The 72089-nt window shown below is 47.3% G+C and overlaps 1 long non-coding RNA gene across 1 annotated transcript; it reads right to left on the bottom strand.

The window, feature by feature from the left end:
• Positions 1-32711: 32711 nt before the first annotated feature.
• Positions 32712-56986, bottom strand: LOC147100786 (uncharacterized). The gene is made up of 4 exons (XR_015073598.1): positions 56897-56986; positions 40445-40534; positions 40048-40198; positions 32712-33102 (listed from the first exon to the last, which is right to left on the bottom strand). It is a non-coding gene; the product is annotated as an uncharacterized LOC147100786 (long non-coding RNA).
• Positions 56987-72089: the final 15103 nt, after the last annotated feature.

Below are 72089 nucleotides of genomic sequence, written 5' to 3'. Positions count from 1 at the left end.
CTGGTGATGCACGACTATCTTTAGGCGCTAAGCCGGCGGTGCTGAGCTATACCGCCGAGGCCGGGCACAGCGCAGGTGCGGTGATTTCTTCATTGACAGCAGACATGCTGGCGCCGGCCATCTCTTAAAGGGGGAAGGGTCGATTTTTTTGGCTGCCACGCCCTGGACACTGCAGCCCTCCACCTAAGCCTGAACACTGCTGCTGCAACTCTTCACCGCCCAGGACGATGCAGAAGGTCCAGGAGAGAGCGCTGCGCTTCAGCGAGGGTGACCTGAGGCTGCTGGTTAGCGCAGTGGAGCGAAGACGCCATGTTTTGTTCCCTGACAGTGGCAAGAAGCCGGTGCCCAGCGTCTACCGCAAAGCCTGGAGGGAGGTCTCCAACAGGGTGACATCCAACAGTGTGGTTGCCAGGAATCCTGTACAATGCAGGAAAAAGTTCAACGACCTCACTCGGATTGTCAGGGTGAGTACCCTTTCCAGTGTCCTCCTCATCCTTGCATGTGCACCTCACATTATGGACAAAGGGACCTGAAAGCCCTAATGGCCAGCCCTCATCCAGCAGCTATGGGACTGGCATGAACATCAATTGCACATTCTGCACTTTACACACTGTCCAAGCTATTCGACCATGGGAGGCAGTGCAGACAAGATCAGGGCTACACACTGCCCAAGCTATTCGACCATGGGAGGCAGTGCAGACAAGATCAGGGCTACACACCGTACTTAGAGGCCGTCCTTTCTCTTGCAGGCCAAGCTGGCTAACAACAGGCGTAGCCAGATTGGGACTGGTGGAGGCCGACCTCAGCACCAAGAGCTCACCGATCTAGACCAGCGCGTGGAGCGCATTATGGGAGTCCGTGTGATTGGCCCCGTTGCCACTGGAGATGCCGACCCTGTTCTGGGCACCAATGGTAAGGACATCACCTTTTGGACCTTTCTCGTTCCACTTGCGCATCAGATCAACATCCTTTGCCACTGTCCGACCAATGCAGTGAATGGCACCACTCATGCCTCCCTCGCTGATGCCCTGTCCTCACTCTAAAGCTACTCTTGTGCCTTCCTGCTTTCAGATGGTGAGACGCCAGGTGAGGAGGCGGGCCTTGAAGCTGCCAGTGACAGCCCCTCGGAAGAGGAGGAGGAGGAGGAGGAAGAGGTAGCCGGCCCATCAGTGGCACCCTCAGCCGTGGCAGCCCATGGCGATGTAGGGGACACGTCTTCCCTGGAGGGGAGCCTGGGGGAAGGGTCGCAGGAGAGTGAAGTTCCTGGGCCCAGCGGCCTGCAGCAACGCGGGAGGGGTGGGGAAGCTCGGCGGCCTTCTCCCCAGAGGGTCAGCGCAGAGGAGGTGCGCCTCCTAGAGGAAATGGCAGTCGACTCGGAGCGCAGGCACACGGAGCTCATGGGGGTAGTGGCACGGATGCCTGACTCCATACAGTCACTGGCTCGGAGTGTGGAGGAATTCGGGGCAGCACAGTCGGCGAGTTCCCAAGTGCTCACTCGTGCCGTCCAGGCCCAGGCCAGGAGTGTGGAGGAATTCGGGGCAGCACAGTCGGCGAGTACCCAAGTGCTCACTCGTGCCGTCCAGACACTGGCTGGTCTTATGCGGTCACAGACCAGGGCAGCACGGGCACTAACTGGTGCCACACTGGCTGCATCAGCCAGGCATCGCCAGGGCACCCGCCGCCCTGCAGCAGCCCAGCGGGCTGTCCTTCAGCAGTTTGCTGCGCATGCTGCAGTGCTGGCCCGGGCGACTGCCACTGTCTCAGGCGACCAGCGAGCGCCTGCCATCAGCCAGCTTGCCCCCATTCCTGCAGCCGACACTGCCACTCCACCAGTGCAGCTGCCACCAGCTGCTGGACACACTGATGCCGCCCAGCCACAGCTGCAGCAGTCACCAGCCGGCCCCTCGAGGGCCAGAGCTCGTGCAGGCCGACCCCCAAGGGCATCTGCCGTCTCGCCATGTGCCCCTCAGGAGCCTTCCCCCAGCCTTGCTGCAGCCACTGGGCTCCAATTGAGGAGGAGCAGCAGGGCGGGCAGGGGCCGCACAAGTATGCGCAAGGCATCGCCCTCGCGGGCCAAAAAGTAGAAGGTGTGGGCAAATGTGTTGTTTTTATGAAGGCCGAGGATGTTGAGTTTGTTTTTATGAAGGCCGAGGATGACGGTCTTTTTTGTTTCACTGTTCTGTTAATCCTCTCCAGGTTGTGGGAGCGAGTTATGTGTCTGACTGTTTTTGGGGGGGTTTTCTGTTTCTGTTTGTCATGTGGGAAGGGCACAGAGTTTGTGGAATAAACAATTTTCTTTAATCAGATTGTCCATGTTTGAACTTTGAAGTTTTTGTTGCCTTGACTGGCTGAGGGCTTGCGGAGCAGCTGCATTCATGTTCTTTCATTGGCACAACCATTCCCTGAGAGGGGGCCTAGAACCTACGTTCAATAAGCCGCCGACGGGCGGCCCTTGGACCTTGTGCCTCCCTCCTGTGCTGGTCCTGCTCCTCCTGCTCCTCCTCCTGAGGTGGTGCTCCAATCTGTGGTGGCAATGCCCGAGTCCTGCGGATAGCCAGGTTGTGCAGCATGCAGCAAACGACCACGAAATGGGAGACTCGCTCCGGCGAATACTGCAGGGCTCCGCCGGAATGATCCAGGCAGCGGAACCGTTGCTTCAGGGCGCCGATTGTTTGTTCGATGATGTTCCTGGTCGCTTGATGGCTCTCGTTGTATGCCTCTTCAGCGGGGTCATGAGCCAGGTACACAAAGGATAGCCTTTGTCCCCGATAAGCCATCCTCGTGGCTGAGGCTGTGCCTGGAACATGTCAGCCACAGTAGTCTGTCGCAGGATGAAGGCATCGTGGCTGCTGCCTGGAAAGCGGGCATTGACAGCTAGGATGAGCTGCCTGTGGTCACACACCAGCTGTACGTTGAGGGAATGGTAGCCCTTCCGGTTGTGGTAATCCTCGGCATTCTCCACAGGTGCCCGCAAAGCCACATGCGTGCAGTCAATGGCGTCCTGCACCATGGGGAAGCGCGCTATTCTTCCAAATCCCATTGCACGCTGTTGCTGCTTGTCCAGGGTCATGGGGAAGGAGATGAACTGACGTCTCCTTCTGAAAAGGGCATTGGTCACCTGGCGGATGCAGCAATGCACGGCGAACTGGGAGATGTTAGCAATGTCCCCAGCAGCGGATTGGAAGGAGCCGGTGGCATAGAAGTTGAGAGCCACCGTCACCTTCACTGCCACCGACAGAGACGTCCTGCACCTCAGCTGTGGCTGCAGATCTCTCCGAAGCAGCTGGCAGATCTCTGTGACCACCTCCCTTCGGAATCGCAGCCTCCTAACACACTGGTCGTCAGACATGTTGAGATAGGAGAACTGCTGGCGGTAGACCCTGGGTGGGTACGGCCTCCCTTGGCGACGCCTGTTGCCCCCTTTCCGTCTAGCCAGGGCTCGCACTCTCTCACGGCATCTGTGAGCCCTTTGGATGTAATTGTGAAAGCCTGCGTTGACACCCATTGCAGCCCCCATAATATGCTGGCAAACAATGAGGTATGAATGAAGGCAAAGACAATTGCAAAGCTGTGGCCTGAAGCCAGAAGTACCTGTCCTAGTGTTGGACCAAAGCAGTAAGCTCTCTACCTTGGTCTCTCTCCAAAGATCCGTCTCACAAGAATGAGTGCTGCAAAATGGCAGCCTTTTATAGTGCAGGTGAAGTGCCCTTTAATTTGCGCTCCCCGTGGCCCGCATCGGCTGAGCACCGTTCCACTCAACAGTCGCGAGGGCCGCCAGGCGCACAATGGGCCGGCGCGACTGAAGTTCCGGTTGGGGGCGCACAAAGGGTGTTGCACGAGGAAATGACGTCATGATCTGCGCGCGCTCAGCTGAGCGCGCGCAAAGACTTTGCGCCGGCGCAAAATGTCTACTGAAGTTGGGGCGAGGCGCAGATCGCGCTGCGCCCGGGCGCTAAGCGCCTAGCGCTCAACATCTACTCCTCCTAAGGCGCTAACAGCTGGCGCAACCAACTGAATTTCTAGCCCATAGTCTCCAAGAAATCCAACAGGGAATTCAGAAGAAACTTCTTTACCCAGAGAGTGGTGAGAATGTGAAACTCGCTACCACAGGGAGTGGTTGAAGCGACTGGTATAGATATATTTAAGGGGAGGCTAGACAAGCATATGAGGTAGAAGGGAATAGAGGGTTACGCTGATAGATTTAGATGAGGAAAGACAGGAGGAGGCTCAAGTGGAGCACAAATGCTGGCATGGACTGGTTGGGCCGAATGGCCTGTTTCTGTGCCATATATCCTCTGTAATCCTATATAATTTTGCTGTCACATTATGTGAACATAAGAACATAAGAACATAAGAAATAGGAGCAGGAGTAGGCCAATCGGCCCCTCGAGCCTACTCCGCCATTCAATAAGATCATGGCTGATCTGATCCTAACCGCCAATCCACTATCACAGGACTATCTCCTGAATCTAACAGAATTAGACACACGAAACAGGAGCAGGATCAGGCTACACGACCCCTGGGCCCGCTCCGCTACCCACAGGGCCATGTCCGATCCGAACCTAGACTCATGTCCAAATTCCTGCCTGCTCCCCGTAACCCTTAATTCCCTTTACTTCTAGGAAACTGTCTATTTCTGTTTTAAATTTATGTACTGATGTAACTTCTACAGCTTTTTGGGGCAGCATATTCCATGGACCTACCACCCTCTGAGTGAAGTAGTTCCTCCTCATCTCAGTTTTGAAAGAGCAGCCCCTTATTCTAAGACTATGCCCCCTAGTTCTAGTTTCACCCATCATCGGGAACATCCTCCCCGCATCCACCCGATCCAACCCCTTCACAATCTTATATGTTTCAATAAGATCGCCTCTCATTCTTCTGAACTCCAATGAGTAGAGTCCCAATCTACTCAACCTCTCCTCATATGTCCATCCCCTCATCCCCGGGATTAACCGAGTGAACCTTCTTTGTACTGATTCGAGAGCAAGTATGTCTTTTCTTAAGTATGGACACCAAAACTGTATGCAGTATTCCAGGTGCGGTCTCACCAATACCTTGTACAACTGAAGCAATACCTCCCTATTTTTATATTCTATCCCCCTAGCAATGAAAGCCAACATTCCATTGGCCTTCTTAATCACTTGCTGCACCTGCATACTAACCTTTTGAGTTTCGTGCACCAGGACCCCCAGATCCCTTTGTACTTCAGTACTTTCCAGTTTCTTGCCATTAAGATAATAACTTGCTCTACGATTTTTCCTGCCAAAGTGCATAACCTCACACTTTCCAGTATTGTATTCCATCTGCCAAATCTCTGCCCACTTACTTAGCCTGTCTATGTCCCCTTGCAGGTTTTTTATGTCCTCCTCACTCACTACTTTCCCTCCCATCTTAGTATCATCTGCAAACTTTGATATGTTACACTCGGTCCCCTCCTCCAAATCGTTAATATAGATTGTAAAGAGTTGGGGACCCAGCACTGACCCCTGCAGAACACCACTAGTTACTGATTGCCAGTCTGAGAATGAACCATTTATCCCAACTTTCTGCCTTCTGTTAGATAGCCAATCCTCTATCCATGCCAGAATATTACCCCCAATCCCGTGATTTTTTATCTTAAGCAATAATCTTTTGTGTGGCACCTTGTCAAATGCCTTTTGGATGCTTGTGCATGCACTAACTAATGACAATCTGAACAACTTACTAGAATTTTCCTAGATGCTGGAGCTGTTCAATCCAACCAGAGACTCTTGTTCAAAAAGAAAATACTGCAGATGCTGGAAATCTGAAATAAAAACAGAAAATGCTGGAAATACTCAGACGAAAGGTCATCAACCTGAAATGTTAACTCTGTTTCTCTCTTCACAGATGCTGCCTGACCTGCTGAGCATTTCTAGCATTTTCTGTTTTTATTTCAGAGACTCTTCTCCCCTCACAGCCTCCAAAGTAACGAGCTCAACAGCCTTTTCTTCAGTAGGGATCAAGGACCTTTGCGATCACCTTTTTTGAAATCATTGAGATGCTTCTGCAGTCATCCACAACTCATCTCATATTGGTCAGGCGATTTGGTAATTCACCTCCGTACACACTGGGGGGGGGGGTGGAATTCTGTATCGCCCCATTCGGGGCGCCATTATCGGCCGTGCGCTAAGTTTAGTGCCTGGCGCTAATTATCGCCTCCGATGGCAAACTTGGCTTTTATCGCCCCTGGAGGTGATTGGAGCGCTAAATCAGGCGCTTCACACCTGTCTTAAGGCGCAAAGGCCGAGGAGTGAGGCGCTACCTCAGAGCGCTGGCGAAGCAAGGAAGGGCAAATCAAAATGAACCTGCAAACTGCTGCTCAGTACTCAAAACTCCTTCACACAGCGTTGAATCTCTCCAGAAGTCTCTCTCTCTCTTTCTCAGAATGCGTGGTGCAAAAATGTCACCAACAAAAAAAGGCAGGAAGCGGTCGCCTTTAAATAGCGCTCCCCCAGTCCCTTTCTGACTGCAAAACGCTCCCCTCAACCTGTATTTGATAGCGGCAGGCGGTAAGGCAGGGGGCGCCACTCAATATCCAGTCCGGGGCACTACCGGGGCGTTGCGCACCCGACTGACGTCACGATCTGCCAGCGCAGGAGTTCGTGGCGGTAGTGTTTAGCGCCACCGCAAAATGTCTAGTTAATTTTACGAGCGGCGCAAACATCGCCGCGCCCGGACGCTAGTTGCTTTGCACCCTCTTAAAGCGCTAATAGGAGGCACAAACAACTGAATTTTTCCCCCTCGTTTCCTGGACCTAGATATGGGAGGGAAGGACGTTATATTTCAGTAGCACCTTCTCTCAATTATCCCAAAGTATGATGAATATACAGATGAACCCACTGTATGATGAATATACAGATGAATGTGGCAGTCTACAGCAAGGCTACGCAAAGAGCAAAGAGCTGAGCAACCAGATAATCTACTTTTTGGTAGTGTTGGTTGGGAGAGGAATGTTGGCTGGGACACCAAGAGAATCATAGAAATTACAGCACAGAAGGAGGCCATTAGGCCCATTTCATCTGTGCTGAACTGTCCCATTCTTCTTTGTATTCTGCCATGGGATCTTTTATCCTCCGTCTGAACCATCGGTTTTAAAATGTTGCTTTAAGAAGTAGTTTCTCCCTTCCCTCCCCCTGTTCCACCAACAGTTTCCGGCTCTTACAATCAGCAGGAACAATGATCGAGTGGCTCATTTCCAGGTCACTTGCTCCCATTATTACTTGGATGACTAAACTTACCAGCGGAAGATACGCTAGTGGATTGTCAGTAAATTATGGATTGCCTGCGCATGTAATGCTAATAAACCTTACCACCCACCAAGAGAGAAATCTGGCCGATGATGTGATTTATAGCAGTCTGATATTTGAGGGTAGCTGAAGACCACAGCAAGGACGCATGAAGATCAAAAGAGCCCACATCAAATCACCCATACTGCACAGTGCTGTGTCGTTTTATTAGATCCTTCTCCAATAACGCAACAGCAACCAGTTTGTTTCCTTAACATTTCATTGTAATATGATTCGAAAGTTTTATTTTCTTCAGAGAATATTGTAATTACTCGAGATCCGATAAAACCAGTTTCTCCAATATGTAGAACTCCTGATCCAACTGAGACAGCCTAGTGTCAGTAGATTGGAGACGTTTCGTTTGGATCCTGATTGACCACGTACTGCGGGCACCACATGCCGAGGTACAGATCTTATTTCTGCTGCCCTCAGGAAGCATTGAGGTGAGGCAGGGCCTTGGCACATGAAAGGATGGCAAATAGGCACATCTGCTATGACATTGGTCACAAGCAGTCTCAGGACTAGAACGTGGTTGGGATATTTAAATGTTAACCAAGCCTGTGCCTTTAAGACAAATCAGGTAACCGTAGCTACTTATAAACTGCTGAGGGCAATTTAAATTGTTTGCAAATTTTTGACTCCCAATGCTTGCTTAGCATCTTTAACCAAGTGTCATATCTGGAATACGATGGTTGCATATGTTAGACGTACCATCTTAAAACATAATGGGCCTGAATTTACCATCAAAAAATCCAAGCATTTACCTGGTGGTCTGGGAGATACGGAGGCCCGCGACCCTGGGCCTCTCCTGGTAGAAATGCGTAGAGGCCCACGTATCCCGGGGGGGGGGCGCAGGCGGTTCGCAAGCGCCCCTGGGATCACGTGGACGGCCCCAACCAATGAAAGAAGGGAATCTCCCTTCATACTTATGGGGATTCCGCACGTACGGAACTGTCATAAGTAGGAATGGGGATGACTTAAAAAATACACGAACACATGAAATACATTTTTTTTATTACATATTTAAAAATTAAAATGGCATTTAATTAAATATTTTAAACAAAAACAAAAATTATGGTGCAGATATTCCGATCCCTATGGGTGCATACGCGCTGTGTACTCACCCGTAGGGACATCGGAAATGCCGGTTTCAGGCATGCACTGCACATGCGCTGGAAACCGGCATTTCCGATCCGTCAAGAAAGCTCTGGCTGCACTGGAGCAGGGCCTCTGCGGGCGGAGAGTTACACTTTTTGGAGACCCTCCGCCCGCAGAAAACTCTTACAATTCCTGCGCCTGGTAAAAGCAGGCACAAGGTCTGCTTTTACCAGGATAAGAGTTGAAATTTTTTTTAAATTTCCACTGATTTATCATTTAAAAATACTTTAAAGAAAGGTAAGTTTATTTTAGCCCCGTTAAAAACTTTAATTATTTTTTTCAAAAAATAAAATTTTTGTTTAAAATACTTAATTTATTGTAATTTAAAGTCATTTTAAAAATGTGATTTAAAAAAAATGTATTTAAAGTTTTACTATGTTTTTGGGGGTGATCTCTATTCATATATTTGACAGGTCTTCCTGTCAAATGTATGAAGGGAGATTTCCTTCTCTGATTGGCTCCCCATGGCCCACGTGATCCCAGGGACGCTGCGAACCGCCTGCGCCGCTGGGATACGTGGGCAGTTTGGGGAGGCCCAGAGGATTCTGGACAGATCGCAAGTGCCGAGTTTCAGCGCACGCGCTTCGCTCGCCTAAACCCAGCACTTGTGCGGCCCCTACGGGCACGTACACACCTCGTACACACCCGTGGGGGGTCGCAAAATACAGCCCGTTACTACCAGGTCTCCACTGGCACTGCGCGTGTGGTTGCCATCTTGGGTCGGACATATTCCTGCGGGTTTCATCACATGACTAGACAGACTAGATGCAGACTTCCCGCCTCCAACTGCCCCCCGAAGCTCCCGTCATTGGTCGCCCGACACGTCCAACCTCACGCCACTCCGACGTTTCCAAGGCAACTGGGAAACAAACAGACTCATCGTTACCCGATTGGATGATTCTTGACTCTCAGTTGAACAGCCTATCATAGAAACATAGAAGATAGGAGCAGGAGTAGGCCATTCGGCCCCTCGAGCCTGTTCTGTCATTTAATGCGATCATGGCTGATCATCCAAATTCAGTACCCTGTCCCTGCTTTCTCCCCATATCCCTTTAACCTTAAGAAATATATCTAACTCCTTCTTGAATATATTTAATAAGTTGGCCTCAACTGCCTTCTGTGGTAGAGAATTCCACAGGTTTACCACTCTCTGGGTGAAGAAATTCCTCCTCATCTCAGTCCTAAATGGCTTACCCCTTATCCTTAGACTGTGAACCCTGGTTCTGGACTCCCCCGCCATCGGGAACATCCTTCCTGGATCTAGTCCTGTTAGAATTTTATAAGTTTCAATGAGATCCCCTCTCATTCTTCTAAACTCCAGCGAGTATAAGCCCAATCGACCCAATCTCTCCTCATACATCATTCCTGCCATCCCAGGTATCAGTCTGGTGAATTTTCGCTGCACTCCCTCCATGGCAAGAACATCCTTCCTCAGATAAGGACATCCTTCCTCAGATAAGGAAGGTTCAAAGAGCACAAAAAAGAAACAGAATTCTAGTTTAACGCCACGATGATTGTTTCTCCCACGGCGCTGTCCTGGAGACTCCAGGTCAGTCCTGGGATGTTGGCAAGCCCAGTTGCTCAGGGTGAGTCAGTGTTACAATGGAGAGCTGAGGTGTGGAAGTGAGCGAGAGAAAGAGAGAGCACAGCTGCAGTGAAAGAATTTAGAAAGACGTTGATAAGAGATCTTCTCAGACATGGCGATTTTTTTTAATATATAGTATTTACCTTATCCGTGGCAGTTAGATTTAGTTGCTCCTGATTGGTTGTTGCCCATGCTAATCACAGCAAACCCCTCCCTGTGCCCTTTCGCTCCGGAATGCAGTTAAGAATCCTTCCCTGAGGAGTTGAACGCGCATTCCCAGAGCTGCCAGCACCTGCTGTCTGTCTGTAAGCCCTGACCCCTTGCTGTGCAGTGATGCAAAAGTCTGGAAACATCTGAGATAATTGACTTTTAAAAAAATATTACGGACATGAAAATCGAGGCAATCAAAGTGCAAAACCTTAAATATGACATATGAAGTATGGCACGGAGTGTATGAGGTAACAATTTCAACAATTGAGTTCAACAATTTCAGACCATAAGCTTTGCCCCATTCTTTTTTTTCCCCATTTATTTTATTTATTTTATTTTTTTCTCTCTCCAACAATGCAGCTGTCTTTCATTCTGTGCCATTTACACTTCATCGAGAGCCATCTTTTGTTTCTTAACTTGTCCCATTTCCATCTCCTTTTGCCTTGCACCATCTCTTAATGTCTCTTAATCTCTCCGGCCTTCCATCCTATCACTGGCCTTCCCTTTTGTTCTTTCCTCCCCTCCCCCCGCTCCCTGCCCCTGCACTTGCTTAAAAACCTGTTCCGTCTCCAGCTTTTTCCAGTTCTGACAAAGGGTCATCGACCTGAAACGTTAACTCTTGTTTCTCTCTCCACAGATGCTGACCGACCTGCTGAGTGTTTCCAGCATTTTCTGTTTTTATTTCAGATATCCAGCATCCGCAGTATTTTGCTTTTGTACGAGGTAATGCAAGCTACGAGTGAACCCCCCCACAACACCCCACACCACCGCCCCCAGTGGTGCTGCTCACGGTAAATCAGAAGATGGCCTGTTTTATAAGGACACTGTTGCGGCTGCCGCGGAACACGAATGGAGGCCGAACCGATCTGAGGAACACATGGCTTTTATTACATTCTCTTGAGAGATGGCTGCCCCAGCTCCTCTCTCTGCTAAACCCGAAAACAGACTGAGGGCGACACCCGCGCTTTTGAGTACACACTGAGGGCGACGCCCGCTCCTTTGTCATGCCTTAAAGGCAGCATGCTTCTTAAAGGCAAGGTGCCCAATTTATTGTCCACGGACGGAAAAGTGGATTGCGCCCGTTTAGGTGGCGATCCACCACAACACCATGTTAAAAACAGAATGTAGGCTGGTGTCCCATTAAGGCTAGAAGATGTCCACTCTGATGCAGCTCTAAGAGACCTGGATAAAGGTCAAATGTAAGAAGTCACACAACACCAGGTTATAGTCCAACAGTTTTATTTGAAATCACAAGCTTTCGGAGCGCTGCTCCTTCATCAGGTGAAGTGGAGAGATGCATAAAGACACACCTTATATAGTCAGAGAATAATGCCAGATGATTACTGGTGTTGTGTGACTTCTTACATTTGTCCACCCCAGTCCAACACCGGCATCTCCACACCATGGATAAAGGTCGTCTGCCCTTCTGCCATCTTGACGAGGTACACTATGTGGAAGACGACCAGGAAAGAGGAGAGATGCGCTACAAAAGTAGCAAGGCTCATCCCTCCTAGAAACGTAAACCCTGAGCCAAGCAGAACACGAATGCACTGGCCGAACAGCCTCCTTCAGGGCTGGATCATTCTATCCTAAACCAAGGAGGACACATTCCAGAGTTTTCAATTGTTCGTGCCTAAACTACATTCAAAGTCAATCCACTACCAGAATTCATCCAGAGACAGTGACTCGTTTCGAAGGATAAATCACTTTTCCGTAAGGCGACATGCTTTCGGGAATTAAATAATGAATGAATAAAGGGGCCACAGTGTAGTGATTTGCAAAATGAGCTGTTCCAAGCTGAACTCCAGTAACATCAATTAACACTTGCTGATTGCATAGGCTGGGCCTTAATCAGGATTTAATACAGTTCAGAAATTACCTGCCAAGTTACAAAACTCTGAATATTAGAAATTCACAGAGACATTTTTTCACTTATGCATTTTTTTAAAATTGCAAAGCAGGCTCAGGACGCAAGACTTTGAGCGGAAATGGAACATGATTTGGGCAGTGAATTGGTTTACTGCACACAAGGGCAGGGCTACATAAGAAACAAAACAACATAAGAAACATAAGAATTAGGAGCAGGAGTCGGCCATACGGCCCCTCGAGCCTGCTCCGCCATTCAATGAAATCATGGCTGATCATCGACCTCAATTCCACTTTCCTGCCCAATCTCCATATCCCTTGATTCCCCTAGAGTCCAAAAATCTATCGATCGTAGCCTTGAATATACTCAAAGACTTGGCATCCACAGCCCTCTGGGGCAGAGATTTCCAAAGATTCACAACCTTCTGAGTGAAGAAATTCCTCCTCATCTCAGTCTTAAATGACCGACCCCTTATCCTGAGACTATGCCCCCAAGTTCTAGACTCTCCAGCCAGGGGAAACAACCTCTCAGCATCTACCCTGTCAATCCCCCACAGAATCTTGTATGTTTTTTTGGGTAAAGAAAATGTTAATTGTCCAAGCATTTTCAATTAAGCAATATAAATAACACAGCAAAGTGGGAGTTCATTGCTAACAAAAGTGGAATTAACAGTAAATGGAATTAAGCAACGTTGTGTTAAGAGAAAACAGAAAATGCTGGAAATACTCAGCGGGACAGGCAGCCTCTGTGGAGAGAGAAACAGAGTTAACATTTCAGGTCGATGACCTTTCGTCAGAACTGGAAAATGTTAGAGATGTAATGGGGCAGTAATTCCTCCCCAAACACGTGAGTACGGAAGGGGTACTCATGCGTCTGGCCGGAGGAAATGCCGGTTTTCAGCATGCACAGCACATGCGCTGAAAACCGGCATTTCCTCTCCTCTAACCCAAGAGTTGAAGAGGCTAGCGCGTGCTTAGTTCTTACTCTCAAACTTATGAATGAAGTTTCCCCTCCCCTGATTGGCTGAACAATGCTCACCTGATCCCAGCCGGCACATCGCACTAACTACGCCGCTGGGTCAGGTTAGCACAGCGCGCCGACATCAGAACCGGGCCACTGAAAGGAAATCCACTGCGGGCCAGGTTTCAGATGTCGGCGCGCCAGGTAAGTGCACATCGGGGGCTTGCACGCGCGGCAAGCCCCCGACACCAAGTTCTGGGCTATTGGGTTTTAAGCAAGTGCAGGGGCAGGGAAAGGGGGGGGGGAGGAAAGAACAAAAGGGAAGGTCTGTGATAGGATGGAAGGCATCCACAGTAATTTGCTTTTGTGTTGTGTTAAGAAAAGAGAAATGGACTCTACACCTTCTGCCACTATCACCACCAGCATTGTCCTTCAGATACAGATCAGCCATGATCTCATTGAATGAGAGAACAGGCTCGAGGGGGCTGAATGGCCTGCTCCTGTTCCTACGTTCAGTGAATGATCGTCCCACCCTGTCTCTGGTTGGTAAAAAAATAATAGACACTACAAAAACAAGAGTTTAAAAAAATACCTGCAGCAATTCCATCAATGGGGCAGTTCAAGCAGGGGTCAGAATTGTTATTTTTTGGTTGGTTGCCAGTTCAGCTACTCAATCATCCAACCTGGTTGTCTGCCAAAAAAAAACATTGTAGCCCAAGTGAAGGCAGCTCGCTCAGTCTCTCTGTACTCGAGCCTACACTTCCAAAGACTGCAACAACATCCTAAATTGCTAAAGGAATGACATGTTTCTCCCCATGTGGAGATCCAATTCTCTTCTAATGTGACAGAGAAATGGAACGCTGCTGATGTGATTTAAACAAGTACAAGATATGTTATGTTTTAGCAAATGGAGACAAGAGCAGATGTCCACAGCATCACCGAGGTTCTTCCACAGGGTATCTCGCTCAGCTCCAAACCTTTCTAATGAAGTAAAATAATATTTTGAGCTAGTGTGAATTCAGGCCCCTGGTTGATGCATTAGTTTTGTATTCCTGTAGTGAGATTGTAGTATTGTGATGTATATGGTGAGGACCATTTAAGCACTGCAGTGCTGAGGGAGTGCTGCACTGTCGGAGGTGCCGTCTTTCAGATGAGACCTTAAACCGAGGCCCCGTCTGCCCTCTCAGGTGGACGTAACAGATCCCATGGCACTATTTCGAAGAAGAGCAGGGGAGTTATTCCCGGTGTCCTGGGCCAATATTTATCCCTCAATCAACATCACTAAAAACAGATTATCTAGGTCAGTATCTCAGTGCTGTTTGTGGGAGCTTGCTGTGTGCAAATTGGCTGCCGCGTTTCCCACATTACAACAGTGACTCCACTTCAAAAAAGTACTGCATTGGCTGTAAAGCGCTTTGGGACATCCTGAGGTCGTGAAAGGCGCTATAGAAATGCAAGTCTTTCTTTCACCTACAAGAAGGAATTTGCATTTATAGCGCACCTTATCTAGTCTTCAGGATGTCCCAAAGTGCTTTGCGACCAATGAATTACTTGTAAAGTGCAATCGCAGTTGTTGCACGCCGCAGCCAGTTTGTGCACTGCAAAGCCCCACAAACAGCAAATGAATGAGTGACCCAGATAATCTGCTTTCAGTGGCGTTGACTGAGGGAAGAATGTTGGCCAGAACACAGGGAGAACTCCCTACTCTTCTTCAAATAGTATCATGGGATGTTTTACATCCACCCGAGCAGGGAAACGGGGCCTCAGTTTAACGTTGCATTCGAAAGGTGGCATCGGCCAACAGCGCAGCATTCCCTCAGCTGAATTGTCAGCCTAGATTATTTATTCAAGTCTGACATGAATCAGTCATTCATGAAAGAAAGACTTATGAAATAATACTGAGCAGCCTACGGGTGGCGCTGTCCAGGGACAGTATAAATACTCAGGCATGGGCCCAGCTTGCGCAGGACATTCTTAACAGGAACTAGTGAAGGACACAACTAGACCTCCATGTTGTAAAACAGTTGATTAAAGCTTTGTTTAACGCTTAGACCAAGTGCCTAGTAGTTTTCTTATGTCAAAGTCCATAGTGGGATTTGAACCCATGACCGACTCTGTGAACGTGAACACTTAACGGCCTCCATCCAGCCTGCCTTGCAATGAAATATACAAACACAGGCACTTGAACTTAAATTATTTTAAAAAGGACATTTAAAAAAAAACACATTTCTGACTATAATGTAACAGATAATTACAGTGGAGTCACCAAATGCAACTCCTCAACTTTAAGGCAACTTATTTTTCAATTTGCACGGCTCCAGTCTCCATATACCCTCCTCCAAGTAGAATGATGGAGTGGTCTGGCTTGCAGACTTCCGCATGACTGCCCGGGATCAATGTCAACAGAGGGTAGAGTTCGAATGAGGCTCTTCCCTGCAGCAGGAAAACAAGCCAGCGGAACGCCTCGCTTCCACATGGCAATGGAAGAAGCAGTGCCTGACTGAATCAGCGCAAGGCTGTTTATTTAAGGAGGAGGTGCAAAGCGCATCATGTGTTCACATTACCTGTTTAGATTAGCCTCAGCAACAAGTGGGTTTCCAGCACGAAATTCCAGTTGCACAAAGCAAGCACCCCGACTCACTGATCGCCAGCCAAGATGGTGGGGAACTGAAAAATCTATCCCCGTCTTTCCAAGTAAAGATCTCTCAGGTGAGGTCAGTTGCAGTTGGCTGGTATCGCTTTTGTGCTGTATTTGCAGTGTTTACCTCTAGTCGGCCTCAGATTTGAACTGAAATTGTAACATGGCTTATGGAGATATTCAAAATCATCTGCTAGAAATTTGTGTGAGGAATTGGACTGTTAAAACCTCAAAACGACATCAAAACGGCCAAGCAGCTATCACCACATGGTCACCGTCGCAAACACTAGGCCTGGGTATATTTCCTTAAACTTAGATTTTCCACTATTTAAAACTTATTCTTCCTCTTCAGGCCTCTCTCTCACTCACTCCCTATTGCCCACCTTTATTTCAATGTAAATCCAGGTCGCCCTACCATATCTGAACATCACTCCCAGAGAGGTCTGGCTGGTACCCTGCTCTTGAGCCTGAAGCGACACCATTCTTCAGCCCAACGCTTGGGGAGCCGAGAGAAAATGGTCTAGGTTACCTTGCCCTCAGATGTTTTTCTCTCCCTTGCCTGTGGGACTGCAGCTGAGTTCAGGAATTCGCTCGGTGGGGAAATCACAAGGAACGAACCCGTGACCTGCCATTCCAGGACGCAGCAAGTTACAGTAATACATCAATGTACCATACCACCAGACGAGACTTTAAACTGTTACTATAACCACAGCCTTCCTCACTCTTCCAGCAAAGTAGCAATAAAGGTAAGTATTCAGGCACTGACAATATTCCCGATGGCGTAACATCTGGAATGCTGTGTGCATTGAATGAGTTCTTCAATGTGGACAGATGTTATCGGTCGCTGACATAATGTTGGAAAAAGGGGGTTTATGAACCAACCATAAAAATCTGATAAGCTCTTTAAATGGACAGAGGGGCCAGGTTCAATTAAAGTGGGACCTCTTGCAGTTGCTGATCATTTAAAGTGGCTTGTGCCCCGGACCAGCGAGGCCCGAGACCAGTCGGGAGCAGTGTGGTGAGACCGGTATAAAAACCGGAGAGAGGCGAGGCCCGAGACCAGTCGGGACCAGCGGGAGCAGCGAGGAGGAGCTCGGGAGAAAACCCGGCGACCAGCGAGGCCCGAGACCAGTCGGGAGCAGTGTGGTGAGACCGGTATAAAAGCCGGAGAGAGGCGAGGCCCGAGACCAGTCGGGACCAGCGGGAGCAGCGAGGAGGAGCTCGGGAGAAAACCCGGCGACCAGCGAGGCCCGAGACCAGTCGGGAGCAGTGTGGTGAGACCAGTATAAAAACCGGAGAGAGGCGAGGCCCGAGACCAGTCGGGAGCAGTGTGGTGAGACCGGTATAAAAACCGGAGAGAGGCGAGGCCCGAGACCAGTCAGGAGCAGTGTGGTGAGACCGGTATAAAAACCGGAGAGAGGCGAGGCCCGAGACCAGTCGGGACCAGCGGGAGCAGCGAGGAGGAGCTCGGGAGAAAACCCGGCGACCAGCGAGGCCCAAGACCAGTCGGGAGCAGTGTGGTGAGACCGGTATAAAAACCGGAGAGAGGCGAGGCCCGAGACCAGTCGGGACCAGTCGGGAGCAGTGTGGTGAGACCGGTATAAAAACCGGAGAGAGGCGAGGCCCGAGACCAGTCGGGAGCAGTGTGGTGAGACCGGTATAAAAACCGGAGAGAGGCGAGGCATACCAACTCAGCAGCGGGGAGAGAGGTAAAAAGTAATCAGTGTGTGACGTCACCAGGGAGCAGGTAGGTGATTGGTTGGTGAGTATTTCTCTTTTTTCAATACAAGCTTGAATTCTGTGGTGTTAAATTTCTGTGGTGTAGTGGGGATAGTTGGTAAATAAAGCGCCCTAGAGCATACCTGTAACTGGGGTATTGAATAAATTTTTAAAGAAATTAAAGGGGTAAGTCATGGCAGGAGAGTTCAGACCCGTGCTCTGCTCCTCCTGCTCTATGTGGGAAGTCAGGGATGCTGCCAGTGTCCCTGATGACCATGTGTGCAGGAAATGCATCCAGCTGCAGCTACTTGTAGACCGCATTGCGGCGCTCGAGCTGCGGGTGGATGAATTTTGGAGCATGCGCGATGCTGAAAGGCTCGTGGATAACACGTTTAGCGAGTTGTGCACGCCTCAGGGTAGGGCAGCACAGGGGGTGACCATCAGGCGGAGCAACAAAGGCAGGCAGGTAGTGCAGGGAACCCCTGCGGACATCCCCCTTTCAAACAAGTATACCGCTTTGGATACTGTTGAGGGGGATGACTCACCAGGGGAAGGCAGCAGCGGCCAACTTCCTGGCACTGGGGGTGCTCCTGCTGCCCAGGAAGGGGGGAAAAAGAGTGGGAGAGCAATAGTGGTAGGGGATTCTATAGTAAGGGGAACAGATAGGCGTTTCTGTGGCCGTAGACGTGAATCCAGGATGGTTTGTTGCCTCCCTGGTGCCAGGGTCAAGGATGTCACTGAGCGGCTGCAGGGCATTCTGGAGGGGGAGGGAGAACAGCCAGTGGTCGTGGTCCACATTGGTACCAACGACATAGGTAAAAAGAGGGATGAGGTCCTGCAGCAAGAATTTAGGGAGCTAGGTGAAGGATTAAGGAGCAGGACCTCAAAGGTTGTAATCTCTGGATTACTCCCGGTGCCACGTGCTAGTAAGTATAGGAATAGGAAGATAGAACAGATGAATGCGTGGCTAAAGGGATGGTGCAAGGGGGAGGGCTTTAGTTTCCTGGATCACTGGGTCTGCTTCTGGGAAAGGTGGGACTTGTACAAGTCGGACGGTTTACACCTGAACCAGGGGGGAACCAATATCCTTGCGGGGAGGTTTGCTAGCACTGCTGGGGAAGGTTTAAACTAACTTGGCAGGGGGTTGGGGTACAGAGTGGAGCTATAGTAGGGGGTGATTTACGGCCAAATACAGAGGGAAAAACAAGTCAGCTGGGAAGGCAGAGCAAATATGTGAAGGCAAAAGAGAATATGGCAGGGCTGGAAGGCATTTATTTTAATGCAAGGAGTCTTGCAAATAAGGTGGATGAACTGAAGTTGTTGTTGAACACATGGGAGTACGATATTGTTGCTATCACGGAGACATGGTTGAGGGAGGGTCAGGACTGGCAGCTCAATATTCCGGGGTATAGAATCTTCAGGCGAGACAGAGGGGGGTGTAAAAGGGGAGGGGGTGTTGCAATATTAATTAAGGAGTCAATTACTGCTGTAAGGAGGGATGATATATTAGCGGGTTCCTCTAATGAGGCCATATGGGTAGAACTTAAAAACAAAAAGGGGGCAAGCACTTTGCTGGGAGTGTACTATAGGCCCCCAAACAGTCAGGGGGAGATAGAGGAACAGATATGTAGGCAAATCTCCGAGAAGTGCGAAAATAATAGGGTAATAATAGTGGGGGATTTCAACTTCCCCAATATAAATTGGGACAGTCAGAGTGTGAAAGGCTTAGAGGGTGCAGAATTCTTAGAGTGCATCCAGGAGAGCTTTTTGAGCCAACATGTAGAAAGTCCTACAAGAGAGGGGGCGGTACTGGACCTAATTCTGGGGAATGTAGCCGGGCAAGTGGTGGAAGTGTCAGTAGGAGAGCATTTTGGCGACAGTGACCATAATTCGGTGAGATTTAAGGTGGTCATGGAAAAAGACAAAGACGGCCCGGAAATAAGGGTTCTAAATTGGGGGAAGGCCGATTTTAATATGATAAGGCAGGATCTGGCCAAAGTGGACTGGGAGCAGCTGCTTATAGGAAAATCCACATCAAAACAGTGGGAGACTTTCAGAAGGGAAATAGAGAGAGTACAACGCCAACATGTTCCTGTAAAGGTCAAGGGTAGGACCAACAAGCAAAGGGAACCTTGGATGACAAGGGATATACAAAAATGCATTAGAAATAAGAGGGGGGCTTTTGGCAGTTACAAAAGACTAAAGACAGAAGAAGCCCTAGAGGAGTATAAAAAGTGCAGGGGCATACTTAAAAAAGAAATTAGGAGGGCGAGGAGGGGCCATGAAATAACACTGGCGAGCAAAATAAAGGAAAATCCTAAGATGTTTTATAAGTATATTAAGGGCAAGAGGATAACCAGGGAAAGGGTAGGGCCCATTAGGGACCAAAGTGGCAATCTGTGTGTAGAGCCAGAGGATGTAGGCGGGGTTTTAAATGAATTTCTTGCATCTGTGTTCACTATGGAGAAAGACGATGCAGACATAGAAATCGGGCAAGGGGACTGTGACATACTTGAACATATTAGCATCGAGAGGGAGGAGGTGCTAGCGGTTTTAGCCGGCCAAAAAGTGGATAAATCCCCAGGCCCGGACGAGATGTATCCCAGGCTGCTGTGGGAGGCAAGGGAGGAGATTGCAGGGGCTCTGACACTAATTTTCAGAACCTCTCTGGCCACAGGGGATGTACCAGAGGACTGGAGAACAGCTAACGTAGTACCATTATTCAAGAAGGGTAGCAGGGATAAACCAGGGAATTACAGGCCAGTGAGTCTAACATCTGTGGTGGGGAAATTATTGGAAAAAATTCTGAGGGACAAAATTAATCTCCACTTGGAGAGGCAAGGATTAATCAGGGATAGTCAGCATGGCTTTGTTAAGGGTAAATCATGTCTAACAAATCTGATCGAATTTTTCGAGGGGGTGACTAGTGGGGTGGATGAGGGAAATGCTGTGGATGTGGTGTACATGGACTTCAGTAAAGCTTTTGACAAAGTCCCGCATAGGAGACTGGTCAAGAAGGTAAGAGCCCATGGGATCCAGGGTGCCTTGGCGCGTTGGATCCTAAACTGGCTGAGTGGCAGGAGGCAGAGGGTGATGGTCGAAGGTTGCTTTTGTGACTGGAAGCCTGTGTCCAGTGGGGTACCTCAGGGATCGGTGCTGGGTCCCTTATTGTTTGTGATCTACATAAATGATTTGGATGAAAATGTAAAAGGTATGATCAGTAAGTTCGCAGATGACACGAAAATTGGTGGGGTGGTAAATTGCGAGGAGGAAAGCCTCCGGCTACAGGACGATATAAACGGGTTGGTCAGATGGGCGGAAAAGTGGCAAATGGAATTTAACCCTGAAAAGTGCGAGGTGATGCATTTTGGACGGACAAATAAGGCAAGGGAATACACAATGAGTGGTAGGACCCTAGGAAGTACAGAGGGTCAGAGGGACCTTGGTGTACATGTACATAGATCCCTGAAGGCAGCGGAGCAGGTAGATAAGGTGGTTAAAAAGGCATATGGGATACTTGCCTTCATTAGCCGAGGCATAGAATATAAGAGCAGGGAGGTTATGATGGAGCTGTACAAAACGCTGGTGAGGCCACAGCTGGAGTACTGTGTGCAGTTCTGGTCGCCTCACTATAGGAAGGATGTGATTGCTTTGGAGAGGGTGCAGAGAAGATTCACCAGGATGTTACCTGGGATGGAGCGCCTCAGCTATGAAGAAAGACTAAACAGGCTGGGGTTGTTTTCCTTGGAGCAGAGAAGGCTGAGGGGGGACCTGATTGAGGTGTACAAAATAATGAGGGGCATAGATAGGGTAGATAAAGAGGAACTTTTCCCCTTAGTGGGGGGGTCAATAACAAGGGGGCATAGATTCAGGGTAAGGGGCAGGAGATTTAGAGGGGATTTGAGGAGGAACTTTTTCACCCAGAGGGTGGTTGGAATGTGGAACTCAATGCCTAAAAGGGTGGTGGAGGCAGGAACCCTCACAACATTCAAGAAGCATTTGGATGGGCACTTGAAATGCCATTGCATACAAGGCTATGGACCAAATGCTGGAAAATGGGATTAGACTGGACAGGGATGGATGGGCGGCGCAGACACGATGGGCCGAAGGGCCTCTTTCTGTGCTGTAAAACTCTATGACTCTATGACATCGGCGAGACCATGCAGACACTGCGACAACGGATGAATGGACACCGCGCAACAATCACCAGGCAGGAGTGTTCCCTCCCAGTCGGGGAACACTTCAGCAGTCAAGGACATTCAGCCTCCGATCTTCGGGTAAGCATTCTCCAAGGCGGACTTCGAGACACACGACAACGCAAAATCGTCGAGCAGAAACTGATTGCCAAGTTCCGCACCCATGAGGACGGCCTCAACCGAGATCTTGGGTTCATGTCACGCTACATGTAACCCCACCTGACGCAGGGTCATCCAGACTCGAGTCGACATCATTACATAAATTTAAAACAGAAATAGACAGTTTCCTAGAAGTAAAGGGAATTAAAGGTTACGGGGAGCGGGCAGGAATTTGGACATGAGTCTAGGTTCGGATCGGTCATGGCCCTGTGGGTAGCGGAGCGGGCCCAGGGGCCGTGTAGCCTGACCCTGCTCCTATTTCGTGTGTCTAATTCTGTTAGATTCAGGAGATGGTTCTGTGATAGTGGATTGGCGGTTAGGATCAGATCAGCCATGATCTTATTGAATGGCGGAGCAGGCTCGAGGGGCCGATTGGCCTACTCCTGCTCCTATTTCTTATGTTCTTATGTTCTTATGTTCTTATGACATTGGCTTGTTCTCTCTACACAGATGCGGCCGGACCTGCTGTGATTTCCAGCAAAAAAAATTTTTTTTGTCTGTTTTTTTGTTTTTCATACAGACCCCAGCATCTGCAATATTTGACCCCTTGTGACCCCACCTCATTGTTCTTTGATGTAATGTTTTCCTGACTGACCTGTTTGGACACCATTCACACCTTTGATCGCTGTGATTATCTCTCTGCCGAGGTGTGATAAATGGCAGTTGGAAACATTACCTGTAAACATCTGACATGATTCTCTGACTATATAAGCTGTGTCTTTATGCATTTCTCCACTTCACCTGATGAAGGAGCAGCGCTCCGAAAGCTTGTGATTTCAAATAAAGCTGTTGGACTATAACCTGGTGTTGTGTGACTTCTTACATTTGTCCACTGAGCGGCTGCAGGGCATTCTGGAGGGGGAGGGTGAACAGGCAATGGTCGTGGTCCACATTGGTACCAACGACATAGGTAAAAAGAGGGATGAGGTCCTGCATCAAGAATTTAGGGAGCTAGGTAACAGATTAAAGAGCAGGACCTCAAAGGTTGTAATCTCTGGATTACTCCCAGTGCCACGTGCTAGTAAGTATAGGAATGGGAGGATAGAGCAGATGAATGCGTGGCTAAAGAGTTGGTGTAGGGGGGAGGGTTTTACTTTCCTGGATCACTGGGCCTGCTTCTGGGAAAGGTGGGACTTGTACAAGTCGGACGGGTTGCACCTGAACCAGAGCGGGACAAATATCCTTGCGGGGAGGTTTGCTAGCACTGTTGGGGGGGGTTTAAACTAACTTGGCAGGGGGATGGGATACAGAGGGGAGCTGAAATAGGGGGGGATGTGCTGCCAATTATAGAGAAAAAAACAAGTCAGCTTGGTAGACAGGGCAAATATATAAGGGCAAGGCTGGATGGCATCTATTTTAATGCAAGGAGTCTTGCGAATAAGGTGGATGAACTGAAGGTGTTGATAAACACATGGGAGTATGATATTGTTGCTATCACGGAGACATGGTTGAGGGAAGGGCAAGACTGGCAGCTCAATATTCCGGGGTACAGAATCTTCAGGCGAGACAGAGGGGGAGGTATAAGAGGAGGGGGTGTCGCAATATTAATTAAGGAGTCAATTACTGCAGTAAGGAGGGATGATATATTAGCAGGGTCCTCTAATGAGGCCATATGGGTGGAGCTTAAAAACAAAAAGGGGGCAAGCACTTTGCTGGGAGTGTACTATAGGCCTCCAAACAGTCAGGGGGAGATAGAGGAACAGATATGTAGGCAAATCTCAGAGAAATGTGCAAATAATAGGGTAATAATAATGGGGGATTTCAACTTCCCCAATATTAACTGGGATAGTCAGAGTGTGAAAGGCTCAGAGGGTGTAGAATTCTTAAAGTGCATCCAGGAGAGCTTTTTGAGCCAGCATGTAGAAAGTCCTACAAGAGAGGGGGCGGTACTGGACCTAATTCTCGGGAATGTGGCCGGCCAAGTGGAAAAAGTGCTAGTAGGTGAGCACTTTGGTGATAGTGACCATAATATGGTAAGATTTAAGGTGGCCATGGAAAAGGACAGGGATGGGCCGGAAATAAAGGTTCTAAATTGGGGGAAGGCCGATTTTAATAGGATAAGGCAGGATCTGGCCAAAATGGACTGGGATCAGCTACTTGTAGGAAAATCCGCATCGGAGCAATGGGAGGCTTTCAGAAGGGAGATTGAGAACATACAATGGCAACATGTTCCCGTAAAGGTCAAGGGTGGTTCCAAAAACCACAGGGAACCTTGGATGTCAGGGGATATACGGGAATGGATTAGGAAAAAAAGGAGGGCTTTTGGTAGATACAAAAGGCTAAAGACGGAGGAAGCCCTAGAGGAGTACAAAAAGTGCAGGGGGATACTTAAAAAAGAAATTAGGAGATCAAGGAGGGGCCATGAAATAACACTGGCAAGCAAAATAAAGGAAAATCCGAAGATGTTTTATAAGTATATTAAGGGTAAGAGGATAACTAGGGAAAAAATAGGGCCCATTAGGGACAAAAGTGGCAATCTGTGTGTGGAGCCGGAAGATGTAGGAGGGGTTCTGAATGAATTTTTTGCGTCTGTTTTCACTATGGAGAAGGACGATGTAGACATAGAAATAGGGCGGGGGGACTGTGATATGCTCGAACATATTAACATCGAGCGGGGGGAGGTATTGGCGGTTTTAGCTGGCCTAAAAATGGATAAATCCCCAGGCCCGGATGAAATGTATCCCAGGCTGCTGTGTGAGGCAAAGGAGGAGATTGCGGGGGCTCTAACACATATATTCAGGACCTCTCTGGCCACAGGGGATGTGCCAGAGGACTGGAGAACCGCTAATGTAGTACCATTATTCAAGAAGGGTAGTAGGGAAAAACCGGGGAACTACAGGCCAGTGAGCCTAACATCAGTGGTAGGAAAATTATTGGAAAAAATCCTGAGGGACAAAATGTGTCTCCACTTGGAGAGGCAAGGATTAATCAGGGATAGTCAACATGGCTTTGTCAAGGGAAGATCATGTCTGACTAATTTGATTGAATTTTTTGAGGGGGTGACTAGGTGTGTGGATGAGGGTAACGCAGTGGATGTGGTATACATGGATTTCAGTAAGGCCTTCGATAAAGTCCCGCACAGGAGACTGGTCAAGAAGGTAAGAGCCCATGGAATCCAGGGTGCCTTGGCACATTGGATACAAAACTGGCTTAGTGGCAGAAGGCAGAGGGTGATGGTCGAAGGTTGTTTTTGTGACTGGAAGCCTGTGGCCAGTGGGGTACCACAGGGATCGGTGCTGGGTCCCTTGCTGTTTGTGGTCTACATTAATGACTTGGATATGAATGTAAAGGGTATGATCAGTAAGTTCGCGGATGATACAAAAATTGGTAGGGTGGTAAATAGCGAGGAGGGTAGCCTCAGTCTGCAGGACGATATAGATGGGTTGGTCAGATGGGCGGAACAGTGGCAAATGGAATTTAACCCGGAAAAGTGCGAGGTGATGCACTTTGGGGGGACTAACAAGGCAAAGGAATACACAATGAATGGAAAGACCCTAGGCAAGACGGAGGGTCAGAGGGATCTGGGTGTGCAAGTACACAGATCCCTGAAGGCGGCGGAACAGGTGGATAAGGTGGTAAAAAAGGCATATGGGATACTTGCCTTCATTAGCCGAGGCATTGAATATAAGAGCAAGGAGGTTATGATGGAGCTGTATAAAACACTGGTTAGGCCACAGCTGGAATATTGTGTGCAGTTCTGGTCGCCACACTACAGGAAGGATGTGATCGCGTTAGAGAGGGTGCAGAGGAGGTTCACCAGGATGTTACCAGGGCTGGAGCGCTTCAGCTATGAAGAGAGACTGGGCAGGTTGGGTTTGTTTTCCTTGGAGCTGAGGAGGCTGAGGGGGGACATGATTGAGGTGTACAAAATTATGAGGGGCATAGATAGGATGGATGCTGAGGAGCTTTTTCCCTTAGTAGAGGGGTCGATAACTAGGGGGCATAGATTCAAGGTAAAGGGCGGGAGGTTTAGAGGGGATTTGAGAAAGAACTTTTTCACCCAGAGGGTGGTTGGAGTCTGGAACTCACTGCCTGAAAGGGTTGTGGAGGCAGAAACCCTCACAACATTTAAGAAGCATTTGGATGTGCACTTGAAATGCCATAGCATACAAGGCTACGGGCCAAATGCTGGAATATGGGATTAGATTAGACAGGGCTTGATGGCCGGCGCGGACACGATGGGCCGAAGGGCCTCTATCCGTGCTGTATTACTCTATGACTCTATGACTCTATGACAGTCCAACTCCGGCATCTCCACACCATACAAATAACCTACCAGTACAGGAGAAGCAAAGTGCCTCAATTTCTATTAATATATCTATAGGGAAATCACGGGAACTGGTCATTAAGCCCAGCAAGAGGATGGCAACATAGCCTTTGCCAATATCATGGCTGCCATTATCCTGTCAGATGAGATGGGCACAAATGGGAGATTCAGCCTCGTAGCAGTAGATTGTATCTGAGGGGAGGGTGTGTATGGCCAGAATGTCATAGTAGGACTAACGGTAAACCAATGTCTGAGGAAGCAGGGTCTCTAGGCAGATAAGTACAGAACGTGAACCATATGACTTGCAGGTCTCTTCTGTGACTGACTTTGCTCTGCCTCTGATGTGAAGTCCATAACTGGCCTTTTTTTTTGACAGTGGCTCATTTGAGCCACTCGGAGGAAAGAGCATATCTCGAGTAATACAAAATAAGGACAGCCAACTACATACCAGATGTGACGGATGCAAGGTTCTAGATGGTTTGCCAGGTCAGCCATTTCCAGAGTCCATTTCATCATTTAGAGACAACTTCAATTCTGTGCCTCGGTTAGCTTCTCCAAGGTCTTCAGTGTAGGATGGGCCTATACTCCCTGGAGTTTAGAAGAATGGGAGCTGATCTCATTGAAACATAAGATTCTGAGGGAGATTGACAGGATAGATGCTGAGAGGTTGTTTCCCCAGGCTGGAGAGTCTAGAACTAGGGGGCATAGTCTCAGGATAAGGGGTCGGCCATTTAAGACTGAGATGAGGAGGAATTTCTTCACTCAGAGGGTTGTGAATCTTTGGAATTCTCTGCCCCTGAGAGCTGTGGATGCTGAGTCGTTGAGTCTATTCAAGGCTGAGATCGATAGATTTTTGGACTCTAGGGGAAATCAAGGGATATGGGGATCAGGCGGGAAAGTGGAGTTGAGGTCGAAGATCAGCCATGATCTCATTGAATGGCGGAGCAGGTTCGAGGAGCCGTATGGCCGACTCCTGCTCCTAATTCTTATGTTATCAACTGCCCTCAATTGGAGATGGGGGATGACCGCATTCATCCCCATCGCCTAGATCAACTGCAAAAGACTTCTTTTCAATCATACATCAATGTGCAAATAGTACACAAAAGAACAAGATGTGGTCATCCTCAGCCGATCACCTCAGCCTGCAGCCTTTGAAAGCGATGACCAAATCTATGATTTAGTTGTGGGACTGGCTCCTGGTGCAGAATGGCTCTTCTGCCCAGATAATCTGAAATCTTCTGCAAACAAAAGGGTAGATAGCACCTGGCAGAAGTGATTCCTGATCTCTTTCCATGTGTGATCACCCTGCAACGAGACCTGGGTGTCCTTGTGCACCAGTTGCTGAAGGCAAGCATGCAGGTGCAGCAGGCGGTTAAGAAGGCAAATGGTATGTTGGCCTTCGTAGCGAGAGGGTTTGAGTACAGGAACAAGGATGTCTTGCTGCAGTTGTACAGGGCCTTGGTGAGACCACACCTTGAGTATTGTGTGCAGTTTGGGTTGCCTTATCTGAGGAAGGATGTTCTTCCCATGGAGGGAGTGCAGCGAAGATTCACCAGCCTGATACCTGGGATGGCAGGAATGACGTATGAGGAGAGATTGGGTCAATTGAGCTTACACCCGTTGGAGTTTAGAAGAATGAGAGGGGATCTCATTGAAACTTATAAAATTCTAACAGGACTAGACAGACTAGATGCAGGAAGGATGTTCCCGATGGCCGGGGAGTCCAGAACCAAGGGTTACAGTCTAAAGATAAGGGGTAAGCCATTTAGGACAGAGATGAGGAGGAATTTCTTCACCCAGAGAGTGGTGAACCTGTGGAATTCTCTACCACAGAAGGCAGTTGAGGCCAGTTCATTAAATATATTCAAGAAGGAGTTAGATATATTTCTTAAGGCTAAAGTGATCAAGGGATATGGGGAGAAAGCAGGGACAGGGTACTGAATTTGGCTGATCAACCATGATCTCATTGAATGGCGGAGCAGGCTCGCAGGGCCGAATGGCCTACTCCTGCTCCTATCTTCTATGTTTCTATGTTAGCTGGTGTTCTCCCCAGGTTTGTTTTCTGGCATGTGTACTGGGGTTGGCGGGGGGGGGGCGGTGGGCAGGAAGGACACGCCGACACTGAATACCACTGCCCTTTTAGCGAGTACCTCTGATGGATGCTCAGTATTGGAGAAATGGGCTTTTTGGTGAGAGTTTGTGAGCCCTGACTCCAAAATGTCTGATCAGCGCATCATGGGATTGTTTCTAAAGGAGCTTCACTTCCTGCCTGTTTCATTGCTAAAGTGTAATAATTGCAACTGCACTCTGAATTGTTCTCGAAGTATGCCAAGCAGCAGATATTGTGCAGCATTCCCACAAGTTTGTGAACTGTTGAACTTGCATGAAAGTTCCCCCGTTAAAGGTCCCACCAGCCAGTAGCGACCTGACCCCCAATGTGACTTCAACCATCTGTAACTTCAGAACAAGTGTACCTGCGGGTTGCAACCTCCCCGGTTTGGATTGTCTTTTGCCCGACCCTCTCACAGAAAGTTACATTCAGATGGTCGAGTGTTTGCGCTTGTGGGGGGGGGGGGGGGGGGCGCGGTGGAGAGCCAAACTCGAGGCCTTCAATATAAGATAGTCACCAAGAAATCCAATCGGGAATCCAGAAGAAACTTCTTTACCCCGGGAGTGGTGAGAATGTGGAACTCGCTACCACAGGGAGTGGTTGAAGCGAATAGTATAGATGCATTTAAGGGGAGGCTGGACAAGCATATGAGGGAGAAGTGAATAGAAGGTTATGCCCATAGATTTAGATGAGGAAAGACGGGAGGAGGCTCGAGTGGAGCATAAACGCCGGCATGGACTGGTTGGGCCGAATGGCCTGTTTCTGTCCTGTGTATCCTGTGTAATTGCAGCCTCGACAACAGGGGGTCAAACTACAGGATGGCATCAGTTAAGTAAACATAATGTGAGCAAGCTACTTTTCTTTTCTCAGGTAAATGTGCTTTACATATGCTGCGTAACTGCAGCCAAGCTGGAAATAGTGTTGTAATTAAAGGTTTCTCTTATGTTTTCAGTGCCAGCCCACGGGATGCTAATGAAGCCAATTCCTGAGCTCCAGGACTGGATAGTTCTGCTCATCAAGCCAAAAAGCAGTAGGCCTCAAAACAAAGCTTTGCTTTTTACCAACACTCACATGCACGTAGTAAAAAAGGTTTTTGCGAGGGTGGTTGTTTATTTTTTAAATTGTCGATGCTGTCCTTTTGAAGCCCCATGTGATTGGGAATTTTTGGCTTGTGAAGCAGAAATTCCTTTTCACAAAATGCCACTGGCGTGAAGCTACTGCTGAGACAGTAACTTGGTGAATATGAAAATTTTTAGTTACCTATCACTTTGGGCAGAATCAGCCTTTCTACAAAGGACACTGGTTATAAAAATGTTTAACATTAATGATGAGCTCAAATGTATCTTATTCAAATATTTGACTGACTTCCTCTCTCTCCCTATTAGTACTCCAGTTATTAAAGGACCCCAGTACTCAACACCAATGTTCCCTCCAATTTTTTTTTATTATGCGCGGTCCCTTTAAATTTGCTGCGCGGGATCTCTTCCAGCTTGTGAACAGCCTGCGCGGGACCTCCCGATTCATGCGCAGCCTCGCAGCTTAGGGGGAGCTTTGTTCGGCACTACCTACATTCCCTTGGAAATGGCTCACATTCAAATGTTTTGTGTGTCCTCGCTTTCGGGTGCCTCAGTTTGTGCTCTCTTCCCTCCTTCCTGCCATTAAAAGTACATATTAACCTTGGAAATAGTCGTATTCATATAGTTCCTGCACACCCTGTGTAGCAATTAGAATTAGCCAGACATCTGGACTTCAGCGCATAATCTCGGTTAGCACTTCAATGCAGTACTTAGGCAGTACTGAGGGGGCGCTGTATTATCGAACGTCCTATAGGTGAGACAATGGCCCAGAAATTCGGGTCGGAGGCTTCCCGCGGGTGCAAGCCCCCGACCTGCACTTACCTAGCGTGCCGGCCGTTGTGCTGTGGGATTCCGATCCTGGGCCTCCTCCAACTGCCGGTGCGCAGTGCTTGCGTATCCCAGGGGCGCAGTTAGTTCGAAGCGTCCCCGTGGATCACGTGGGTCATGGAGAGCCAATCGTGGCAGGGAATCTCTATTCATAGATTTGACAGGAAGACCTGTCAAATCTACGAATTAGAGATCGGCCCCAAAACATCACTAAAATTTCAAATAATTTTTTTTTTTTAAATCACATTTTTTAAATAACTATAAATTACATAAAATAATTACTTAAAATAATAATTCAAATTTTTGAAAAAATTAGTTTTTAACGGGGCTAAAAATAAACTTACCTTTAAAGTATTTAAAAATAATAAACCTGTGGAAAAAATGTTTTAATTTAAACTTAATTCACTTACCTTGTTAAAAGCAGGCCTTGCGACTGCTTTTTAAAAGCGTAGCTGCTGGAGACTTACCCTCCCGGAGAAACCTGCAAAAAAAACGGAAGTTCCAGGCGTACACGCTGCCTCTCCGGTGCACGCGTTCGACCTGTGAACCCCTTCCTTCAAGGGAACGGAAGTTCCAGTTTCCCGCGCATGCGCAGTGCATGCACGAAACCGGCACTTTCATTGGCCCTACGCGTGAGTACCCAGCGCGTACTCAGCTGTGGGGACCCGAATTTCTGGCCCAATATTAAACACGAGACCGTGGCTGTTGGCTCCAGTGAATATTAAAGATCCTATGGCATTATTCAAAGAAGAGGATGCCGTTCTCCAGTTGTCATGGCCGCCATTCCTGCTCCAACTGTTAACAACGTGCATTTATATAGCACCTTTAATGTAGCGAAACTTCCCAAGGTGCTTGACATTAACTGATTGTTTAGCTCAATCCTTTTCATGTGATTTCCACAAGAGCACAAAAATGGCTGCGGGATTCACCTTCAGAACAAGGGCGACTGCGCTTCAAAGTAATTCATTGTTGGTGAAGCGTTTTGTGACCAGACAGAGATGTGATGAGGTGCCCGTTTGGCTCAATAGTATCCTCTAGGTGAAGCCTCACTGCAGGATTTGAGCGCACAATCTAGGCTGGCATTTCAGTGCGGCAACGAGGGTGAGCTGCATTGATGGAGTTGCTGCCTTTTGGACGAGACATTAAACCAGTCAACCTACTCAGGGTTTATGACACTCACACTTGCTGTAACACAAACAAAAGATATGAACTTATTTTCCATATTTATAGATTAAACTTAACCACTGGTTTTCTGTTTCGAAGAGGATACCTTCATTCTTGAACCAGAACTTTCAGATCTTGTTGTAGGACTTTGACTCATTCTAGGCTGAGCCTGTGGAGAATTTTTCTACAAGGGCTGACCTTGATCTACATTTGGACTCTTTACACTTTCAGACTGTGTCTGCTTGACTCGGGCTCAGACTTAAATTCTGACTTTGTCTTGGACTTATTTGTGGAACTCGCTACCACAGGGAGTGGTTGAAGCGAATAGTATAGATGCATTTAATGGGAGGCTGGACAAGCATCTGAGGGAGAAGGGAATAGAGGGTTATGCTGATAGATTTAGATGAGGAAAGACGGGAGGAGGCTCGAGTGGAGCATAAATGCCGGCATGGACTGGTTGGGCCGAATGGCCTGTTTCTGTGCCGTATATCCTATGTCAACCCATGTAATCCTATGTTTCTGGTATGTCTGATGTAGGATTTGCTACAGGTACTCTACTTGTAACAAGACTATCTGACTCATCAGAATAAATTGAATCATCCCAGCTTTCAACTCCTTCCACATCTGTAGGTAAGATATGATCAATGTGAACAAACCTAACCTTTCCATGATCAAACATCTTGACCAAATATGTGCGAGGGCCACATATCTTCACTACTCCTCCAACCATTTATGGCGATGGTTCTTCACTCTAACCTTCTGGTTCAACTTCACACTTCTCTCTCTAACTCTAACTTTATCATGACTCTCTTTCTGCCTTGATTGTTTCTCTTCTACGGACTGTGCCAAGTTTGGCTTTAACAACGAGAACCTGGTTCGTGGCTGTCGTTTGAGAAACAACTCTGCTGGTTTCCTACCAGTAGTGGTGTGAGGAGTATTCCGATAGGTAATCAGAAAATGGCAGTTTGTGGTCCAACGACAACAGACGTTTCTTTGAATTTGGATCCAATATTTGCTTGATGAGGGCACGTTTGACAATTTGTACTGTGCACTCTGCTGCACCATTTGAAGCTGGGTGGTACAGTGGAACTTTGGTATGTTTCACACCATTAACTGTGCTCATTAACTGTGTGAACACTTCTGAAGAAAATTGTGGCCCATTATCAGACACAATTTCTTCCAGGAGGCCACATGAAGAAAACAATCTTCTCAAATTGTCTAGTGTTTTGCTTGTTATTATCTGTATTGGAAACACCTCTACCCAATTCGAGTGACTATCTATCACTATGAACAATTGCTGTCCTTCTAGCTCAGCAAAATCTTCATGTAACCATTGCCGCACTCTGGGAGGCCATTTCCATGGCTGTAATGGTACTGATGGTGGTTTCTTGCTCACTGATTGACATGTTGTACACTAAGATTTTTAGTTCTTTTGGCCCAGCTTAAATTGACAACAAGATCACTGACTTATGACAAGTCGGAAAAGTTTATTAAACATACAAATATATACACATATCTTACCAAAACTAGGCAGCAATTAACTAGTACAAACAGGCTTTACTTCCCGTATATAACTTTGGACGGTGGAGCTGATTCAGCTTGGGTGCCTAGTGACGATTTCCTCTTCTTCCCAGCTCCTTGCTTCTTTTCTTCTCCGCTGTGATTGTCCAGCACACGGCTGGCTTCTTTTGTTCAGTCTTTGGATCACGAGTTCCTTGTACACAATCCTGTTGAGCCCGGTGATTGGTTCTCCTTGTTCCAGCACCGGCCTCGTCCAATGAAATTCCTTCCAGCGGAAATTTCAACGGCAAGCTCACCTCCTTTGTTCAAACTATGCTGGCTCCGGCACGAATTCCTTCTGCAGTCAAAGGTCACAGTTCACAAGTTCATATTAGAGAGCCCCTTATATTCCCTGTCTATCCTCATACATACATTCCTAAACATTAATTCATCAGCAAGTTTCTACACAAACATTAATTCATTAATAAATTCCTACACAAATTTATTAATTCCTAACCACACTCTCACAACACTGACTGACATGTACTCTAAGGGGGCGATTTTGCCAGCCCTGGGAGGTGGGTATTGAGGCAGGACTGCCGGGAAAATGGCAGAATTTGGGGGCGGGTGCCCAACCCAGCTCCATGCCATCGGAGGCAGGTAGCCGTCCCGCACCGGGTCCCGTCTCCTTGGAGGCAGGAAGGGATTAAAGACTATCAACTGCCTGTTAACAGGCAGAAAATAGGATTATCTCCTTTTTGTCCTCACAAGTGCGGGCTTCCCGAAGGCTCCAAAACCCGCCAGATCAGCGAGGCGAGTACTGGGTCTGCGGGGGTCGGGGGTGCAAAAGTGTGCTGTGAAGGGAAGTGATGGGTGCAAGAGTGGAGAGGTGAGTATCTGAGGTAAGTGCAAAGTGTTGTTAAAAGTCTATTTACCTTTGTTTCTTCCTGCAGGCTTCAGTCGGTGTGTATGCGGAGAGTCTCGGACCTCCGTGTTGGAGATGACAGATGGCCGTTGCATTCTCAGATGCAACAACCATCTCATTTCTGTAAAAGGTTGATGAGGTCTTGAATTCAAGACCTCATCAAACTACAGAGAATGTCAGTGTTCGATAACTTCAGAGCTGTCAAACAATGACAATTCATCTGTCAAAAATTTGACAGCTGAAACAACATACGTTGACGTTCTCTGCAACCGGCTTTCCCTTAATTGGTCTGCTGAGCCCGCTGGGTGGGCTTAACAAGGTCAATCAAGGGAAAATAGCGTGGGTTGGCCACAAATTGATGGAGGCGGGACATCGACCTGGCAAGCAGCAGTCCTGCATTCAATGCGCCCCCATTAACAAAATCGCCCCCATCTCTTTATCTAAACCTGGCCACCATAAGTAACTATGTGCAAAACTCTTGGTCAAGCACATTCCCAGGTGCTGGTCATGAAGATCTCCTAACAATTTAGACCTGAACCTATTTGGGATAACCACTCTTGCTCCCCACATGATACAATCTTTATCCACTGACAATTCATTCCTACAAACGAAGTATGGATGGATATCTTCCTCCGATACCTGGTTTGGCTATCCATTTGCTATGTAATCATACACCTTTGACATAATTGGGTCACGTTTGGTTGCCCTACCAATCTCTTCAGCTGTGACTGGCAGCTCATCAATGTATGAGAAATAGAACACTTCTTCCTTATTGGGTGTAACTTGTGATGGGGATGGCAACCTGGACATAGCATCAGCATTACTGTGATCAGCTGATCGTCTGTACTCAATGTCATACGTATACGCTGACAAAATCAAAGCCCATCTCTCCATTCGGGCTGCAGCCAAGGTTGGGACTGGGGACTTTGGATGGAGGATTGCTGTCAGGGGCTTATGGTCAGTAACTATGGTAAACTTACGACCAAACAAGTATTTGTGAAATAACAACAGAAAACGCTGGAAAAACTCAGCAGGCCAGGCAACATCTGTGGAGAGAGAAACAGAGTCAACGTTTCGGGTCGAAACCCTTCGTCAGAAGTATTTGTGAAACTTCTTGACCCCAAAAATCAATGACAAAGCTTTCCTTTCGATCTGCGCATAATTCCGCTCACTGGCACTGAGAATGCATGAAGCAAAAGCAATCGGTCTCTCCTCCCCACTATTTAGTACATGAGAGATCACTGCCCCAACTCCATAAGGAGGCATCACACGCTAGCTTGATCTCCTTAGATACATCATAGTGAACTAACATGGTACTCTCTACTAATTGGCTTTTACACTCTGAATGCTGTGTCGTATTCTTTTGACCACTTCCAAGGGACCTGTTTTCTCAACAGCTCATTCAGTGGATGTAACAATATAGCCAAGTTTGGGAGGAACTTTCCGTAATAATTCAAAAGACCCAAAAATGATTGAAGTTCAGAGACATTCTCAGGAGTGGGTGCATTTGTGATTGTATCCAGCTTTCCCTTGGCTGGATGTAAACCATCTTTGTCTACTTTGTGCCCTAAGTACTCCACGGAGTTTTGAAACAACTCACACTTGTGAACCGTCACTCGTACTCTGTGCTTCTCTAGCCGTTTGAGCACTTCATTCAACACCTCATCATGGATTTGCCTGTTTGGTGCTGAAATGAGTCTGTCATCCAAATAACACACTACCCCTACAATCCCTTGCAAAATTTGGTTCATCACCCCCTGGAATATATTGGGGGCAGAAGACACTCCAAATGGTAGCCTATTGAACTGATATAGGCCTCGGTGAGTATTTATAGTCAAGCATGACTTGGACTCTTCATCTAACTCAAGTTGTAGGTAGGCGTTTGTTAGATCTAACTTTGAGAAGATCTGGCCACCTGTCACCGTTGTGAACAAATCTTCCACATTTGGCAACGTATTGGGTAGATTACACTCTAGAACCTGGTTTACAGTTACCTCAATCACCACACAACCTTACCTTACCATCTGACTTAGGTCCAACAATGGGTGTAGCCCAATTACTCAGATCCACTTTAGAGATAATGTTCACAGTTTCTAGGCCTAGAAATTCAGTTAGGGGCGCCCAGCTGGCTAGCGCCCAAAAGTTAGCGCTGGGCGCGGAGCCATTAGCGACCGTCAGGTATTCGGCTTCAGCGCCCCAATCCGGAACCGGGCGCTATTCCAGGGTGTGCCCGCCTCCGCTTGGGGCGCTGAAACTGAATTTCAACGCTCTTGGCGCCGCTGCGCCAGCCGCTGCGGAGCGGCAGGCTGCGGTACTGCAGGCCTCCTCCTTCTCTTAAGGGGGAGCTGCCTGCAACGGGGAGATCGCCGCTGGAGAGTGCCGGCAAATGAGCCCGGCACCTCGGAGAAGTGCCGGGTTCGCAGAAAGCAGCCGGCAATGCCGCGGGGGGGGGGGGTGGTGGAGGAAGCCAGGGAAGGAGGTGCGGGCAGGCGGCCGCCGAAAAAGCGGCCGGCTGCACCTCCACCTTAAAGCGCCCCACTAAGGCTAGAGTACGGCCCCGTTTTCTGGTCGCTGTTTGCGGCCGCTGCGGAGGAGGTGGCCGCAACTAAATATGGGGATCGGGCCGGTTTCGGGGCGGAACCGGGGCTCTGCGCACACCGATGACATCATCGGTGCCGGCGCAGCGCTAACGGCTACCGCCGCCAATACCGCTGCGCTGAATATCAGCGCAAACTCATTTTTGGCGCAGAAGCCCTCTTTAGGCGGTAACTGGCCGCAAAGCTGGCAGCGCCTTAATGAATTTCTAGGCCCTAGTCTTTTGAGTTCTTGCTCAACGTTCTCCTTAAGTGCATATGGTACGGGACGTGGCTTGCAGTAAACTGGTCTTGCGTCCTTCTGCACTGACACTCGCCTTCAAGTCTTGGATCGGACTGCCCGTTTCGCTGAACACCTTCGGATACTGCTTGATGACATCATCTTTCGATGCAAATTTCGCTTCCACACGAAAAATCTCATTCCAATCCAGCTTCAGTGATCCCAACCAATTTCTACTTATCAAGGCAGGCTTGTCTCCTGCCACTACTATGAGAGGCAAGCTCTGACACGGATCCTTGTATTTCACTGGTATGGTGACACTTCCTACTACAGGGATTTGCTCTCCTGAGTAGCCTCGAAGCTCTACCTTCGATTTTCCTAGTCAATAATCACACAACTTGTCGCGATATAGTGATTCCGGTATTACACTCACGGATGCACCAGTGTCGATTTCCATGCGTATCCTGGTTCCTGCGACATCTACTTGGATGATGATACCTCGTGAATCGCTGTTAGATACCTTCGTGCTCCTGATGACGTGAATCTCCAGAAACTCCTCGTCCTGCTGCTTCTCTTCAACGGTATGTAGTGTCTGGCGATTTCTACTTCTGGCATTGCCAGTCGGTTTACTCTTCTGTCGGCACTACTTCGCAAGATGCCCAGTTTTCTTGCAGTAGAAACACTCCGCCTTCACATATGGACAGCTTTGAGCGATGTGCTGCCCCAGGCACCGATAGCACGACTTCAATGCACTGTTACCTTGGCCAGTTGCTGAGGCCTGGGGGCCCAACTGCCTTTTACCTTTTAGCCTGCAGTCGATTCACCTCGGTTGTCTGACAACTGGAAATGGTGCGGAACTCTCGCGAGTATCCGTCGACCGTATCCATCGACAGCTGTCTGACAAGCGAAGTCAAAAGTCAAGTTGGGGGGGCGTCAACAATTTACTTCTGATACGTTCATTTATCAACCCACAAACAAAGCGGTCATGCAAAGCTCGGTCCTCAAAGTTTCCGGAACGACAGTGAATGGATAGCTTTCTTATAGCTACAATGTACTCACTGATACCCTCGTCATTTAATTGATTGCTTGTTCCAAAACGATAACTTTCAGCAATTTCCAGGGGCTCAGGACTGTAGTGCTGTTCTAACTTGGTTCGAATCTCCTTCAGTGGCGTGTCCTTCGACGTGGCAGGAACAAGCACATTTTTCAGGGTTTCATCCACCTCGGGGCCTGCTTCAGTCAAACAAACAGCCCGTTTCATTTCTAAAACCGGCCCGGTTACAGTTTGGGGACTTCGACGATACTATTCATGGTGAAAAAGATGTCTAGCTGCTCCACAAGTCTCTCAGTCGCGATGCAACTCACCCAAGCGCCCTATTATTCCCCTAGGTGCGGCCATCTGGACTCTGGCAGCGTCGACGGTTCAACCATGTGTGCTCGAAATTACCTCGGATTTTTAAGTTTTCCTGCAAAATGAAGAACCTCCAACAATCCCTCTGTCGGTTGGCAGGATTATCCTCCAACAAAAATTTCAGCTAAGGAATCTGCAATCCCATCCTCATCGCCAATTCTGTGATATCTTGAGACACATGCACACACGCTTCCGGTTAAGAACTATACTGCACGTGGCTTTATTATTATATACACATCAGTAGTCCACCGGGTGGCTCTATTAGAGGGTACAATCCTAAAGGGAGTGCATGAACAGAGAGACCTGGGGGTACATGTGCATAAATCATTGAAGGTGGCAGGGCAGGTTGATAAAGCAGTTAAAAAAGCATACGGGATCCTGGGCTTCATAAATAGAGCCCATAGAGTACAAAAGCAAGGAAGTTATGATGAACCTTTATAAAACACTGGTATGGCCTCAACTGGAGTATTGTGTCCAATTCTAGGCACCGCACTTTAGGAAGGATGTGAAGGCCTTAGAGAGGGTGCAGAAAAGATTGACGAGAATGATTCCAGGGATGAAGGACTCCAGTTACGTGGATAGGCAGGAGATGCTGGGGTTGTTCTCCTTGGAGCAGAGAAGATTGAGAGGAGATTTGATAGAGGTGTTCAAAATCATGAGGGGTCGAGACAGAGTAGAGAGAGAGAAACTGTTCCCATTGGCGGAAGGGTCGAGAATCAGAGGACACAGATTCAAGGTGATTGGCAGGAGAGCCAAAGGCGACATGAGGAAAATCTTTTTTACGCAGCATGGTTAGATCTGGAATGCACTGCCTGAAAGGGTGGTGGAGGCAGATTCAATCGCGGCTTTCAAAAGTGAGTTGGATAAGTACCTGAAGGAAAAAATATTTGCAGGGCTACGGGGAAAGGGCGGGGGAGTGGGACTAGCTGGAGCGCTCTTGCAGAGAGCCGGCACGGGCTCGATGGGCCAAATGGCCTCCGTCTGTGCTGTAACCATGCTATACTTAGGTAGATGTGAAAAAGTGATCCTTAGCACTATGCAGTGTGGAGCAGGAAGTTCTCCTCGTGGCCTACCCATAATTACTCCCATCACCACTTCAGTTACAGTTTGTGGGGCCTTGTTGTTCACAAAGTGACTGCCACATATGCCTACAAAACAAGAGTGACTAACTTCCAAGTAATTTATTGGCTATGGAGCACATTGGACGTGACAAAGCACCATTATAAATGCGAGTTATTTCTTTTCGACAAATAAAATAGTCCTGATCACACAGTACTTTTCTAGATCTTACTCAGATCTTCTACAAGAAAATCTTAGGTCGATAAATGTGAGGTTATCCACTTTGGTGTCAAAAACAGGAAGGCAGATTATTATCTGAATGGCAATAGATTGGGAGAAGGGGAAGTGCAATGAGACCTGGGTGTCCTTGTGCACCAGTCGCTGAAGGTAAGCATGCAGGTGCAGCAGGCGGTTAAGAAGGCAAATGGTATGTTGGCCTTCGTAGCGAGAGGATTTGAGTACAGGAACAAGGATGTCTTGCTCCAGTTGTACAGGGCCTTGGTGAGACCACATCTTGAGTATTCTGTGCAGTTTTGGTCGTCTTATCTGAGGAAGGATGTTCTTGCCATGGAAGGAGTTCAGCGAAGATTCACCAGGCTGATACCTGGGATGGCAGGAATGATGTATGAGGAGAGATTGGGTCGATTGGGCTTATACTCGCTGGAGTTTAGAAGAATGAGAGGGGATCTCATTGAAACTTATAAAATTCTGACAGGACTGGACAGACTAGGTGCAGGAAGGATGTTCCCGATGGTCAGGGAGTCCAGAACCAGGGGTCACAGTCTAAGGATAAGGGGTAGGCCATTTAGGACAGAAATTAAGAGGAATTTCTTCACCCAGAGAGTGGTGAACCTGTGGAATTCTCTACCACAGAAGGCAGTAGAGGCCAATTCATTAAATATATTCAAGAAGGAGTTGGATATATTTCTTAAGGCTAAAGGGATCAAGGGATATGGGGAGAAAGCAGGGACAGGGCACTGAATTTGGATGATCAGCCATGATCTCATTAAATGGTGGAACAGGCTCAAGGGGCCGAATGGCCTACTCCTGCTCCTATCTTCTATGTTTCTATGTTGATATGAAGAGCAGCTCACACTCCTTCCTCAAGTGCTGATGTGTCGGATTTCCCTCCTCCCCTGCCCCTCCAGCCCATTAAGGAGCGGTTTGATATCGGAGTTACTTTCAGCGGCGAGGTGGAAGGCACACGACAGTTGAAGCAAGTCATCCTCGGTTCCGAGGGACTGCCTAAGAAGAAGAAGACAGGACAGTATCTTATGGCAAAACCTGCATTAGTAATGTTCCAGTTAGAGCCAAAAGGATGTGCACAGACCAAGTATAAAGTTTCACCCCCTCCCCCCATCAAACTGGAGTGACCCACCCAGTTTCCATTTGCTCAGCTGACCCGTCCCATTGACAAATCTGTGACATCACCACGCCAACAATCTCAACGTTTAACATACAATTAAAGCTGAGCGTACTGTACACACCTACCTGCTGTGTGTGTTTTAAGTTCTGTCAGTACAGGTAGCTGTTAAATCCGTGGATTTTGATGTATGATGTCCTTCAATAAATCGACAGAGACTGCAGAGGAACAATCAACAGGTGTTTACTGGATGAAGGTTACTCTAAAACTAAAGTACAGATCCCTACTCAGGGTTTATATACAGGTGTGGTCACTGCCGGTACTACAGTATACAGGAGCTGTAAAAAGTAGTTCTCCCCTTAAAGATACATATACTACAATTCCTCCCCTTTTAAATTAACAGTACCATAACATTCATTTAACAATTAACACTTTTAACATGCAACATTAACTGAAAATAGTCCATTTATAAATTCAGTCTTTGGGGCAGCTTCCTGATCCTTTCTGGATAGTACCTTTCCGGAGTGTCTTGCTCTTGGTGCGGAGGCGATTCTGGCCCCCTGTCGTCGGTTGGTTCATCAGCTTCCGATGCTACTGTTTCTGGGGTAGATGCTACCTGTATGTCGGGTTCATCACCAGGTATGCGAGACCTGGGGTTGACTCGTTCCTGTGACTCTAGGATCTGGTCGACATGGCGTCTCACAATGTTCTCCCCAACATCCACTGTGTACATTAGTGGCCCCTGCCGTGTGCATATCGTTCCTGGTTGCCATTTCTCTATTCGGTAGTCGCGGGCCAAGACTGGTTGCCCTACATTGAAGCTCCTTGTCGGCTTCTCATTGATGTGCTGGAATTGCTTATTCTCAACATCTCTTCGTACATTTGGTCTGAGCAAATCCAGACGAGATCTCAACCTTCGGTTAAAGAACATCATGGCTGGGGTCTGGTTGGTGACTGCATGTGTCGCATTTCTGTAGGCCAACAGGAAATTGTCCACCTTATGCTGCAGTGGAATGTCGTCATCGCACATGGCCCTTACTGCTTTTTTAAAGGTTTGTACGAACCTCTCAGCCAATCCATTTGTGGCTGGATGATACGGGGTGGATGTGTAATGCCTTACCCCATTCCTTTTCATAAATCTTCGAAACTCTTCGGACACAAACTGTGGTCCGTTATCAGAGCAAATCTGCTCTGGCAAGCCGTTCCTGGCAAATATGGTCCGTAGGACTGCAATAGTTTTCTCCGTGGTGGTGGAGGACATTTTGATCACCTCAGGCCATTTCGAGTGCACATCCATGGCTATTAAAAACATTGAGTCCCTGAATGGACCAGCAAAATCAATATGCACCCGTTGCCATGGAGATGAGGGCCACTCCCATGGGTGTAGAGGGGCATGTGGTGGTGCAGTTTGGACCTTCTGGCATCCTGAGCAGCTCTTTGTCAGGTCCTCGATTTGCTGATCGATCCCCGGCCACCACACATAAGCCCTAACAAGGTTTTTCATTTTCACCCCTCCCAGATGGCCTTCGTGAAGCTCATTGAGCACTCTCTCCCTTAACTTGGGTGGAATCCATCAAAGTCCCCTAGCATACTGACAGCTGTTCTCTTCTGGATGAGAATGCTGGCAACAGTGAGTCGCCATGTGCTGGCCATCCCTTCACCGTCAAATCATATACCCGAGACAGTGTCGGGTCATTTCGGGTCTCCTTCTCTATACCAGCGTTAGTTACTGGCAAGCATTCAATTATAGTCGAATGAAATATTTCGACAGGATCCACTGCTAGTGCTTCCTCCGCAGTAGGCAGTGGCAGGCGTGATAGCCCATCAGCGTTTCCATGCTGTTTCGTGCCCTTATACTCGATATCATATTGGTGCGCCCCTAGAAAAAGGGACCATCTTTGTAGCCGTTGCGCAGTCATCACTGAAACGCCCTTCTTTGGATTAAAGATGGAGGCAAGTGGTTGGTGGTCAGTCAGCAAGGTAAACTTCTGCCCGTGCAGATAGTGGTTGAACTTTTTCACTCCCCATACTAGGCTGAGGGCCTCCCTGTCAATCTGGGCGTAGTTACGCTCGGCTGAGGTTAGTTACCGAGACGCAAAGGCTACTGGCCTCTCCGAGCCGTCCGGGAATTTGTGCGACAGCACCGCTCCAATGCCATAGGGTGATGCATCACACGCCAACCGAATTGGTAGTGCTGGGTTGAAATGAGCCAACACCTCTTTTGATGTGATCAATTCTTTGCACTCCTGGAAAGCTCGTGTACATTCGTCATTCCACTTCCATGGTACCCGCGTTTGCAGTAGGGTGTCCAGTGGGTGTAGTACTGTAGACAAATTCGGCAAGAACTTATGGTAGTAGTTCACCAACCCGAGGAACGACCTCAGTTGTGACACATTTTCCGGTGCTGGAGCCTTGACTACTGCCTCAATCTTTTCAGGGGACTTATGTAACCCCTCTTCATCAATAACGTGGCCACAATACGAGATCTGCTTCTGGAAAAACTCGCATTTGTGGCGATTAGCTCGGAGCCCATAATCCTTCAATCTAGTGAGCACCTGCTCCAGGTTGGCGAGGTGATCACTGTCATTTTCGCCCGTGACCAGGATGTCGTCCAAATAACACTGGGTCCCTGGAATCCCTTGCAGGACTTGATCCATTGCCCTTTGCCAAATAGCCGGAGCTGATGCTACCCCGAACACCAGCCGATTGTATTGGTAGAGACCTTTATGAGTGTTGATCGTGAGGTACTGTTTCGAGGCTTCTTCTACCTCCATTTGCAGGTATGCCTGGGCCAGATCAATCTTAGTGAAGCGTTTCCCTCCAGATAGCGAGGCGAAAATATCTTCAATCCGCGGAAGCGTATATTGTACAGTGTGAAGGACTGGGTTCACTGTCACCTTAAAGTCCCCACAGATGCAAACCTTCTTTGGTTCCCCAGGCGTATTACTCAACGACCTCTTCATTACAGGAACGATGGGTGTAGCCCACTCGCTCCAGTCCACTTTGGATAGTACTCCTGAACGTTCCAAACCTTCCAGCTCTGCTTCGACAGCTGGGCGGATCGCATAAGGTACCGGTCTGGCCTTAAAAAACTTTGGGCTTGCATTTTCCTCTATTTTGATCGTCGCTGTTATGCCTTTTAGTGTTCCGAGTCCCTCCTGGAACACTTCTTGTGCGTCAGTTAGCATTTTTGACAGTCGTCCAGGTGTGACGTCGTCATCCTTTTTGGCATCTACAGTCAGTGCTTGTATGGAATGCCAATCTAGCTATATCTTCCGGATCCATTCACGCCCTAGTAGTGGTGGTCCTCCATCTGGCAATACATATAGATCCATTTTTGGTGTTTCCTTGCTGTTGTATATCACGTTCACCCTTATTTTTCCTTTGGGGTAGACTTTTTGCCCCGTGTACGTCTTCAAGACAATCTCTGTATCTCTCAAGGGTATATGTGAGAATAGCCGCTTGTAGTCCCTTCGGTTTATGACTGTTAGGGCTGATCCTGTGTCCAATTCCATTTTCACTTGGACTCCGTCTATCTTGAGCGTGACCCAGATAGTTTGGTGATCCTCCATTTTGATTACATTATGGCGTTTCAGACAACCCAGCTCCTTGCTTCCGGAGTCTGTATCACTTTTCTGTTCGTCTGAACTACTCTCCGTCACCTTATGTACCTTTTTGTACTTCTCCTGTGGAGATTTCTTGCTGCTGGTTTTCTTTCCCGACCTGCAGACACTTGCTATGTGTCCTACTTTTCCACACTGTCTGCACACTTGGTCCTTGAACCAACAATCCTTATGGTCGTGTGTTGTTCTGCCGCAGCGATAACACTTCACTGCTCCATATGACATTTCATTTGTGCCATATTCTTGCGGTCTCCGTTGTATCTCTGCAGCGCCCCGTGCGGCTGCTTCGTGTGATACTGCCATGCTGAAAGCCTTGTCCAGCGTAAGATCCTTTTCTGATAGAAGCCGTTTCTGGGTTCCTTCACTTTGAAGCCCACACACAAACTTGTCCTTTAAAGTATTTGCTAGTCCCGTTCCAAACTGGCAGTGTTTCGATAGTTTGCGCAATTCCGTTAAATACTCAGCATTACTTTCGTCTTTATGCTGGTTCCTTTTGTGAAACTTAAATCTTTCTGCTATCAGCAGCGGTGTGGGGTTTAAGTGGTCCTGTAGGATTGCCACTATGCTTTCAAAATCCTTTTCCACTGGCTTCTCTGGGGTTACTAGGTTTCGCAGTAAGCCGTACGTTTTTGCACCCATGGAATTCAACAATACCAGTGCTTTCCTGGCATCTGGCACTTCATTCACCTTGCAGTACATTTCTACGCGTTCTATATATGTTGCCCAATCTTCGACTTCATTGTCGAACACTGTGATACTGCCACTCTTCGGCATCCCTGGGTGTGGTTAGACTGGCTAAAAATGGCGTCTCCTGCGCTCTCCCTTCTTCTCCGCTGGCTCAAAATGGCGTCTCCCGCGCTTCCTTTCTTCCCCCGTGGACGCTGCTCAGCCCTTGAAACCCCAACCGCGCTCTGCGCGTTTTCCCCTCTCTCGTTGATGCCGCTCGGTCTTCAACCCCGGCTGCGCCCTGTGCGCTTTACCCTCTCTCTTACCCCGTCGACGCTGCTCGGCCTTTTTCTGTGCCGTCGGTCGGCTCCAGCCGCCGCCGTCCGGGAAGGTCTGCGCCGTACCTGCTGCCAGCCCGCTGCGCTGGATCGTCACAACTGGGGAACCAAGCCCAGCTCTCCACAGCCTCCTCTGCGATGTTCAAGTCCTCTCCGGATGGTCGACGCCCGCACTGGTGGAATTGGCCTTCTTCTACAGAGTTGCAGGTAGGTTCGAATCGACTCGTCACCAATGTTAAATCCGTGGATTTTGATGCATGATGTCCTTCAATAAATCGACAGAGTCTGCAGAGGAACAATCAACAGGTGTTTATTGGATGATGATTACTCTAAAACTAAAGTACAGATCCCTACTCAGGGTTTATATACAGGTGTGGTCACTTCCGGTACTACAGTATACAGGAGCTGTAAAAAGTAGTTCTCCCCTTAAAGGTACATACACTACAGTAGCGACTTGAATTACACATCATCCAGCAGTTGCCAATGCTGGATGCTCTTTTTAAAATTTTAAGTTGCCTTTTCAAAAAGAAATGCCAGACACAGAAACTCTGCTGCCCATGTCCTAACTCGCCCCAAGTCCCGTTCGCCCATCACCCCTGTGCTCGCTGACCTACATTGGCTCCAGGTTAAGCAACACCTCGATTTTAAAATTCTCATCCTTGTTTTCAAATCTCTACATGGTCTCGCCCCTCCCTATCTCTATAATCTCCTCCAGCTCTATAATCCCCCTGGATCTCTGCGCCCCTCCTATTCTGGCCTTTTGAACATCCCCGATTTTAGATGCTCCACCATTGGTGGCCGTGCCTTCAGCTGCCAAGGTCCTAAGCTCTGGAATTCCAGTAGACAAGAAAAAAAGACTTGCATTTCTATAGCGCCTTTCATGACCACCGGACATCCCAAAGTGCTTTACAGCCAATGAAGTATTTTTGAAGTATAGTCACTGTTGTAATGTAGGAAACGCAGCAGCCAATTTGCACACAGCATGCTCCCACAAACAGCAATGTGATAATGACCAGATAAGCTGTTTTTGTTATGTTGATTGAGGGATAAATATTGGCCAGGACACTGGGGAGAACTCCCCTGCTCTTCTTCGAAACAGTGCCATGGGATCTTTTACGTCCACCTGAGAGAGCAGACGGTGCCTCGGTTTAATGTCTCATCTGAAAAACGGCACCTCCGACAGTGCAGCACTCCCTCAGCACTGCACTAGAGGGTCAGCCTAGATTTATGCGCTCGAGTCCCTGGAGTGGGACTTGAACCCGCAACCCTCTGATTCAGAGACGAGAGTGCTACCCACTGAGCCACGGCCAACACAGTTGAACAGAAACCCTTCCTACTGCAATTTGCTCACTGCAATTGACAAGAGCCCTCTCGCATTCTCCTGGCCTTCAGAAAGTGGAAAAGTATACATACAATCAGACCACGTGATATATAAACAATGCGAATGTATATTTATACACTCAGGGATATACCTGTTTATACACTGTATGAATAGAACTGCGTTTATGTGTTCAACCATAAATGTATTTTGATGCTTTGGCAACATAAGATGTACCTTATCATGCCAATAAAGCGATTTGAATTTGAATTTGATTCAGGCAATCAACTAATAATGGAATTTAACAACAGGTAAAGATTCAATGGAAGCAGAAAATCAGTACTGCAGGTTTTACTTATGGAATTTTTAACTTACACTTTCTCATTAGATATAAAAATAATAAAGAGACACAACACATGACCAATTCTCCTAATACAGGTACCATCAAACCTGGGTCAGAATCTGTCGTACAAATTTATATGCGAGATCGTATCTCCCCTCTTGCGGTCTCTGAATGTTTGTATCTTAGAAGGTTTAAAGAAGAATTAAAGGGCCACAGCAGGCTGGCAGAGATACAATGTACCCGCTAAGGTGCGCGCGCAGGACGCTCACCGGCTTTTACATCGCGAATACCGTGCACGCACAGAAATTTAAAGGGACTGCACATTAAAAGAAACGGTGCGCAGCTCACGGGGACCATTGGAGATATACTTCCTCTCCCCTTTGAAGTTCAAATTGTGAAAGATGAAATCAGACATTCCTTTTCTACAACTAAACTAGCGAATTAAAAGTAAGGTTTCCTGAGGCTCACCCAGTTGCTAGACACAAACCATTTGTACGTGGCTCCAAGTACCTTCATCTTACATTGATCATTTTCAGGATATAGCCAACAGATTAATTTGTGGTTTTGACTTACTTTGCAATTAAACCATATTTGCACAAGAAGGATGGGCTACCTTTGAACATAAGAATTCGGAGCAGGAGTAGGCCATACGGCCCCTTGAGCCTGCTCCGCATTTCAATAAGATCATGGCTGATCTTTGACCCCAACTCCACTTTCCTGCCCGATCCCCATATCCCTTGATTCCCCTAGAGCCCAAAAATCTATCGATCTCAGCCTTGAATATACTCAAAGACTGAGCATCCACAACCCTCTGGGGCAGAGAATTCCAAAGATTTACAACCCTCAATGAAGAAATTCCTCCTCATCTCAGTCTTAAATGGCCGTCCCCTTATCCTGAGAGTATGTCCCCTAGTTCTAGACACTCCAGCCAGGGGAAACAGCCTCTCAGCATCTACCCTGTCAATCCCCCTCAAAATCTTGTATGTTTTAATGAGATCTGTTGAGTCTGTATGTCCCAGTTAGGTTTAGGATCAATCACTGGACACAGACAACAAGAATAACTTTTAACAGGTCTTTACTATTCGAAGGTCAGGGCTGAACTGCCCAGCAAATCCCTACACAACACTTATATACCGGTGTGGTCACCACCGGTATTACAGTATTACAGTATACAGCAGCCAAGAGAAAGTAGTACATCTCTTAAGGTAGTTCTCTTAAGGTGGAACAGGTTACATACACCACAATCCTCCCTTTTTAGCTTAACAGTAATATCCCCATTTAACAGAACATAATAACATATATATATACAACTTCATGCAAAACAGTTCAAAGATTCAGTCTCTGAGGAGGCCTCCTGATTCGAGTTGGATAACGCCTTTCAGGGGTCTCTGATTCTCGTTGCTGGGGTGACTCATCTAGTTGGTCTCTTATGGATTGGACATCATCATCAGGTACATTCACTTCTGAGGTAGATGCTTCAGGTTCACTAATTTCTTTCACGGTTGTCTCTGCTGTAACCATGGGTTCGACCCTTGTTCTCGATTCTACCAGTTGGTCAGCATGACGCCATGTTACATTTTCACCAATATCTACCGTATACATCAGGGGTCCTTGTCTGGCCCGAATTGTTCCAGATTGCCATTTCTCGTTTTTATAGTCCCGGGCTAACACTGCTTGTCCTATTTCGAAACTCCGAGTAGTCTTGTTATTTATATGCTGGAACTGTTTGTTTTCAACTTCCCTCCGCACATTTGGTTTTAACAAGTCCAACCTGGACCGCAACCTCCTGTTGTAGAACATCATGGCAGGACTTTGGTTTGTCACTGCATGAGTGGCGTTTCGATATGCCAGTAGGAATTTGTCCACCTTGTGTTGTAGTGGAATCTGATCTTCGCTCATGACCTTTATTGCTTTTTTAAACGTTTGTACAAATCTCTCGGCCAACCCGTTTGTAGCCGGATGATATGGGGCAGAGGTATAATGTTTCACCCCATTCTTCTTCATGAATCCCTGGAATTCTTCTGACACGAACTGCGGTCCGTTGTCTGAACATATTTGTTCTGGCAATCCATTTCTCGTAAATATCGTTCTTAACATCGCGATCGTCTTTTCCGAGGTAGTGGTAGTCATCTTAATCACTTCTGGCCATTTAGAATGTGCGTCCACCGCAATTAAAAACATGGAGTCCATGAAAGGACCAGCAAAGTCAATATGTACACGTTGCCATGGGGTTGAAGGCCATTCCCATGGATGCAGCGGTGCAATCGGAGGTGCATTTTGCACTTTTTGGCACCCTGAGCAGCTTTTCGTCAGCTCCTCTATCTGTTGGTCGATACCCGGCCACCACACATAAGCCCTAGCAAGGCTTTTCATCTTGACTCCCCCCAGATGACCTTCATGCAGTTCCTTTAGAACTCTCTCTCTTAACTTAGGAGGAATAATCACCCTTGTTCCATACATCAATGTTCCTTGACAGACGGACAGCTGTTCTCGTCTTGCTGAGAATGCCGGCAACAGTGGATCACCATGTGCTGGCCATCCCTTCACTGTCACTTCGTAGGCCCTGGACAGTGTCGGGTCGTTCCTGGTTTCTCTTTCAATACTTGCATTGGTGACTGGTAAACATTCGATGATGGTCGAGTGAAATAACTCAACAGGGTCAACCGTCGGTGCCTCCTCCTCTGTAGGTAGTGGCAGGCGCGACAGCCCATCAGCATTACCATGCTGCTTTGCACCTTTGAATTCTATCTGATATTGATGTGCCCCTAGGAAAAGGGACCATCTCTGGAGTCTCTGTACTGTCATCACCGAAACACCCTTCTTAGGGTTAAAAATGGATACCAACGGCTGGTGGTCTGTCAGAAGCGTAAACTTTTGGCCCTGCAGGTAATGATTAAACTTCTTTACTCCCCACACAAGGCTGAGAGCCTCCCTATCTATCTGAGCATAATTGCGCTCAGCGGAGGTTAATGATCTGGATGCGAACGCAACTGGCCTCTCCTGGCCATTTGGCAACTTGTGTGAGAGTACTGCCCCAATACCATATGGAGAAGCATCACAAGCCAAACGAATAGGCAGCGTTGGGTTGAAGTGAGCCAACACTTCCTCTGAGGTGATCAATGCCTTGCTTTCGCAAAAGGCCCTCTTACAGTCCTCGCTCCACTTCCATGGTACTCCCTTCTGCAAAAGAGCGTTCAGCGGGTGCAGCACCGTGGATAAATTTGGCAGAAACTTATGGTAATAGTTAATCAACCCTAGAAACGACCTCAATTGGGATACATTATCCGGAGCGGGAGCCTTCACAACAGCTTCGATCTTGTCAGGAGACTTATGAAGCCCCTCCTGGTCAATGACATAACCACAGTACAAGATCCGCTTCTGAAAGAATTCACATTTCTGGCGATTAACCCGAAGACCATATTCTTTCAATCTGGTGAGCACCAGTTCCAAGTTTGCAAGGTGTTCCTCGTCATCATCTCCTGTAATCAGAATATCGTCCAGGTAACATTGTGTACCTGGAATTCCCTGTAATACCTGCTCCATGGCCCTCTGCCAAATTGCTGGAGCCGATGCCACTCCAAAAACCAGTCTATTATACCGGTACAAGCCTCTATGCGTGTTGATCGTGAGATACTGGCGTGACTCTTCCTCAACTTCCATCTGTAAGTACGCCTGCGCCAGGTCTATCTTGGTGAAGTGTTTCCCGCCAGACAATGAAGCGAAGATATCCTCAATCCGTGGAAGCGGATACTGCACCGTGTGAAGCACCGGATTAACAGTGATCTTGAAATCACCACAGATGCGAACCTTCCCCGGTTCCCCCGGCTTGTTGCTCGATGAACGCTTCATGACTGGGACAATGGGCGTGGCCCACTCACTCCAGTCTACCTTAGACAGTACTCCTGAACGTTCTAGCCCTTCCAGCTCAGCTTCCACAGCAGGTCGTATCGCATAAGGTACTGGTCTGGCTTTGAAAAATTTCGGGTTTGCATGTTCTTCAATCTTGATGTTTGCCGTAATTCCTCTCAGTGTTCCCAGTCCTTGTTGGAACACCTCTTTAGCATCGTCCAATATTCTGGACAATTGTTTAGGTTTGACATCTTTTGTACCGGAATCTACCGTTCGTGCTTTTAAGGAATGCCAGTCCATATTTATTTTCCTAATCCACTCCCGTCCCAGTAGTGGTGGACCTCCCTCAGGTAGCACATATAAGTCCATTCCTCGGCTTTCTTTGCCCTTGTGGACCACTTTTACCTCTATCTTCCCGATGGGGTATACTCTTTGCCCCGTGTATGTTTTCAATACAATCTCCGTATCCCGTAGGGGAATATGTGGGAATAACCTTTTATAATCTTTCTTATTCATGACCGTCAATGCCGATCCAGTGTCCAATTCCATCTTCACTTGGACTCCTGCTATCTGAAGTGTGACCCAAATTGTTTGGAGGTCTGCTTCCTTACCAACATTGTGTACTCTTAGACTACCCAGTTCATTACTGCTGGCGTCTGAATCTGACTTCTGTTCGTTCGAACTGTTCTCTGTCACCTTGTGTACCTTTTTGTACTTTTCCTGCGGTGACTTTTTGTTGCTGGTCTTCTTGCCTGACCGGCATACTTTAGCTATGTGACCAAGCCTGCCACATTTTCTGCATTCCTGATTTTTGAACCAGCACTGGTTCTGATCGTGTGTTGTCTTTCCACAACGATAACATTTTACTGTACTCAAGACCATTTGATTGGTACAGAGTTCCGGTGACCGTAGCTGCATTTCCACAGTGCCTCTTGCTGCGGCTTCTTGCGATGCTGCAATAGTGACAGCTTTATCAAGCGTAAGATCATTCTCTTCAAGCAGTCGCTTTTGTGTTCCTTCTTTTAACAATCCACACACAAATTTATCTCTCAGCGCATCTGCTAGCCCTGTCCCAAACTGACAGTACTTCGAGAGCTTACTTAGTTCAATTAAAAATTCAGCGTTGTTTTCGTCTTTCAACTGCGTTCTTCTGTAAAATTTAAATCATTCCGCTATCATCAGCGGCGTGGGGTTTAAATGATTTTTCAGGACAGTAACAATATTCGCGAAGGTCTGATCTGCCGGTTTAATTGGTGATAGAAGGTGCTTCAATAGCCCGTATGTCTTCGCCCCCATTGAGCTTAATAAGGTTAATGCTTTCTCATCATCTGGTACCTTATTTGCTTTACAATAAACTTCCATGCGTTCTACATACGTGGTCCAATCTTCGACATCACTATCAAAGGTATTAATGCTCCCATGTTTAGGCATCCTTGCAAGTTTAAAAAAAAAATTTTTTTTTTTTTTAAATGGCGGCTTCCCGCGCTTGTCTTCTTCCCCCGCCTACTAAAATGGCGGCTTCCTGTGCTTGGCGGTCTTTCCCGTGCTCGTCTTCTTCCCCCGCCGACTACAATGGCGGTTTCCCGCGTTTGCCTTCTTCCCCCGCTGGCTGCAATGGCGATTGCCTTGCTGCTGCTGTTCTCGCCTCCCCAGCGGTTCTCACTCCCCGACGCTGCTTTGCCTTGCAGCCCCGCTTGCAGCCCGGTCCTTTACACTGGCTGCGATTGAATTCTCCGCGGCTCTCGTGCCTTAAGCTTCTCAACTCCCCGACGCTGTTTTGCCTCGCAGCCCCGCTCGCAGCCCGGTCCTGTACACCGGCTGCGTTTGAGTTCTCCGCGGCTCTCGAGCCTTAAGCTGCCCCAGTCGCTGCGCCTCTCGGCCTCGATTGCAGCCCGGCCCTTTCTACCGGCCGTGGTCGAGCCCTCCGCCCTTATTCCTCCGTTTTCCCTCCCCTACTCCACAGTCAACGCGGCCGACTCTCTGCTCGTGTCGCTGATCGGCTTACCCACCACCGTGGTAGAAGGGATGAACACTGCCTGTCGCTGATGGAGGGCTTCGTGGTCAGAATTCTTTTTCTTTTTAACCCGGGTTCTCGATGCCTCCCGTGCGATGGTGCTCAGCAGGATGATGAGGGCGGATGCCTCTTCTCGACGCCCGTTTTGAGGACGAAGCTGCCTTGGATGTAAATTTGCCGCAGGGTAAGATCGGACTCGTCGCCACTGTTGAGTCTGTATGTCCCAGTTAGGTTTAGGATCAATCACTGGACACAGACAACAAGAATAACTTTTAACAGGTCTTTACTATTCGAAGGTCAGGGCTGAACTGCCCAGCAAATCCTTGCACAACACTTATATACCGGTGTGGTCACCACCGGTATTACAGTATTACAGTATACAGCAGCCAAGAGAAAGTAGTACATCTCTTAAGGTAGTTCTCTTAAGGTGGAACAGGTTACATACACCACAAGATCACCTCTCATTCTTCTAAACTCCAGAGAGTATAGGCCCAATCTACTCAACCATCCTCATAGGAAAACCCTCTCATCCCAGGCATCAATCTAGTGAACCTTCGCTCCACCACCACTTTGTGAAAGTGGTTTCCCTACAAAAGCAACTACCTGCCAATGTTGGTGCACTCTAACTAGACCAGCTGCTGCAAACAAACAAAATTTAAAACTGAATGCTGGATAATAAAAATAGAGTCTTCGTATAATTTGAAATTTATGGGGAGATCCAGGTCGATCCTATTTTGTATAAAAGATTCATCAGTATCTATCACGCTGCAGAGGTCATACTCCACAAATGTGCCAAAAGTAACTAAAAAAAAAGACAATGAAAGGGATTTTTTCCCCCGCAACCCAGAGCTGGCAATCCGCAAGCTTCCCTCGCCAAACAACAATGAATCTCCAATTGAGCTCAGCACCTATGTAGGCCACCACTCCCAAGACGAGTACCTGTAGTAGTGGCTTTAAAGGGATAGACCAGGTTTGTAGCTAAACTTTACAATTGTGCAACCACAACTTTACAACCACACCCCCCCGGCTCCCCTTCCCATACTACACGAGCAACACCACAGGAGATTCGTTACTAAGAAAGACGTGCATTTATATAGCACCTTTCACGACCACCAGACGTCCCAAAGTGCTTTTAGCCAATGAAGTACTTTTTGAAGTGGAGTCACTGTTGTAATGTAGGAAACGCGGCAGCCAATTTGCACACAGCAAGCTCCCACAAACAGCAATGTGATAATGACCAGATAATCTGTTTTAGTGATGTTGGTTGAGGGATAAATATTGTCCGTGACACCGGGGATTACTCCCCTGCGCTTCTTCGAAAGAGTGCCCTCCACCGGAGAGGACAGACGGGGCCTCGGTTTAATGTCTCATCCGAAAGACGGCACCTCCGATAGTGCAGCACTCCCTCAGCACTGCGCTGGAGTGTCAGCCTAACATTAATGTGCTCAAGTCCCTGGCGTGGGACTTGAGCCCACAATCTTCTGACTCAGAGATGAATGTGCTACCCAGTGAGCCACGGCTGAGACAATCATAAAACACTGTTGTATTAGCAGAAGCTTCCCTCAGGGAGGTGGGGTAGCATTGCTGGTTAAGGAGGGGATTAACACAATTGAAAGGAAGGACATTAACTCTGATGATGCAGAATCTGTATGGGTAGAACTGAGCAATATCAAGGGGCAGAAAACGTTAGTGGGAGTGGTATATAGATCTCCAAACAGTAATACGGAGGTTGGGGATGGCATTAAAAGGGAAATTAGAGAAGCATGCAGTAAGGGCACAGCAGTCATCATGGGTGACTTTACTTTACATATAGATTGGGCTAACCAAATTAGTAAAAATACTGTGGAGGAGGAATTCCTAGAATGTTTACGGGATGGTTTTCTGGAACAATATGTCGAGGAACCAACCAGAGATCAGGCCATCTTAGACTGGGTATTATGTAATGAGAGAGGATTAATTAGCAATCTTGTTGTACGAGGCCCCTTGGGTCAGAGCGATCATAATATGATAGAATTCTTCATTAGGATGGAGAGTGAAGTAGTTGACTCGGAGACTAGGGTCCTGAATTTAAATAAAGGAAACTACGATGGTATGAGGCGCGAATTGGGTAGGATTGATTGGGGAATGTCACTCAAAGGGTTGACGGTGGATAGGCAATGGCAAGCATTCAAAGACTGCATGGATGAACTACAGAAGTTGTTCATCCCAGTTTGGGATAAGAATAAAACAAAAAGGGTGACTCAACCGTGGCTAACAAGGGAAATTAGGGATAGCATACGATCCAAGGAGAGGGCATATAAATTGGCCAGAAAAAGCGGTAACCCGGAGGATTGGGAGCAGTTTAGGATTCAACAAAGGAGGACAAAGGGATTAATTAAGAAGGGGAAAATAGAATATGAAAGTAAGCTTTCAGGGAACATAAAAACTGACTGTAAGAGCTTTTATAGATATGTGAAGAGAAAAAGATTAGTGAAATCAAGTGTAGGTCCCTTGCAGTCAGAAGCAGGGGAAGTTATAATGGGGAACAAAGAAATGGCAGACCAATTAAATACATATTTTGGTTCTGTCTTCACAAAGGAGGACACAAATAACCTCCCAGAGATGTTGGAGAACATAGGGTCTGATGAGAGGGAGGAACTGAAAGAAATCAGTATTTGTAGGGAAATGGTGTTAGGGAAATTGACGGGATTGAAGGCCGATAAATCCCCAGGGCCTGATAATCTACATCCTAGGGTACTTAAGGAGGTGGCCCTAGAAATAGTAGATGCATTGTTGATCATCTTCCAAAATTCGCTGGAATCTGGAACAGTACCCATGGATTGGAGGGTAGCTAATGTTACCCCACTATTCAAAAAGGGTGGTAGAGAGAAAGCGGGGAATTATAGACCGGTGAGCCTGGCATCGGTAGTGGGGAAAATGCTAAAGTCCATTATAAAAGATGTAATAGCTGAGCACTTGGAAAACAGTGACAGGATCGGACAAAGTCAACATGGATTTACAAAAGGTAAATCGTGCTTGACTAATCTACTGGAATTTTTTGAGGATGTAACTGGGAAAATAGATAAGGGAGAACCAGTAGATGTGGTGTATTTGGACTTTCAAAAGGCTTTCGATAAGGTCCCGCATAAGAGATTAGCGTGTAAAGTTAAGGCACATGGGATTGGGGGCAAGGTATTGACTTGGATAGAGAACTGGTTGGCGGACAGAAAGCAGAGAGTAGGAATTAACGGGTCTTTTTCCGAGTGGCAGGCAGTGACTAGTGGGGTACCGCAGGGATCGGTCCTTGGACCCCAGCTATTCACAATATATATTAATGATCTAGATAAGGGAAGTAGATGTAATATCTCCAAGTTTGCAGGCGACACAAAGCTGGGTGGGCGTGTGTGCTGCGAGGAGGATACCGAGAAACTCCAGGATGATTTGGACAGGTTGGGTGATTGGGCAGAAGCATGGCAGATGCAATATAACGTGGATAAATGCGAGGTTATCCACTTTGGTGTCAAAAACAGAAAGGCAGACTATTATCTGAATGGCAATAGATTGGAAGAAGGGGAAGTGCAACGAGACCTGGGTGTCCTTGTGCACCAGTCACTGAAGGTAAGCATGCAGGTGCAGCAGGCGGTGAAGAAGGCAAATGGCCTTCATAGCGAGAGGGTTTGAGTACAGGAGCAAGGATGTCCTGCTGCAGTTGTACAGGGCCTTGGTGAGACCACACCTTGAGTACTGTGTGCAGTTTTGGTCACCTTATCTGAGGAAGGATGTTCTTGCCATGGAAGGAGTTCAGCGAAGATTCACAAGGCTGATCCCTGGGATGGCAGGAATGACGTATGAGGAGAGATTGGGTCGATTGGGCTTATACTCGCTGGAGTTTAGAAGAATGAGAGGGGATCTCATCAAAACTTATAAATTTCTGACAGGTCTGGACAAACTAGATGCAGGTAGAATGTTCCCGATAGTCGGAGAGTCCAGAACCAGGGGTCATAGTCTAAGGATAAGGGGTAAGCCATTTAGGACAGAGATGAGGAGGAATTTCTTCACCCAGAGAGTGGTGAACCTGTGGAATTCTCTACCACAGAGGGCGGTTGAGGCCAAGTCTTTAAATATATTCAAGAAGGAGTTAGATATATTTCTTAGAGCTAAAGGTATCAAGGGATATGGGGAGAAGGCAGGTACAGGGTACTGAGTTTGGATGATCAACCATGATCTCATCGAATGGCAGAGCAGGCTCGAGGGGCCGAATGGCCTACTCCTGCTCCTATCTTCTATGTTTCTATGTTTCAGTCCAGTGGCATCATTACACCCCCTCCATACAGAAACACAGAGATCTTTACCATGATGTCAAAGCTCCTTAAACACTGATGCTCATGTACCCCACACATAGCAAGCTAGGAACACAACATAATGTAATATTACAAGCTGTTAACATCACCTTGGACTTATTGCATCAGAGGGATTTGAAAGGAAGAAATGAGTCAGTCTCTACTTGCCAGTAGCAATTCCATGATCCTTCACCTCTTTTTCATTTCCTAATGAGCTTGTGTGTCATTTAAAAAGTGCAGGTGCAGCATATGTTGGGAAAGAAACCCTAAATTGCTAACAGCCATCTAATAACTAATTAGACTTCCAGTGGCTATTAAATCGAAAAGCACTGGTTCTGCCTGTTACTAGACAGCAGACAAATTGAAAATTAAAAACACATTCCTCACCGACCAAATGCCCAACTGGTCCAAGTCTGCAAACACTGCTGCACTGGAATCAAACCATGGCGGCTCTGTGTAGGTTTCTACAATGTCGGATTATCCTATCAATACACAACAGGATACCATTCAAACCTTATTGACTGCTGGATATTGGAGAGTTCACTGTTAGAGCTATGTTTTAAATACTTGGCCAGCGATATGGTTGCGGCTGTTTGGCATTCTGTGCGCTCACAGACTAAATGTTGGTTTTCTGCTATAAACTGAAGCTGACGATCCAGTCGCCTAATGCCCATTTCATACCTCTCAATATTGTTATTTAAAACATTTTAGAAAGAAGATTTCAGCAGAATATATATGCATACTTACATACTTACATGGATTTTTTTCAAAGTTGAATCTGCCCCAGTTTACATATAGGAACATAGAAGATAGGAGCAGGAGTAGGCCATTTGGCCCCTCGAGCCTACTCCGCCATTCAATGAGATCATGGCTGATCATCCAAATTCAGTACCCTGTCCCTGCTTTCTCCCCATATCCCTTGATCCCTTTAGCCTTAAGCAATATATCCAACTCCTTCTTGAATATATTTAATGAATTGGCCTCTACTGCCTTCTGTGGTAGAGAATCCCACAGGTTCACCACTCTCTGGGTGAAGAAATTCCTCCTCATCTCAGTCCTAAATGGCTTACCCCTTTATCCTTAGACTGTGACCCCTGGTTCTGGACTCCCCGGCCATCGGGAACATCCTTCCTGCATCTAGTCTGTCCAGTCCTGTCAGAATTTTATAAGTTTCAATGAGATCCCCTCTCATTCTTCTAAACTCCAGCGAATATAAGCCTAATCGGCCCAATCTCTCCTCATACATCATTCCTGCCATCCCAGGTATCAGCCTGGTGAATCTTCGCTGAACTCCTTCCATAGCAAGAACATCTGAGAAATCAGCCCCCACTCCCAAATGGACAGATGTCCAAACAAATGGGCCTATTGCTTAAATACAAAAGCACAATGAAGGAAGGCAAAAATAAACTCCCAGTCACCTTACGCTTCAATGTGCTGTTACCTCGCAAGCAGGCCCACACCTCACAGTTTACAAGCATACGAAAAATGCCAGACAGGAAAGAAAGACTTGCAGTTATCACACCATTCATGAACACTGGACGTCCCAAAGCACTTTACAGCCAATAAAGTGCTTTTGAAGTGGAGTCACTGTTGTAATATAGGAAGCGCGGCAGCCAATTTGCATTCAGCAAGCTCCCACAAACAGCAATGTGATAATGACCAGATAATCTGTTTTTAGTGATGTTGATTGAGGGATAAATATTGGCCCAGGATACCGGGGATAACTCCCCTGCTCTTCTTCGAAATAGTGCCATGGGATCTTTTATGTCCACCTGAGAGAGCAGACGGGGCCTCGGTTTAACGTCTCATCCGAAAGACGGCACCTCCGACAGTGCAGTGCTCCCTCAGTACTGCACTGGAGTGTCAGCCTAGATTTTTGTGCTCAAGTCTCTGGAGTGGGACTTGAACCCACGACCTTCTGACTCAGAGGTGTTGGTGCCACCAACTGGGCCACAGCTGACCTACTGGTCCAGCCAGCCTGTCTCATATAGTTGTGTTGTCCTGTTTGAGAATTTCTGATTTCGGATAATACGCGGAAGGCAGCCTAGCCAAGCCTTATTTTGCCGGTGAGTATTGAGTGAAAACTTAAGTCAATAATAATGGTGATTCACCATCTGCTGTCCTACCAGCTTGAACATCCAAGTACAATGAGACAATACAGATTGCAAAGATGAAAGAAAAACTCATCAACAAAAACCACTATGAAATATAAAATCAAGGCAGCGATGGCAGATATTGTCGCACAGTTTAGTTTCATTTCTGCAGAGAATGTCCCCAAAGGAATTGAAAGGTTGTATTTGAGCAAAGGAAATCTGACATTGCACTGAACAGGGTAGCCCAACCTAGAGCGGATCCCAGACACACATGTCCGCTGAGCCTGCTGCAGCACAAGTCCAGGCAAACACGATAGGCAATACAAGACTTAAACAATGATGAAGGAATTCAAAATCTTTGTGATGAACAGAGATTATTTTCCATTTTTAACACGTTGTAAGCTTTTGTCAATGCACATTACAAGAAGCTGCATAATGGTTAAAGTCATGAGATACAACCCTCCTCTAACTTACATTTAGTTATCTGAAAGACAAATGAGATTTTGAGAAGCACTAACAGTTTCTTCGTGACAAAGCAGTTGAAAGAGTCTTTGGTTTCGTGATAGCCTTCTTGCCTTTCTGAGTCAGAAGGTGCAAGGTTCAATCCTCACACCAAGACCGTCCCGTGAGTGGAGACAGGAGCTCTGGCTCCGAACTCTGGGTTAACATCCAGTGGGATACTCGCGGCCGGTGGGTGCGGGTGGAACCTCCACCCTCATTGTGTGGGCTGTGGGAGCCTGTAAAAGCCTCCTGCCGTGTAGGACCAACCACCCTAATGGCTGGTATAAAAGTAGTTATCACCGTGGAAGGAGTGTTGACATTGCGGCCTGTCAGACTGTTAATCAGCCTGTGAATCCGTCCACTGCTTCACAATTCACAATTCAATTCACAATTCAAATCGCTTTATTGGCATGATAAGTTACATCTTATGTTGCCAAAGCTATTCTCCGCGGGGGGGGGGGGGGGGGAAAGCGTGAAAGCATGAAAACAAAACAGTTGATGCTGCATCAATCGACTCTGGGAAAGAAAGGGCTGAATAATTATCTGATTGGGTATGGGATTCAGGTTCACCCCAGTCAATGACAAAAGCTGAATGCTGACAGATGTAGAGCAGTCATTGCCATCATGCCTGACCATTAGTAAGCTATTAAAATGATTTACATGAATGGCTTTCTGGTAAGATTAAATATTCGCTGCTCTGAAAATGAAGATGGTTACAGCGCTGTAAACTCTCTGCATCATCGGTTTGTCTAAAAGGTATTGAGAGCATCTGTCACACTTGGTACAAAACACCAACAAATCGCAATTTAATCTAGTCGTCGTCGTACGTGTCTTCATACTGTTCCCTTTGGGGAACTGTATGAAGTGGTGGAAGGATTTCTGGCCGCGATTAACGCTCCTTCCATGACCGTAACCATCTTCGTACCAGCCATTAGGGTGGTTAGTCCTATGGTGGGAGGGTTTTACGGGCTCCCACAACCCATACGAGGTGGGGGGGCCACCCACACCCACGGACGCAAGTATCCCGCTGGATGTCAACCCAGAATTTAGAGCCGGAGCTCCGACTCCACTTGCCGGGACTGTCTGGAGCGGGGTTCGAAACCCTACGCCTTCTGGCCCAGCGGTGGGGATGCTACCGCTACGCCAAAGGCCCACTCCCATTTAATCTGGTGCAAAAACAAGAATGAAGCTCGTCTTTCCCTGCTGTTTATTCTGACCTTGCCCTCTTCCAGAGGAGAGGCGCCAAGCATCTGCCAATCTAGAAACCTTCTAGCACTAATCATTTGACTGAAGAATCTTTTCAGGCCACTTCCCCACAGACAGTGGCAGTGTTGGGATCTAAAGGCCACAACCTTTGAACCCTGACCCAGACGGTGTCGCCAACTCTGGTTGGACGCATTCCCAGAGGTTTCATCACATGACATAGAAACATAGAAGATAGGAGCAGGAGTAGGCCATTCGGCCCCTCGAGCCTGCTCCGCCATTCAATGAGATCATGGCTGATCATCCAAACTCAGTACCCTGTCCCTGCCTTCTCCCCATATCCCTTGATCCCTTTAGCCTTAAGAAATATATCCAACTCCTTCTTAAATACATTTAATAAGTTGGCCTCAACTGCCTTCTGTGGTAGAGAATTCCACAGGTTCACCACTCTCTGGGTGAAGAAATTCCTCCTCATCTCTGTCCTAAATGGCTTACCCCTTTTCCTTGGACTGTGACCCCTGGTTCTGGACCTCCCACCTCCAAGTGCCCCGCCCCCACCCCACCATTGGTCACCCCGACACATCCAATTGGAAATTGGACACGCCCTCCGTTGCCTGATTGGATGTTTCCTGACTGTCAGTCGAAGAGCCTTTCTTTCTAATTTCCGATATCATTATAACTAATACACAAAAGTGTTCAAAGAAAATGTAAAAAAAAAACATTTCTTTAATGCCTCTAGGATTTACTCCCGGTTTTTTGCTCACAGCGGTGTCCTGGAGATTAATCCTCAATTCCTGGAGACTCCAGGGCCAATCCGGGAGGGTTGGCAACCCTAGAAAGACAAACTTGCATTTATATAGCGCCTTTCACGACCACCGGACGTCTCAAAGCGCGTTGCAACCAATGAAGTACTTTTTGAAGTGTAGTCACTGTTGTAATGTGGGAAACGCGGCAGCCAATTTGCGCACAGCAAGCTCCCACAAACAGCAATGTGATAATGACCAGATCATCTGTTTTTAGTGATTTTGATTGAGGGATAAATATTGGCCCCAGGACACCGGGGATAACTCCCCTGCTCTGCTTTGAAATAGTGCCATGGGATCTTTTACGTCCACCTGAGAGAGCAGACGGGGCCTCAGTTTAACGTCTCATCCAAAAGACAGCACCTCCGACAGTACAGCACTCCCTCAGCACTGCACTGGAGTGTCAGCTGAGATTTATGTGCTCAAGTCTCTGGAGTGGGACTTGAACCCACAACCTTCTGATGTTAGAAAAGTGCTACCCACTGAGACACAGCCAGACCATCTGTAAGCAACACAACAGGAGATGGACAACACACATTTGTCACACTTCAGATGTCACAGTCAAGTGTCAAAAGCATAAACAAAATAAAGAAATGCAGTAATTTCATGCTGTGTTGTTCTGATTGCCATCCTACAATTTCACAAGCACCTGTCAATTTGTAAACTTCCCTCACCACACTTAACTTCAGGATGCGTCTCTTCACAGAAATTAGAACTTGTGGCCTTAAAGGAACAGGCCATTGAATCAGAGCTCCACCTTAGCAGCAGAGTGTGTGCGACCTGGTATAATGCTGCTGTCATTGTAAAACATTATCCAACTTACCATGGGCCACACTGTGGGAGTTATGGAGGAGCTTATCGCCTCCACCTTATGTGGAACATTTAGCACAAGTTGACTTTACTCTACAAACTGAGGACGAGAGGGAAGGAACATAAATGTGCCGCTGCCGCTTCTTAAAGCCGCACCGACACTTCGCGTTGGCGGCAGGGTTTTGAACCGAGCCTTTTCCTGCTGTGTATTGTGCGGAGACGAGGCAGCAGTCTCTGACCATTCCCAGTGGCCAGATTGGGCATCCTAACGATGAGCGAAGGGTCATCGACCCGAAATGCTGACTCGGTTTCTCCCCCCACGGATGCTGCCTGACATGCTGAGTGTTTCCACCATTGTCTGTTGTTATTGCAGATTTCCAGCGTCCGCAGTATTTTGCTATCAGATTGGACATCCTATTGTCAGGCAAAGTGCAGTGGGGTCCAGCCATAAGATCAAAACTGAACAAAAGGAAACAAATAAAGGTCCAGTCCAAAAAAAGAACAAGCAATGGTGAGATGCCAAGAAACCAAAAATGGTCCAAAAATGAGGGCTGATCTCATCGAAGGAGATTGTAGTGCAGTGGCTGTGGTACTAGACCATCAACCCAGAGGTTGCGAAATCCCACTCTGGCAAGATGTGAATTCAATTTAGTAAATCTGAGCTAGTATCAGAAAACTAATCATGACCGCTGCCTCTCTCTTAGGCAGTCCCTCAGAACCGAGGATGGCTTGCTTCCACATTAAAAATGAGTTCTCAGGTGACTGATGAGTCCAATGCGGGACCTACAGTCTTTGTCACAGGTGGGGCAGACAGTGGTTGAAGGGGCGGGTGGGTGGGGTGCTTGGGTTGACGTGCGCTGCTTGCGCTTGGCTTCCGCTTGCTCCCGGCGAAGAGACTCGAGGTGTTCGGCGTCTTCCCGGATGCTTCTCCTCCACTTTGTATGGTCTTGGGCCAGGGATTCCCAGGTGTCAGTGGGGATGTTGCACTTTTCAAGGAGGCTTTGAGGGTGTCCTTGAAGCGTTTCCCCTGCCCACCTGGGGCTCTCCTGCCGTGTCAGAGCTCCGAGTAGAGCGCTTGTTTTGGGAGTCTCGTATTGGGCATGCGGACGATGTGGCCCGTCCATCGGAGCTGATCGAGCGTGGTCAAAGCTTCGATGCTGGGGATGTTGGCCTGAGCGAGAACACTGACATTGGTGCGCGTATCCTGCCAATGGATTTGCAGGATCTTGCGGAGGCAGTGTTGGTGGTACCTCTCCAGTGCTTTGAGGTGCCTGCTGTACATGGTCCATGTCTCTGAGGCACACAGCAGGGCGGGTATCACTGCTGCTCTGTAGACCATGAGCTTAGTGCTGGGTTTGAGGTCCTGGTCTTCAAACACTCTCTTCCTCAGGTGACCGAAGGCTGCACTGGCACACTGAAGGCGGTGTTGGACTTCGTCGTCGACGTCTGCCCTTGTTGACCGTAGGCTCCCGAGGTATGGAAAGTGGTCCACGTTGATAATCGGGGGGGCAGTACTGTGTGGCGGGGACAGATTGGTAGAGGACCTTTGTCTTACGGATGTTTAGTGTAAGGCCTATGCTCTCATATGCTTCGGTGAAGGTGTTGACGATGGTTTGGAGTTCGACCTCCGAGTGTGCGCAGACGCAAGCGTCGTCTACATACTGTAATTCGACGACAAAGGATGGGATCACCTTGGATCTGGACTGGAGGCGACGGAGGTTGAACACTCTCCCGTTAGTTCCCAGAGTGTTGTTAAAATCACAGTCAATTCACTGAAGCCCTTCAGGGATGGAAGGTTGCCGCCAATGTTCCACCTAATTATTTTTTATCGTGCGCGATCCCTTTAATGGGCTGCGCGGCCCATTCAAATTTTTGTGCACACGCGGTTTCTTACATGTAAAAGCCGGTGAGCGGCCTGCACGGAACCTCCAGACCGCTGCGCGGCCACGCGGCTTAGCGGGAACGTTGGCTGGCACTCCCAGAAGGTCTGTCCTACATGTGATTGACTCTTAATGTCCTCTGAAGTGGCCGAGCAAGTCATTCAGCTTTAAACAATCGCTACAAAGTTCAGAAGTTGCGGGGGGTGGGAGGGGTGTGGGAGGAAGAAAAACAATTGGACTTACCCACTAGCAACAACACAGGCATTGCACCAGGACATGATTTAGGAAACTTCCGTCCTGTCAACCCTGCAAAGTCCTCCTCACTGGTACTCAAGTTGGGAGAACTGCCTCACAGACGAGTCAAGCTCCAGTCTGACTGTCATATTCACAGAATTATATTATCAGTCAAGGTCCCAGGCTCCTCCATCACCATCCCTGGATCTGCCCTAACCCATAGGCTGCATAGACCCACCAGAGGTGGGGGCACAGTGGCTGGGAATGGTCCTGAGAGTCCTCAATATAAAGTCCTGAAGCCCTGAAATATCAGGTCAAACAAGGTCAAGGAAACCTCCTGCGGATTACCATCTAACGCCCACAGTGTGTTCAAGATCATTTATGAGGAAGCAAGTTATGTTATGTGGTCTGGGTGGGGAGGTTCAATGTCCACCGCCAAGAGTGGCTCGATAGTATCACCATTGACCAAGCCGGTTAAGTCCTGAAGGACATAACTGCTAGACTGGGCCTTCATCAGGTGTTCAGAGAAACAACATGAGGAAGTAACCTAAGTGACCACACCCATCCAATCTACAATCTACAAAGACACATCTGTCCATGATAGCATTAGTAGAATTGACCAAATCTCCACAATGAGAGCATCCTGTGTCATGTTGTGTGCCACCATCAATGTGGGACAGATTAAGGTCATATCCAGAAGTCCAAAGCTCAGCATTCATGAGACACTGTTTGCCATCAGCAACAGCAGATTGTATGCACTACAATCTGTAACTCATGGCCTGACACATCCCTCACTCCTCGACCACCATCAAGCAGGAGGTCAACCCTGGTTCAATGGGGGAGCCTAGAAGAGATTGACAGGGGCAACACCGGATATACCTTAGAATGAAGTACTAGCCTAATGAAACTATTACACAAAGTTACCTGCATGCTAAACACCAAAAGCTACAAGCTATAGAGATGAAGTCCCACAACCAATAGATCAGAGAAAAGCTCTCGAGCTGTACCACATCCAGGCAAGAGTGGTGATGGACAACCAGGCAACTAACAGGAAGAGGAGGCTCCATACACATCCCCATTCTCAACCATGGTGGAACCTAGCATGGGTGCAAGAGAAATATTGCAAGGACCTTCAGCCAAAATCCTACTCAGCCTCCTCCCGAGGACCTCATCATCAAAAGTGCGTGTTCAAACAATTTAATTCACTTAATTTGTTCATGGGATGTGGGTGTCGCTGGCAGGGCCAGCATTTATTGCCTATGCCTAGCTGCCCTTGAGAAGGTGGTGGTGAGCCGCCTTCTTGAACCGCTGCAGTCCGTGTGGTGAAGGTACTCCCACAGTGCCGTTAGGGAGGGAATTCCAGGATTTTGACACAGCGACGATGAAGGAACGGCGATATATTTCCAAGTCAGGATGGTGTGTGACTTGGAGGGAACTTGGAGCTGGTGGTGTTCCCATGCGCCTGCTGCCCTTGTCCTTCTAGGTGGAAGAGGTCGTGGGTTTGGGAGGTGCTGCCGAAGAAACCTTGGCGAGTTGCTGCAGTGCATCTTGTAGATGGTACACACTGCAGTAACGTGACATTAAGAGGCAGTGGACACAGCAAAGGCTATGGGCCCCAACAGGCAAATAGCTGCTCTAGCACATCTTCCAATTCTGCTCTATAACCATCTGCTCCAAATGCAAGGGTTGTTTTTTCTCTCTTTTGCTGTGGTGAAGCTTGCGATGGAATGCCAAGATTAAGAAGCTGCCATGTGGGACAAACAGTGGTTGAAGCTTGTATCCTACCTCCAAACTATTTAAAGTGCATCAGAGCACATTAGCCAGAGTAGATGTTTGAACTTGACCAGGCTCTGGTAGGGAGATAAGCACTTTACTGCTCCATGTAAGTGTGTCAGAATCAATATTTTAGGCTACTGGAGGTGACAAATTGGTGTAAATGGATTGGTTCGAGGTGTGTGAGCCAACATCCTGATAATGCTTTCAAAAATAAAGGGGCTGATGTCAGCAAATCACTTTTAAATCGTGTTTTGATTAAACTAAATTTGTCATATTGTTTTAAGTACACAATTGGGCTTGAGGAACAGTGCCAAACTTGCTGATTTTCACAAGTAACATAATGCAATGGGTAACAGAAAGACTGAGTGTGTTGGATAGTACTAGAGAAGATAGTACTAGAGGCAGTAGTAGTACCATATTAAATAGAAGCAGACTAAGAAAGACTACGAAAAATTCAAAAATGGGTTTAGAATGCATGTACGAAAAACGCACAAAGTGTGGTGAATAAGGTTGGTGAGCTACAAGCACAATTAGCTGTGCGGCAATATGATGTTGTGGCAATAACGGAAACATGGCTTAAAAACAGTGAGGACTGGGCACTTAATATTCAAGGGTACAAGGTGTTCAGAAAAGATAGGGAAGGAAAAAAGGAAAGTGGGGTGGAAGTGCTGATTAAGGAAGACATTGTAGTGTTGAAAAGGGAGGATGTTCTTGAGGGGACAAGAACAGAATCCATTTGGTTAGAGTTGAGGAGCAAAAAGAGTATGATCACCCTATTGGGGGTATTCTATAGGCCTCCAAATAGTGAGAGGGAGGTAGAGGAGCAAATCTGCAGGGAAATCGCAGAGATATGCAAGAGCTATAGCGTGGTGATATTGGGGGTCTTTAATTACCCAAATATCGATTGTGATAATGCTAGGTTAAAGGGAAAGGAGGGGGAGGAATTTCTGAAATGTGTTCAGGAGAATTTCCTTGACCAATATGTTCTTGGCCCAACTAGGAAGGAGGCATTGCTGGATCTGGTGCTGGGGAATGAGGTGGGCAAGGTCGACCAAGTGTCTGTGGGAGAACACTTGGGTACAAGTGATCATCGTATCATAAGATTTAGATTAGCAATGGAGAGGAGCAAGGAACAATCTAGAGTGGAACTTCTAAACTGGAATAGGGCTAACTTCACTGGGATGTGAAAGGATCTAGCCAGGGTAAAATTGAACCAAAGATTGACAGGAAAAACTGTAATGGAACAATGGGTGATCTTTAAGGAGGAGATGTTCCAAGTACAGGCTAGGGACATTCCAACAAGAGGGAAGGGTAAGGGAACCAAAGCAAGGGCTCCTTGGATGATGAGGGAGGTAGAGAAGATGATGAAACAAAAAAAGAGGGTGTATGATGCATGTCAGGTGAATTCTTCAAGGGAGAACCAGACCAAATACAATAAGTTGAGAGGGGATGTGAAGATGAAAATAAGTTTGGCAAAGAGAGAATATGAGAGTAGAATGGCGGTTAACATAAAAGGGAACCCAAAAATCTTCTACCGGCATTTAAACAGTAAGTGGGTTGTAAGAGGCGGGGTGGGGCCTATTAGAGACAAAGAAGGAGTTATATGCTTCGAGGCGCAGGGCAAGGCTAGAATACTTAATGAGTACTTTGTATCGGTGTTTACTAAGGAGGTGGATGCTGACAAAATATTGGTTGAAGTGGAAAAGGTAGAAGCAATGGAAGGGGTGAAAATTGATAGACAGGATGTACTAGAAAGGCTGGGTATGCTTAGAGTGGATAAGTCACCTGGTCCAGATGGCTCGCAACCCAGGTTACTAAGGGAATTGGGGGAGGAGATAGCGGAAGGGCTTACCATAATTTTCCAATCTTCCCTAGATGCGGGGGAGGTGCCTGAGGATTGAAAAGTGGCAAATGTGACACCATTGTTCAAGAAAGGGTGTAAGGACCATCCTAGTAACTACAGACCGGTCAGTTTAACATCAGTGGTGGGTAAAGTTTTAGAAACAATAATCAAGGAAAAAATTAACAGGTACTTGGAGAGGTTTAGGCTAATTAAGGAGAGCCAACACGGATTTGTAAAAGGCAGATCGTGTTTGACTAACTTAATGAATTTTTTGATGAACAGAGAGGATTGATGAATGGAATGCAATGGATGTGGTCTACATGGATTTTTGGAAGGCTTTTGACAAAGTACCACATAGAAGGCTGGTTAACAAAATTGAGGCTCATGGAATAGGTGGGTCAGTGGCAGCTTGGATAAGGAATTGGCTTAAGGATAGAAAACAGCAAGTTGTGGTAAATGGCTATTTCTCAGACTGGAGGATGGTAGACAGTGGTGTTCCCCAGGGGGTCAGTGCTGGGCCACTGCTTTTTTTGATATATATAAATGACCTGAATATTGGAATAGAGAGTAGAATTTCTATCGTATTAGTAGAATTTCTAAATTTGCCAATAACACCAAACTTGGGGGTGTGGCAAACAGTGATGATGATACCAATCGACTGCAACAGGACATAGAAAGGCTAGTAGAATGGGCAGACAAGTGGCAGATGGAATTTAATAGAGAGGAGGGTGGGGTGATGCATTTTGGCAGAAGGAACAGGGAGAGGCAATTTACACTTAATGGAACAGTTTTAAAGAGTGTGCAGGGACAGAGGGACCTGGGAGTTAATGTGCATAGGTCCCTGAAGGTGGCAGGACATATTGAGAGAGTGGTTAACAAAGCATATGGGATCTTGGGCTTCATAAATAGAGGTATTGAGTACAAAAGTAGAGAGGTTATGCTGAACCTTTATAAAGTGCTGGTTAGGCCATAACTGGAATATTGCATCCATAGTCTAAAAATTAGAGCCAGACCTTTCAGGAGTGAAATTAGGAAACATTTCTACACACAAAGGGTGGTAGAAGTTTGGAACTCTCTTCCGCAAATGGCAATTGATGCTAGATCAATTGTTAATTTTAAATTGGAGATTGATAGCTTTCTGTTAACCAAAGTTATTAAGGGATATGGGGCAAAGGCGGGTATATGGAGTTAGGTTGCAGATCAGCCATGATCTCATTGAATGGCGGAACAGGTTCGAGGGGCCGAATGGCCTCCTCCTGTTCCTATGTTCTTAAATGATAGAGGGACAGCACCAAAAGGCAAATCTCTACTGCAAAGAAATTTAACACATTCACTTTGACCACAGCAAGGATTGGGTCTGTACTGCTGGGATGTTTCCGGTTGCGTTGAGTCCAGTGCCTCTATCGCAGAATTCAGAACTGTTTAAAAAAATGAAATTGAGAGTTTATTCCATTTCCGCCAAAGAAAATCGGAGTCCAATCTCCAGGACAATACATTTTGTTCACAATGCCATCTGTACTTTGATTCAGAAACAGAAACGGTCAACAATGTGTTTTTTTTATATATAAAACAAAAGCAATCATCTTGCAAAATAATCAACATTGAAGGAACTCACTTACATCAGGATTTTCTTCTCTGCCTCTCGAGGTTCTGTCTCTCCCCCCCACCCCCAGCCCTCCCTTCGCCCCTCCGGCACACATCATTCTCTGACCAAGTGTGTGGGCTGCTGTCCTGACGTCAGACGTCTGCCAATCCTCAGAGTTTGGCTGCCTCTGGGAAAATGCGTAGACTTACCAAAGATGATGGAAGTGACAACAAATGAACATAATAAGACTCCTGATGTAATAGAATTACTGCATTTCCTACTTATACCAAACTCTTAGAGCTGCTCGTCCATTCCTTAGCCTTATAGGCAGTGCATCATGCAAACTGAGCTCGAGAGTTTAATCTCTGCCTGCAAATGGATTTGCTGTCCTGATGATACATTCTGAAAGATTTAAGAGCTTATCCCCCAGCAACGGGTGGAAGGTTTAAATTTTTTGTTTGAGAACAAGGTAAACCTACTGCACACTCATCAAGTCAGAGATGAGAAACCAGTTTTAAAACCATCAGTATTCTACCTGTTGGTTCTCTCTAATTCAAAAAATCAATACAAATAATGAAAGCCATTGAAGGCATCCTCACTCATTTGTTCAGAAAAAAAACCCTCCAGCAAACCCCTTGACGTAAGAAAACTCACTAAGCACTTGTTACATAGCAAAATACTGCAGATGCTGGAAATCCGAAACTTACAACGGAACACCTCCGTTCAGTCCGTAAGGGTGACCCCGAGCTTCCGGTCGCCTGTCATTTTAATTCACCGCTCCATTCCCACTCGGACGTCACCGTCCTTGGTCTCTTGTATTGTTCCACGGAAGCTCAACGTAAACTCGAGGAACAGCAACTCATCTTCCAACCAGATACTTTGCAGCCTTCCAGACTCAATATCGAGTTCAACAATTTCAGATCATAACCTCGGCCCCTATTACTTTTTTACTTATAATTTTTTCCACCCCTTTGTTTTGGGTCCTCCTTTCCCCCCCCCCCTCCTTTCCTTTTGTTTCTCTCTCTCACCTGGCAGCTGTCTCTTACCTGCCAGTACACTTCACACCTAATCTCAGCTGCCTTTTGTCTCCACGGGCCTATTACCATCTCGTCTGGCTTCGAATACCTTTTATTGTCTCTTTTGTTCGATTGCAGCTTTGCCTTCGATCTATTTTCTTTTCTTTCCAGTTTTGAAGAAGGGTTTTGACCCGAAACGTCAACTCAAATTTCTCTCCACGGCTGTTGCCTGACCTGCTGAGTTTTTCCAGCATTTTCTGTTGTTTTTTCACTAAGCACTTGGTTGAGTATAAAACAAGGCTTTAATCAACTGTTTCACAACCATGAGATTCTAGTTACATCACTAGTTCCTGGTTACAAAAATGTCCTGAGCAAGCTGGGCCCACGCCCGAGTGTTTATACTCCTTGGACAGCACCACCAGCTGGCCGCCCAGTGTTATTTCATGCATCATTTCTTCATGAATGATAAGATTCATGACACCCCTTCCACTTAAGATCTCCTCTGAGTTGCCTTCTTTCAAGCCTAAAGTACTCCATTCTTCCCTCACAGCTCAATCTTCTGACACTTGGGGACCAATCTTGTGGCTCTTCATTGCACCGCTTCTCGGGCCTGAATATTTCCTTTGGTGTCTAGGTAACTAAAACTACTCAACTGCACTGCTCAAGGATGCAGTCTGACCAGAACACTCAATCGTTTCCGCATATTTTCAGATTTATTCTCCAATTAAGGAAAACAGCATTGAAATAAAGGAGCACAAATGGGAACAATCATGAAAGTGTTGCAAGGTTCATATGGTGAGTTAGAGCATCACAGTTTACGTACAAGAAAGATATTTTCAAAGGGTGTTTCACCAATGTATTCAGTCACAAACCAGAGCAATTTGAATGCAAGTCTCGCGTATTATTCGAGGACCACCGCTCATCACGTGGCTACTTTCACATTTACTGGAATGATATTTACATGTTATCCTCCTCCAATTACACCATTTGGATATGGTAGCATAGTGGTTATGTTGCTGGACTAGTAATCCTAGAGGCCTGAAACAATGATCTGAAGACGTATGTTCATAATCCCACCACAGCAGTTGGGGAATATAAATTCAGTTAATTAAATAAATCTGGAATAAAAAGCTAATGGTGACTATGAAACTACTGGGAACAAAGAAATGGCAGACCAATTAAATACATATTTTGGTTCTGTCTTCACAAAGGAGGACACAAATAACCTCCCAGAAATGTCGGGGAACATAGGGTCTGATGAAAGGGAGGAACTGAAAGAAATCAGTATTTGTAGAGAAATGGTGTTAGGGAAATTGATGGGATTGAAGGCCGATAAATCCCCAGGGCCTGATAATCTACATCCTAGGGTACTTAAGGAAGTGGCCCTAGAAATAGTAGATGCATTGTTGATCATCTTCCAACATTCGATGGAATCTGGAACAGTTCCCATGGATTGGAGGGTAGCTAATGTTACCCCACTATTCAAAAAAGGTGATAGAGAGAAAACGGAGAATTACAGACCACTAAGCCTGACATCGGTAGTGGGGAAAGAGTCCATT

The sequence above is a fragment of the Somniosus microcephalus genome, chromosome 25, assembly GCF_052327205.1.
Source record: "Somniosus microcephalus isolate GS21.2 chromosome 25, FLI_Smic_1.0, whole genome shotgun sequence".
NCBI classification, from domain to species: Eukaryota; Metazoa; Chordata; class Chondrichthyes; order Squaliformes; family Somniosidae; genus Somniosus; species Somniosus microcephalus.
Note: the sequence above shows the minus strand (reverse complement) of the source record. Positions and strands in the feature narration are given on the sequence as shown.